Source organism: Mixophyes fleayi, chromosome 2 (genome assembly GCF_038048845.1).
Source record: "Mixophyes fleayi isolate aMixFle1 chromosome 2, aMixFle1.hap1, whole genome shotgun sequence".
NCBI lineage: Eukaryota > Metazoa > Chordata > Amphibia > Anura > Limnodynastidae > Mixophyes > Mixophyes fleayi.
Window position 1 is genome coordinate 90,371,033 of NC_134403.1, and position 72,089 is coordinate 90,443,121.

Here is a 72,089-nt window from a genome sequence, read left to right on the forward strand (position 1 = left end):
CCACTCTGATTACCTCTTCCCACTCCAGAATCCAAGACTTCTCTTCACTGGAATGATCTCCCCCGCTCCATCCGTCTCTCTCCCACTCTAAGCTCCTTCAAACGGGCACTAAAAACCCACCTGTTCCTTAAAGCCTACCAACCTTCCACCTAACCCGCTATCCCCTCCCTCCTCCCGTCCCCTCTTCTCTCCTTTACATCAACTGGCTCCCTTTTGTACCTGAGTTTTTTTGTCCACCCTCCCTTAGGATGTAAGCTCATTTGAGCAGGGCCCTCTTCCCTCCTGTGTCCTTACCTACTCTTCTGCTCCGTCTTTTCTGCATTAGCCTGCTTGGAGCTTCTGAAGTGTTGGTATTTTTTTGTTTACTGCTCAGTAATGTTTTACCCTGTACTGTCTATTGTTTGTGCATTGTACGGTGCTGCGGAACTCTTGTGGCCCCTAACAAATAAAGGATAATAATAATATGATATGAGAGACTTTCTTACATGCAATACACAAGAAGTGATCTACTTATTAGAGGGCCCCTGCTACCTGCATTATGTAGGGCTCATCATCATATCCCTAAGATCCGAACTGGTGAACATGTAGGTAACGTAGTAATGGGGTTTGAACATAGTTACCAAACCATTTAAAAAAGGAACATAATTGTGACCCAGCTCGTTACGTTTTATGGCAATCCAGAAAGCCAATAGAAATTGGAAGGGAAAAATTCATTAAAGTAATGGATAAGACTTTCATGAAGTTTATGAATTAAATGCTCTGGCACCCAAAGGCCTGAATATTGACTTTGATATACAACCCCTACTCCTATAATTCCTTCTTAGACAAAGTGAGTTCACTCATATGAACATTTCTAAAGCTGGATACACACTACAGAAAATTAATGCAGATGTGATTTCTGTAACGATTTTATCAACCACTGACAGTCCTGATGATCATGCAGATCTATGTGTACACAGCTACATGATTTACATGAAAAGGTCATGACTCTGCACACTCTATAGAGATCTGCCTACACTGCTGGTCGCAAGTGCATACACACTTCCACATTTGCACGATATCGTTCCATTGTTGATTTTTAGTCAGTTTATAAAATAAAATGATATGATAAAACATGATCCTGGGAGCGTACACACCAATGCAATATTTTAACAAACGGTTGTTTACCTTGTGATCTGCATGATAATTGGATGAAAAACCTGTAGTGTGTACCTAGATTTAGGCCTCCAGTCCGTTGTACATTAATGTCAGATATCTAGTCCTACCATCTTGACTATGTCCAAACTCATCCGATCTTAGAAGCAATAGAGGATGTACCTGGAACGTACAATGTTAGAAAACAACCCGAGAATACCAGGTGATGTAGGTGTCCAGATGTTTAGTATCAACCAAGGAAAGAGTATATCAAGGAGGTCCATAAAATGTCCCATTTTGCCAGTACGACTAGTGGCCGCAGGAATGAACTGGAAGCTACACACACTATATATATATAAAAAGGTGGCACCGAGCGCCTAGGATGTGATATTCTGGGTACAATTCTTATTTATTAATCTATTATACCTATGTTCAATTAATGCAAACTTGATAGTATAATACTTAGTTTCCTTGATACCCCATTAGTATGTTTGATATTAGAATTCAAATATATGCACAAGAGAACGGTAATAAAAAAAGAAGCTTTGCTTCATGAGGTTAGACTATGTTAAATTTATAGACATCCTTTATGAATCTGTTATACACAGCTGGTATGATAGAACCAGACATTATGGTGTATGCAGCTGATCACTATGTACATATTACTCTTTTGTTATTACTTGGCTATTACAAACACATATTGAACGTAATACACTATCATCATCATCATCATCATCATTTATTTATATAGCGCCAACATATTCCGTAGCGCTTTACAATTGGGGACAAACATAATAAACTAATAAACAAACTGGGTAAAACAGACAGAGGTGGGAAGGCCCTGCTCGCAAGCTTACAATCTATGGGACAATGGGAGATTGACATATGAGGTTAAGTCTACATTTTGCATTTTGGCCCAGCCAGACTGCAAAGGTAAAAGTGACTCATAAGCTAAATGAACCCGTCACACAACAATGTTGGTCAGGGGGCAGCCGTCCCGTGTGAAACTGTGTAACAGGCTAAAGGTAGCGAGGTTATGAGGGTGGCCGAGGAATATTATAAGCTTGTCTGAAGAGGTAGGTTTTCAGAGAACACTTGAAAGTTTGTAGACCAGAGGAGAGTCTTACTGTGCGAGGGAGAGAATTCAATAGAGTGGGTGCAGCCCAAAAAAAGTCCTGTAACCGGGAATGGGAGGATGTAATGAGGGTGGATGAGAGACGCAGATCTTGTGTAGAACGGAGTTGCCGAGTTGGGAGATATTTCGAGACAAGAGAGGAGATGTATGTTGGTGCAGCTTTGTTGATGGCCTTGTAGGTTAGTAAAAGTATTTTATATTGGATTCGGTACAAAACAGGCAGCCAGTGTAGAGACATACAGAGTGATTCAACACAGGGAGAACGATTTGCAAGGAAAATCAGTCTTGCCGCAGCGTGCAAAATAGATTGTAGAGGTTTGAGTCTGTTTTTGGGATGACCAGTAAGGAGGGAATTGCAATAGTGAATGCGGGAGATGATGAGTGCATGCATCCTTATTTCAGTCTCCTGGACAAAACCATGTTACAATGCAAGGGGTGCAAATTAGTATTTGTCACTCACCGGACCGTGAGTGCCTCTTCACTGGTGCGTGGCTCTCCAGTATTCCTGCCAGCACCTATCCTGAATCGTGGCCGCCCGCCATCCTGATGGTCTGCGCATGCGCACTTCCTAAGAACTCTTCTGACCTTTGCTTTTAGTTAATTGGTTGATCAGGCAATGCTCCCTATTTAAAGCACCTGTGTTCATTACCTCGTTGCCTGATCTTGGAGTCTCATTCCCTGTGAGTCTCTGAAGGTGTTCCTGTGTACTTCTCCGTGTCTTCAGCTTCCTGCTGATTCCTGCTCAACTCATTGCCGGTTTCCAGACCGCTTCAAGTCTCCGGTGTTCTACTATGTCTTCAGTTCCCTGCTGATTCCTGCCGGTTTCCAGACCGCTACAAGTCTCCCGTGTTCTACTATGTCTTCAGTTCCCTGCTGATTCCTGCTCTCATCATCTGCAGCTTCCAGTTCGCTATTACCTCCAGTGTTCTACTCGTGTTCGCTATCTCCAGTGATTCCTGCATTGCTCATCGTTGTTATACCCGTGTCAAGTTCTCTGCCTGTGTGCTGACCCGGACCCTGATTACCGCTACCACTCACCTGTGGTTTCTTTACTCGTGCTGGCGTGCAGCCGCTCAGCTGTTCCTGTATCCTCTCGTGGACAGCCTGCTCAACTGAACCGCGGTATGCTTACTTTCTATTGACTGTATTCGTTTACTGCATATCCGCTTGGACTGTTCTCCACTTACCCACGGAATCCTCTATCTCCCTGAGACTGTGTTATTACTCCGCATATCTGCTGGGAAGTTTACCTCTTTGTTCAGTCGTGAGATACATATGCTAATTGACCTTCTGCTATTAGCCTGGATTCCAGTAGTGAATTCGTCTCTGTCAAGCAGCACCTGCCACACCAACATAGACTTGTGCATATTGTTTGGGATCAAGTTCCTTGTGCTCTCAGTGTCTACATTCTATGTTTCCACTCATCAACACTTGTACACCTCCTCACCTATTAAGCAGTGGTACAACTTGCTATACGCAGACCACTGACTTCCCCGCTACCTACCTGCACCTGGACAAGTCTTCTCACCATAAGCAGTGGTACAACTTGCTATACGCAGACCACTGACTTCCCCGCTACCTACCTGCACCTGGAAAAGTCCTCTCACCATAAGCAGTGGTACAACTTGCTATACGCAGACCACTGACTTCCCCGCTACCTACCTGCACCTGGACAAGTCTCTTCACCATAAGCAGTGGTACAACTTGCTATACGCAGACCACTGACTTCCCCGCTACCTACCTGCACCTGGACAAGTCTCTTCACCATAAGCAGTGGTACAACTTGATGTACGCAGACCACTGACTTCCCTGTTACCTTCCTGCACTTCTTCACGTCCATCAAGATCCTCGTGTTCATATCTACCTAATCATTAACCAGATTGCTGCTAGTCATTGACTTTTCTATTTGCATCCTCTCACCATCTGCTGAGTCATATGTTCCGCTAGTCACTCTGCTACCAGAGGACCACTGTGTAACCCACACTACTCTGGTAAGATCTTCATCTGGTGATATCCTGGGCAAAGACTCCTAGTGCCCGTGACAGTATTCTGTTTTGCACATAAGTTAAATACTGACTGTTTTTTCATGTAGCACACAAATACTTGATAGCTTATTTGTACACTGAAATTTAAAGTTGATATTTGTGTGCTACATGAAAAAAACAGTCAGTATTTAACTTATGTGCAAAACAGAATGCTAATTTGCACCCCTTACATTGTAACATGGTTTTGTCCAGGAGACTGAAATAAGAAGTTTCTCAAGTTAAGATCCTTAATGAATCAGGCCCCAGGATCCCAAATATAAACATCAAGCGTCGCAAAATATATAAATTTAATGCAGAGTTCAAAAATAGTCAAGCTATCTGACACAAAGCAAATAGTACCTATATGAGGTGTAGGTTAATTAAACACAAATTAAATATGTAATAAAAATATGCACTGTATCAAGTGTACCACATGTATAAAACCAAAAGAAACAGAAGGAGTTAAAATCAGTAAACAATACGACTAAATGAATGAAATCCATCAATTTTTTACCCTTCACCTTCTCCTGCATACATAATACAAATAATAACTAGAACCCTGGAAATACTGTCCTGTGAGTGTACCAAGGGCCCTTTTTTGTTCTAGGCTCCACTTGGTCTGGAACCAGCCCTGGACTCCAGTGTAGCTAAAGGTGATCCTGGGAAAGTCCGCTCCCCTGTATTGTGACATTTTAGGTGGCAGCTCATACTGGCACTCATGCTGACTCCAGCCTGAAGAATCAAAGAATTGCTCCATCTGCTAAAGTGGAGCAACTAAGGGCCCCTCAGAAAGTGCCACTTTGGCTACTTTGAGCAAACTACTCCATGTCTTAGGACTCCATACCTCACAAGAAGAGCTGACAGCAGTAGTCCAAATGCACATAGATGGGCCAGAATGTGATCACCAGGGCCAACACGCAGAGGTAAGTGTAGTAACAGCCTGTGCTGCTGGTAAAGCAGAGGAGCTTCCTGCTCAGTCTGGAACTCCTCACTGTCTCCCATCACCCCCTCTGCTATGCTCTGATTGGCTGACACAGTCACTCAGCCAATCAGAGCAGACACGCCCCCTGCCTACACTGCCATGGAGGAAGCAAAGCAGGAAAGGTAAGATTATGTGTCTGTATGTATGAGAGAGAATGTGTGTCAGTGTGTATGATAAATGTATCAGTGTGTGTGTGTATGTATGAGAGAGAATGTGTGTCAGTGTGAATGATAAATGTATTAGTGTATGTATGAGAGAGAATGTGTGTCAGTGTGAATGATAAATGTATTAGTGTATGTATGAGAGAGAATGTGTGTCAGTGTGTATATGAGAGGGAATGTGTGTCATTGTGTATGATAAATGTATTAGTGTGTGTGTGTGTGTGTGAGAGAGAATGTATGTCCGTGTTTATGATAAATGTATTTGTCACGGGCACTAGGAGTCTTTACCCAGGATATCACCAGATGATGGACTTACCAGAGCAGTATAATTGGTAATATGGTACTCTGGTAGCAGGGTGACCACGGAACAGGAGAAACAGCAGATGGTGAGAGAATGCTCGAGGAAAGTCTATGACTAGCAGCACTGGTAATGAGTAGATGACTGTACACGAGGAACTAGATGGACAAGGAAACGTGAGAATAGTCAGTGGTCTGCGTATAGCAAGTTGTACCACTGCTATAGTGAGGAGGAATGTCCAGGAGTGGCGAGGAGGTGGTGAGAGTCAGCGGTCTGCGTATAGCAAGTTGTACCGCTGTCTAGGTGAAGGAATGGAATCCAGGTGAAGGTAGGTAACAGGGAAGTCAGTGGTCTGCGTTAGCAAGTTGTACCACTGCTTATGTGAGAGGATACTTGAAACTGGTGTCACAGGGAACAGGAGTCAATGGTCTGCATATAGCAAGTTGTACCACTGCAATATATATGTGAGGAGGGGCACGAGGAGATGAATGCAATGCAGAGTATACACGGGCACACTGAACTTGATCCCACAATGATATCCACAATACAATGATAACTGAGCAGCACTGCTACATATACAAAGTCACAATAACTATCCAGACAATAGGGAACAAAGTCAATGGTAGCAATAGTCTCAGTGGATAGGAGACTCCGGAGGAGAACACAACTCAGTCCAGCTAGATATGCAATACACAAGCAAAGTCAATGAGAAGTATGCATACCGCGGTTCAGGAGAGCAGGCTGTCAGAGAGACGTGCAGAGATACCTGAACGGCTGAAGGCCGGCAGGCGGAGAGACCACTGGAAGGTGGAAGCGGTAATCAGGTTGGTGCAGCGCACGGCAGATAAACCAGCAAGAACGAGGCAATACTCTGGAAGCAGTAGTAAATGGAACTGGAACATGAAGAACACGGAAGAGTTGAGGCGGTCTGATATCCAGTAGCAGAGATGAAAGCAGCGGAGCGCTGACCCGATGAACACAGGAGAGTTGAAGTGAGCAGGAACTCTGTAGAAGCAACGGAGGCAGCGGATAGGAATCAGCTCGCTGCAAACACGATGAACACGGGAGAGTTGAAGTGAGCAGGAACTCTGTAGAAGCAACGGAGGCAGCGGATAGAAATCAGCTGGTTGCAAACACGATGAACACAGGAGAGTTGAAGTGGTCTGGAAACCACAAACGAATAACAGGAATCAGCAGGAGCTGAATACACGAGGAAACACAGGAACACCTTCAGAGGCTCATGGGGAATGAGACTCCAAGATCAGGCAACGAGGTATTGACCACAGGTGCTTTAAATAGGGAGTGTTGCCTGATCAGCCAATTAACTAAAAGCAACAGGTACTGAAGGCTTGAAAGGGCTGCACATGCGCAGACCCTCAGGATGGCGGACGGCCACGGTTCCTGAATACACAAGAAGTAGCACTCACAGTCCGGTGAGTGACAGTACCCCCCCTTTTAAAGGTGGGCACAGAACACCTGGAACCGGGTTTGTCCGGAAACTTGGAATAAAACTTCTTAAGAAGAGCTGGAGCGTTGAGATCTTCTGCTTTGATCCATGAACGCTCCTCAGGACCAAAGCCCTTCCAATGAACGAGGAAACGAAGAACTCCTCGCGAAATTTTTGCATCCAAAATGTGAGTAATCTCAAAGTCCTCCTCTTGATGAATTTGAACTGGCCGAGGTGCTGAAGGAGGGACCGAGAAATGGTTGATGATAAAAGGTTTGAGCAAAGACACTTGGAAGGCATTGGAAATACGAAGGTTCTTAGGAAGTAGAAGTTTGAAACAAACTGGATTTATCACTTGAATGATCCTATACGGACCAATGAAACGAGGAGCGAACTTCATAGATGGGACCTTCAAACGAATATTTTTGGTTGATAACCAAACACGATCTCCGATTTTCAGTGGTGGAATAGCCCGTCTCTTTTTATCTGCAAAAGACTTATATCTGGCAGATGTCTTCTTTAAACAGGTTTTGACCTGAGACCAAATATTTTTGAAGGTTTGACAAACAGTCTCTACAGCAGGAACTTGGGTGGGAGGGAGGGCAGGAAATTTCCGGAAAAGACGGATGGTGACCGTAAACCACAAAGAATGGTGTTTTAGCAGATGACTCATGATACATGTTGTTATGGGCGAATTCAGCTCATGGAAGCAATTCTACCCAGTTGTCTTGGTTGGCTGAAGAGAACATCCTTATAAAAGTCTCAAGATCTTGATTGACTCTTTCGGTTTGTCCGTTTGATTGAGGATGGTAGGAGGATGAGAGTGATAATCGGATGCCCAAGGTCTTACAGAGGGCCCGCCAGAATCTGGAAACGAATTGTACTCCTCTATCTGAAACAATCTCGGACGGACATCCATGAATACGGAAGATTTCTTTGATGAAATACTCAGCCAGAGTAGAAGAAGAAGGCAAACTAGACAAAGGAACAAAATGCGCCATCTTCGAAAATCTGTCCACCACTACCCAAATAGTATTGTAGTTTTTACTAGGAGGAAGATCAGTAACAAAGTCCATACTAATATGGGTCCAGGGCTTGGACGGAATGGGTAGTGGTTGAACCAAACCCGCTGGAGTTCTGCGGGGAGTCTTGAACTGGGAACACAATTCACATGCAGCTACAAAATCTTTGACATCTCTTCTCATAGAAGGCCACCAGTAACTTCGAGAAAGAATTTCAAAGGTCTTGTGTTCACCAGAGTGTCCAGAAAAACGAGAAGAGTGAAACCACGAAAGGATTTTCTTCCTAAGAGCAGGAGGCACGAGGGTTCTCCCAAATGGTAGCACCTTAGTGGAAGAAACAGCCAGGGAAACACATTTAGGGTCTAATATAGAGTGGTTGGGACCATCTTCAACGTCTGAGGACGTCACAAAAGCTCGAGATAGAGCGTCTGCTTTTTTATTCTTTGCCGCTGGTTTGAAGGTTATGATTAGTTCAAAACGAGAAAAGAAAAGGGACCATCTAGCTTGACGAGGATTCAAACATTGAGCAGACTGTAGATATGACAAATTCTTATGATCAGTAAAAATTGTCACAGGATGACGAGCTCCCTCCAACAAGTATCTCCACTCCTCTAATGCTACTTTAATAGCCAGCAACTCCTTGTCCCCGATGGTGTAATTCTTCTCCGCAGGCAGAAGACCCCGAGAGTAAAAGGCACAAGGATGGAATTTTTGTTTTTCCGATCTTTGGGAGAGAATGGCTCCTAAACCAACATTAGAGGCATCTACCTCTAGGAAGAAGGGAAGCGTCACATCAGGCTGTCGAAGAATAGGAGCAGAGGAGAAGGACTCTTTAAGAAACTGGAAGGCTTGAAGAGCCTCAGAGGACCATTGCTTAGTATTGGCCCCTTTACGAGTTAGGGCCACAATAGGGGATGCAATCGAGGAGAAATCTTGAATGAAGCGTCTATAGTAATTGGCAAAACCTAAAAAACGCTGAATTGCACGAAGAGTAGTTGGCTGAGGCCAATGTAACACAGCATTCACCTTTTCTGGATCCATCTGAAGACCAACTCCGGATACAATATATCCCAGAAATGGAATCTGGGGCAACTCGAATGAACATTTTTCTAACTTGCAGAATAATGAATTTTTCCGGAGTCTGGAAAGGACTTCTGCCACATGTTGATGATGAGAAGGCAGGTCCTGCGAAAAGATCAATATTTCGTCCAGATAGACGACGACACAAACATATAACAAGTCCCGGAAGATCTCATTAATGAAACCCTGGAAAACAGCGGGGGCATTACATAACCCGAAGGGCATTACTAAGTATTCATAATGCCCATCTCTGGTGTTGAAAGCTGTCTTCCATTCGTCACCGGACCTGATTCTAATTAAATTGTAGGCACCACGAAGATCCAACTTGGTAAAGATCCGAGCTCCCTTAATACGATCAAATAACTCAGTAATAAGTGGAATGGGATACCGATTTTTGATAGTTATGGCATTAAGTCCACGGAAATCTATGCAGGGGCGTAATGATCCATCCTTCTTTTTTACAAAGAAAAACCCGGCTCCAGCGGGAGAGGTAGAAGGTCGAATAAATCCTCGCTGGAGATTCTCTTTGATGTATTCAGATGTAGCTTGAGTTTCAGGTAACGAAAGTGGATACACACGACCCCTGGGAGGAGTCTTGCCAGGTTGAAGATCAATCGGACAGTCCCATGAATGATGAGGAGGAAGACGTTCAGACTGAGTTATATCAAATACATTGGCAAACGAAGCATACTGAGGAGGAAGTCCCGGTGAGGAAGGTGAAATGGAGGATTGCTGTATTTTAAGAGGAACGACTTGAGAGAGACAACGATGATGGCATTCAGTTCCCCAAGACGTAACTTGAGGAGTGTGCCAGTCAATCTGGGGAGAGTGACGTTGAAGCCATGGAAGGCCTAATACAATAGGACTGGTAGTAACAGGAAGAATTAAAAATGAAATTTCTTCTTGGTGTAATACACCAATTTGAAGGGTTACTGGAGACGTACTCTGGGTGATGCGACCATTAATGATGCGTGATCCATCGATAGCCGTCACAGTAATAGGTGTCTTCAAAGTAATCACTGGTAGGGACCATTGATTCACAAAGGATTTAGAAATAAAGTTTCCCGCAGCTCCAGAGTCAATAAGTGCTTGGGACTTAAAGGTTTTGGTAGCAAAGGAAACTGCAACATCAAAAGCACAAACTTTTAATTTCGTAGAACATGGAGAGGACTCCAGGGACCCTAACTTCACCTCTCCAGAACTGGTTAGGGCCTGGCATTTCCCGATTTTTTAGGGCATGAATTGAGCATATGCGTGGAATCAGCACAATAGATACAAAGTCTATTTTTTACTCTTCGGTCCCTCTCCTCTGAAGTTAATTTGGAGCGACCTATCTCCATGGGTATCACCGGAGATGAAGCTGGGCGAGGTGGAGAACTTGAGCGAAGAGGTGCTTTAAGAGACACAGCATGAAGGGGGCTACAGAAGGCTCCAACTCTTCTCAGGAATAAATCCAGTCCCTGCTGTGGAAGAAACTTACAAAGCTTGAAGAGAGATGGCTTCCTCCAATACCTGGAGGAATGGCATTGCTCCAAACCACATAAGAGGCAGTGGATCATTGAAGGCCTGATTGATCCCGCGGGAGAACTAATACAAGCCGTACGGAGAAGTGACCCCTAAGCTACCGCTCAAGATATCCCAGTGATTATTGGAACGAACTCCCACTTGTTCGAGATACATTGGCCAACTTGTGCCAAGAGGTGGTAGCGGCAAGTTATAGTAAAAATCTTAAGATCCATTCTATATGCCTGGCTGCTTATAAGAAGAAAGAGGGAAAGCTTTCTCCAAAAGATAACACATTACAAATAGGAAGTTTTGATCAATGCTTTGTTGGAAGTGATGGCAATCAAGAAGACCGACACTGTCTTGTGCAAATGCTACAAAGAGAGGCTGCCTTCTCTTCAGGGGACTGGGATTTGGGCCTAGCAACAAGGGTGAAACATCACATCAGACTGACGGATATCAGGCCTTTCCAAGAATGGTCAAGGCGCCTAGTACCTGCTGATTTGGACGATGTTCAGGAACATTTAAGGGAGTAGCTAGAGAATGATGTGTGTCAGGCGCCGTCCCGCGATCCTTCCGGGACGGCCGCCTGCTCTCCGTCCAGACGCATCACTTCCGGCCTCGGCCGCTGACGTCAATTACAGCTCGCCCCATTGCTAGGCAATGGGACGCTATGAATGGATTCCCCTGGTGCCAGGAATGACAGCGTTGCAGCGCTGAATCTGATTGGGTCACCTCGCTATTTAAACATCCTCTGGCACTCCTACCAGTGCCAGAGCATCAGGTCTTCCTGCCTCCAGCGTTTGTGTGTTCCAGTCTCTGCATTTGTTCCTGATTATCATTGTGCTGCCTGTGACCTTTTGACCCGGACCGTTTGACCACTTCTATTTGGATTCTGCCTTTGTACTGCGCTACCTGAAAGTTACCGACCCGGCTTGCCTCACCATTCTTCTGGATATCCCTTTGTACCTCTGCTACCAGAACGTTACCGACCCGGCCTGTCTGACACCTCCTTGTATCTCGCTGTTGACTCTAGGAAGGACCGCGACCTGCGTGTCCCTGCAGCGGAGTCCATACTTCCTTGCGGGGGTTCCTGGTGAATACCAGGGGCACGTTAGATTCCGCACGTTCCTCTGAGTTGCGCCAACAATAGCAGGTACGCTATATAGTCGTGACTTTATACTCTGGCCATGACAATGGAGGGGCCTGGTGAACCGTCGGCTCGAGATCTACTCCTGCACCTGCCTCAGCGAGTGGAATAACAGGAAGCAGCCCAGGCGCATCTCCTACAATGTGTTCAAGGGATTGCAACCCGTTTCGATACATTACAGTGTGCTTTACCTGCTACATCAGCCATAACCTCTTCTGCGTCTGCAGCATCCAGTGTGGTTACGGTCTCTAAAGTGGCCTCCTGTCTACGCATCCCGACACCCGAAAAATTTGACGGAGATCCCAAAAAGTGCAGGGGCTTTTTGAACCAATGTGCCATTCAATTTGAGTGTAACCCAGGGGCCTTTCCATCAGAACGCACCAAAGTGGCCTTTCTAATCTCCCTCCTCGGTGGTCAAGCTCTTGCCTGGGCCTCACCTTTATGGGAACGAGGGGATCCCCTTCTCAGCAGCTCAAACTCTTTCATTGAGGCTTTTAGAAGAGCCTTTGACGATCCCGGGAGAGTTGCTTCTGCAGCTACTAGTTTGTTGAACCTCCGTCAAGGTGATCTGTCCGTGGGACAATATGCGGTTCAATTTCGGACTCTGGCTTCCGAGTTAAAATGGAACAACAAAGCACTGGTGGCAACCTTTTGGCAGGGTCTGGTTGATCGGATTAAAGATAAGTTAATTTCCAGAAAACTCCCGGCTGATCCTGATTCCCTCATCTCAATGTGCATAAAGGTGGATTTGCGCTACCAAGAGTGCACACAAGAAAGCCCTCCTGGCAAACGGTTCGTATCACGACTAGCGCCTCAGTTTCAAAACCCCATCTTGCCAGTGGACGAACCCATGCAAGTAGGACGTTCTAAATTGTCCCCAGAGGAGAGAGAGAGAGACGCTTCAAACAACGTCTGTGTCTTTATTGTGGAGATCCGGGACATCTGCTGAGAGTTTGCCCCCAAAAAACGGGAAACTCTTCCTCCTAAACGGTGGCGGGGAGGCCGCTTTAGGAGAGTCCACTGTTGCTCCCTACTCCAATTCCCCAGAATTTCTGATGGCTGTCATCCTGAGCACCCCTAAAGGTACCTTCTCCACCACGGCCTTTGTGGACTCCGGCTCCTCCGGGAACTTCATTTCGGCGGATCTTGTTTCGCAGCTCCAAATATCCTTAAAATCATTGCCTCAACCGTTATCCCTGACGGCAGTCGACGGTAATCGTGTCACTCACGGCTCCATCTCCTCCGTGACTTCTCCTGTTCGGTTGATGGTAGGAGCACTTCATAGCGAGATGATCCAACTTTTAGTTTTGCCTAAGTCCATTAATCCCCTCATCTTGGGGCTACCGTGGTTAAGGATGCATTCTCCCCAAATGGATTGGGGCCACGCTCAAGTTATTTTGTGGGGTTCAGGATGTCGTCTTAAATGTTTGTCCAAAGTCTTGCCTCCAAGGTTTCAAGTTATGGCCCATTCCAAGTTAACCAATCTTCCTGCGGCTTATATGGAATTCCAAGATGTATTCAGCAAGGTTGAAGCAGAAATCCTGCCTCCTCATCGTCCCTGGGATTGCACTATCGTTTTCTCTCCTGACCAACCGATCCCCAAAGGGCAGACCTATCCTTTATCTCGTCCAGAAAAGTCTGCCATGTCTCAATACATCACAGAGAACCTGAAACGGGGATTTATTCGTAGGTCCACTTCCCCAGCTGGTGCAGGTTTCTTTTTCGTCAAGAAGAAGAATGGGTCTCTTCGGCCTTGAATTGATTATTGTCCTCTCAATCGCATTACTGTCAAAAATCGATATCCACTGCCTCTCATCTCTGACGTCTTTGACAGGCTCAGTGGATCTCAATTTTTTTCTAAATTAGACCTCCGTGGGGCCTATAATTTGATTTGCATCAAGAAAGGGGACGAATGGAAGATGGCATTTAACACAAGAGATGGGCATTTTGAGTACCTGGTGATGCCCTTCGGCCTCTGTAACGCCCCAGCTATCTTCCAAACATTTGTTAATGATATCTTTCATGACCTGTTATACACTTCAGTGGTAGTGTATTTAGACGATATTTTAATATTTTCTAAAGATTTGAAATCTCATCGGGAACAAGTAAAGGAGGTCCTACGTAGATTCAGGAAACACCACCTCTACTGCAAGTTGGAGAAATACGTGTTTGAAGTCACTCAGGTACCTTTTCTCGGCTTCATTGTGACAAGTCAAGGTCTATGTATGGATCCCACCAAGGTGACAGCTATCCTGGATTGGCCTCAGCCACCAGGCCTTAAAGCGATTCAAAGGTTCATTGGCTTCGCAAACTATTATCGCCAATTTATTCGGGGATTCTCCTCCATTTTTGCTCCCATCACAGCTTTAACCAGGAAGACTGCCAATCCTAGGGTTTGGTCCTCGGAGGCCATGTCTGCCTTCTCAACATTAAAGAAGGCATTCTCTTCAGCTCCAGTTCTTTCCAGCCTGACCAGGAACGACCCTTCTTCTTAGAAGTAGATGCATCCTCTGTAGGCATTGGAGCATTGTTATTTCAAGAATCTCCTTCTGACTCTCACAATCCGTGTGGGTTTTTCTCCAGACGATTCCTTCCGAGTAAATGTAATTATGGAATTGGGGATAAGGAATTAATGGCCATCAAGGCTGCCCTGGAGGAATGGCGACATTTGTTGGAGGGGGCTATATTTCCTGTTACTGTTTTTACCGACCATCGGAACCTAGTGTTTATTCAGGAGGCTCGTTGCCTTAATCCTCGGCAAGCCCGCTGGACATCCTTCTTTGCTCGATTTAACATGAAGCTCACATTTTGTCCTGGTGCCAAGAACAGACGTGCAGATGCATTATCTTGTTCATTTGATGATTCTAATCACCTAAAAAAACTGTTGGTTCCTCAGCATATTATTGATCCTTCTATTATTGTAGCTCTCACTAGGACCAAGCCTTCCTCTCCTCCTCCAGGCCGGTCATTTGTGGAACCCCATCTCCGGCACAAGACTCTACAGTGGGCTCATTCATCTCGCATTGCCGGCCATGCTGGAATAAAGACCACAGCATTGCTTTGTCGTCGCTTCTGGTGGCCTACTGTACATGCCAATGTTTGCAAATTCGTTGCCTCCTGCACTACTTGTGCCCAACACAAGACCTCTAGAAGAGCTCGGGCAGGGCTCCTTCGTCCACTCCCTATTCCCAATGCTCCTTGGGAAAGTGTGGCTATGGATTTTATCACAGATCTACCCCACAGTGCAGGGTTTACCACTATCTGGGTGGTTATTGATCGCTTTTCGAAGATGACACTCTTTATTCCTCTAACTGGACTGGCCACGGCCGGTCGTCTTGCGGATATCTTTATCAAGGAGATATTCAGGTTACATGGCTGCCCTAAGGAGATCATTTCGGACCGTGGAGTCCAATTCACATCCCGGTTCTGGAGAACCTTTTGCGGTAAATTGAATATAGAATTAAAATTCTCTTCGGGGTATCATCCCCAAACCAACGGACAGATGAAGCGAATCAATCAGGATCTTGAGACGTTTCTTCGCTGTTTTACTTCTGACAATCAGAATAAATGGTCTCAATTCCTTCCTTGGGCGGAGTTCTCCCATAACCAACACATTCATAAGTCCACGGAATTCTCCCCATTCTTTATTGTGTATGGAAGCCATCCTGACTTTCCGGATCCTTTTCCAGTGTCCTCCTTGTCGGTTCCGACCGTAGATACCCTCTATCGGGAGTTTGCTCTCATTTGGGCCAAAACTAAGACGGCTTTACTCAAGGCTACTCAGCATCACAAGATCTTTGCAGACCGTCATCGTAGGGCCATTCCCCTCCTAAAGGTGGGTGACCAAGTATGGCTATCCACCCGGGACCTGAAACTAAAAGTTCCTTCTATGAAGATGGCTCCTCGATTCATTGGCCCTTACACCATCCTGCAAGTCATCAATACTGTATGCTTTAAATTGAAACTTCCGCCTTCTCTGAGATGTCATAATACTTTTCATGTCTCATTACTACGACCGTTGGTACTCAATAAATTCTTTTGACCTCCCTGTCGTCCCCCACCAATACAAACCTCTTCTGGAACGGAATTCGAGGTCAATCGGATACTGGCCTCCCGCATTCTTCATGGCAAACAGCAATATCTTGTCCATTGGAAGGGATACGGCCCAGAGGAGAGATCTTGGGTGGACAAGCAAGACCTTCATGCTCCTAGAGTTCTCAAAGGATTCCTCCAAACAGAAGGAGGAGGAAGAAGAGGAGGGTATACTGTCAGGCGCCATCCCGCGATCCTTCCGGGACAGCCGCCTGCTCTCCGCCCAGAGCGTTTGGTTGCTTAGCAACCAGACACATCACTTCCGGCCTCGGCCGCTGACGTCAATTACAGCGCGCCCCGTTGCTATCCTTGTGCTGCCTGTGACCTTTTGACCCGGACCGTTTGACCACCTCTATTTGGATTCTGCCTTTGTACTGCGCTACCTGAAAGTTACCGACCCGTCTTGCCTCACCATTCTTCTGGATATCCCTTTGTACCTCTGCTACCAGAACGTTACCGACCCGGCCTGTCTGACACCTCCTTGTATCTCGCTGTTGACTTTAGGAAGGACCACGACCTGCGTGTCCCTGCAGGAAGTCCATACTTCCTTGAGGGGGTTCCTGGTGAATACCAGGGGCAAGTTAGATTCCGCACCTTCCTCTGAGTTGCTCCAACAATAGCAGGTACGCTATATAGTCGTGACAATGTGATTCAGAAATCGGAGAGCCCCTATGCTTCTCCTATTGTTGTGGCTTGAAAGAAGATGGGGAAAATACGAATGTTCATCGAGTACCAGACCTTAACTAAGCACACTATTCCTGATCAGTACATTGTCCTTAAGATAGATGAAGCCCTTGACTTTCTTCAGGTAAGCAAGTGGTTTTCTGTGCTAGACCTACGCAGTGGGTACTATCAGATATTGATGAGTCATGCTGTCCTGTTTTTTAACCCCTCTGTGTCATACTGCCCCCCCCCCGTTTTTTAACCCCTCTGTGCCATGCCCCCCTTTTTTAACCCCTCTGTGCCATGGCCACCCTCATTTTTTAACCCCTCTGTGCCATGCCCCCCGTCGTTTTTTAACCCCTCTGTGCCATGCGCCCCCCCGTATTTTAACCTCTCTGTGCCATGCCTCCCCCCCGTGTTTTAACCCCTCTGTGTCATGCTGCCTTCCCCCGTTTTTTAACCCCTCTGTGCCATGTCCCCCCTTATTTTTAACCCCTCTGTGCCATGCTCCCCCCTCGGTTTATAACCCCTCTGTGCAATTCTCCCCCCCCACCATTTTTTAACCCCTCTGTGCCATGCCTCCCCCTCGTTTTTTAACCCCTCTGTGCCATGCCCCCCGTCATTTTTTAACCAGTTTGTGCCATGCCCCCCAGTTTTCTAACCCCTTTGTGCCATGCCCCCTTCCCCCGTTTTCCTCCCTTTACTTACCTTTTCCTTTTCTTCTCTCTTCTTTATTGGTCCTCTCTGCTGAATTCAGACTGAATGCCAGGTGTGACGTCATCATGTCACGATGACGTCACACCCAGCATTCAGTCTGAATGGAGCAGAGAGGAGGGACGCCGGCGCCGCAATCACATGAGTATGTTTATTTTTTTAAGTACCCTGCTCCCCCCACCAACGACCGAGCCCCACCCCCCCAAAAAAATAAAAAATAAAATAAAAATCGTCGGTGCGAGGGCCCGGCCCGGGCCCCCTGGCATGCCCGGGTAATTAGTACCCGTTCCCCCCCCTCTCGAAACTACTGTGAAAGGGGGCCAGAGCCTAACAAGACTGAGAAACCCCTGGGCAGGGGAGGAGTGAGAGGGAGGAATGATCCTGAGAGAGACTGAGACAAGTCCAAGGTGATCTTAAACCATACTTGCCTACTCTCCCGGACCCAGTAAGATGCCGAAATTCACTGCATTGAATGGGAGGGGGGGGGGGGGTCTTAATGGCGTCATTAAGCTATAGTGACATAATGACGTAGTCTTACCCCCTCCTACCCTCGTACTACTATCTCCCAGAATATAGATGTAAAAAGTAGGCAAGTATGTCCTAAACATGAGGGCACTAGATTGATTGTCTGAGCAGAGAGAACAGACAGTCTTGAGAGATATCAGAACAGTGGAGTGGTGAACAGAACCTGCTGGGAAGTCACAGTTTGAAGCTGTAGGAGGAGGTTTGCAATATACCGCTGAAGAAGGACATTTTACAAGTTAGCCATTTTGGAGGAAATCAAGTTCACACCTGTGATACACACTGGTGCAGATAAGTAACTGGTTCATTTACTTATCTGTTATTATTCAAGTGGGTTTGGACTATATCTGGCCACAAGGGCTGAAGAGTCAGGGATAGATGACTGGGCAGGTAAATGTGCAACAAGTGTTGTTTAATCAGCATTTGAACTTATATCACAAGGTGATCCCTCTGGTGTTAAAATAAAGTCCATACAAATCCCAGGATACAAATAAGAAAGAAAACAAGCTGAGGATTTTACAGTTGGAGCTACAGGAGGGTTTGCATACTTGTGACTGCTGTACCTTACTGCAAGTGATTTAAAGACCTCTAAAAGCTGCAAACTGGACACATGCTGCTTCCATGCCATGCTGGCAATCATACAAAGGGGCCCATTTTTCCCCCACTCCAACCCTTTGTCCCCACATTTTAATGTTTTCTTTTATACAGTCATGGCCAGAAGTTTTGAAAATGACACAAATATTATTTTTCACAAAGTCTGCTGCCTCAGTTTTTATGATGACGCTTTGCATATACTCCAGAATGTCATGAAGAGTGATCAGATGAATTGAAATTAATTTCAAAGTCCCTCTTTGCCATAACAATGAACTTTATCCCAAAAACAACATTTCCACTGCATTTCAGCCCTGCCACAAAAGGACCAGCTGACATCAGGTCAGTGATTCTCTCATTAACACAGGTGAGAGAGTTGATGAGACAAGGCTGGAGATCACTCTGTCATGAGGATTGAGTTAGAATAACAGACTGGAAGCTTTAAAATGAGGGTGGTGCTTGAAATCATTGTTCTTCCACTGGTAACCATGGTTAGCTGCAAGGAAACACATGCAGTCATCATTGCTTTGCACAAAAAGGGCTTCACAGGCAAGAAAATTGCTCCTAGTAAGATTCCACCTAAATCAACCAATTATCTGATCATCAAGAACTTCAAGGAGAGAGGTTCAATAGTTGTGAAGAAGGCTACGGGTGCCCAAGAAAGTCCAGAAAGCACCAGGACCGTCTCCTAAAATTGATTCAGCTGTGGGATCGGGGCACCACCAGTGCAGAGCTTGCTCCGAAGTGGTAGCAGGCAGGTGTGATTGCATCTGCACGCACAGTGAGGTGAAGACTTTTGGAGGATGGCCTGGTGTCAAGAAAGCCAGCAAAGAAGCCACTTCTCTCCAGGAAAAACATCAGGGACAGACTGAAATTCTGCAAAAGGTACAGCGATTGGACTGCTGAGGACTGGGGTAAAGTCATTTTCTCTGATGAATCCCCTTTTCAGATAGTTTGGGGCATCTGAAAAAACGCTACCATCAGTCCTGTGTCATGCCAATAGTAAAGCATCCTGAGACCATTCATGTGTGGAGTTGCTTCTCTGCCAAGGGAGTGGGCTCACTCACAATTTTGCCTAAGAACACAGCCATGAATAAAGAATGGTACATCCTCCAAAAGCACCTTCTCCCAACCATCCAAGTACAGTTTGGTGACGAACAATGGCTTTTCCAGCATGATGGAGCACCTTGTCATAAGGCAAAATTGATGATAACTAAGTGGCTTGGTGATCAAAACATTGAAATTTTTGGTCCATGGCCAAGAAACTCCCCAGACCTTAATCCTATTGAGAACTTGTGGTCAATACTCAAAAGACGGGTGGACAAACAGAAACCCACAAATTCTGACATACTCCAAGCATTGATTAGGCAAGAACGGCCATCAGTCAGTATGTGGCCCAGAAGTTGATTGACAGCATGCCAGGGCGAATTGCAGAGGACTTCAAAAAGATGGTCAACACTGAAAATATTGCAATACTGTAATTGCCAATAAAAGCCTTTGACACTTATGAAATGCTTGTAATTTTACTTCAGTATACCATAGCAGCATCTGACAAAAAGGCCTAAAAACGCTGCTGCAGCAAACTTTGTGAAAACCAATACTTGTGTCATTCTCAAAACTTTTGACCATGACTGCACTATGTAAATGATAAACCTTAATAAAAAACAGCGGCGGCGGTGCTGTATACACTACAGCACCGCCGCGGACGCTTCTTTGACAGCGCCGCGGCTGCTGTGTAGGACAGTGCAGCTATAGCGGCCACTTAGTTAGCGCAGGGGGGGGGGGTTCTGGAGACTCAGAAACCCCCTGCGTGTGCCACTGCATGTCTCCTCCGTTCAGAGCTGTTTTGGTGGCACGATGAGGACCTACACAATATTAGGCTGGTGGTATCTATATATATATATGTATATATCTATATATGTATGTATGTATATATATATATCTATAGCATGGTGGCTAAGTGGTTAGCACTTCTGCCTCACAGCGCTAGGGTCATGAGTTCAATTCCCGACCATGGCATCAGCTCAATGTAATCTGCTAGTTAGTTGACCGATGAAACATGTATGCTAGTCATGGTACTCTGTCCTTGTAACCTTATTGTGTGCTGAACATCTTCCAAGCATATTCTTGGTTCTCTCTCCACTGCTCATTTTGTATACCATTGGCAAAAGCTCCTGTAAATATAACTGGGGCAGCACGGTGTCAAAGTGGTTAGCACTTCTGCCTCAATTGAGTTCAATTCACGACCATGGCCTTATCTGTGTGGAGTTTGTATGTTCTCCCCGTGTTTGAGTGGGTTTCCTCCGGGTGCTCCAGTTTTCTCCCACACCCCAAACACATAGGGCATATTCAATTAGCTTTTAGATTCGCGGTAACGCACCGGAACAGCCGCGAAACGTAATACACGGTACCGCAATAACGTGGATTTTCGTTCGCAGCCCATAGGGTTGCGAACGAAAATCCGCGTTAATGCGGTACCGTAATACCCGCAAGAACGCGCACTTTTCGCGGCAACGCGCGTTACCGCGAATCAAAAAGCTAATTGAATATGCCCCATAGTGGTAGGTATAAATAAATGGTGATGTATATATATATATATATAGATATATGTATATCTATATATGTACATAGATACATATATAGCTATACATATATAAATACATACTATATATGTACATATATAAATATATATATATTGGTGGAAGTACTCCACCAATCACAAGTAATCAACTTGTAACACGGAATCTTTGTGAATGTATGAAACAATTGCATGGCCGTATGCATGGGATGGCTGACATATTTCAGCTAAGGGCACAAGACTGGACTCGGCAGCTATCAGGAATATTTTAAAGGAAAAAACGCAGATAACCCATTCTGGGAGCGGCCCGGGTGCGGTGACCCCGTTGCCCAGGGCTATAAACCTAGCAGACCACAGACTGTAGTGTAAATACAAATTGATTGCAACGTATTGAGGAGAAATTGTCACTTTTCTTTCCCAGCCCCTCAGACATAATAGCCAACCGTTACTCCCTGCGTCATCAGTCCTCCACCAATCACATTGAAGTTCCCCGTCTCCGGTCAGTGCCATAGGTGGAGAAGTGGGCGGGCTTAGGCAGCCCGAGGAGATCCCGTGTAACTAGATACAGGCTGGGAGGCGCAGTGAGATTGCGGTGGAGACGATCCGGCGAGTGCGGGCAGCTACCGGGCAACACTGGATTCCCCATCGCTCTTCTCCTCCAGGTGTGGATCCAGCTCGGGGGGCGCCATGCTGCCGGAGAATGGAAGCGGATCAAGATGTGTCGCTTAAAGAGCAGCTTTTCCACGAGTGGGTCCGGGAATGCATTGTGAGTGTGGGGTGTAAAGAGTTACACTTGGCTGGGTGCCTCTAATACGGGTCTAGGTTTGGTGAGAGGCTCTGCAACTGGTATGTATGTGTCACCAGTGTTTGGGGGCCCCTGGTGGATTAACCACTTCTTAACCGCATTGCAGAATAACGCAACTCGTGGTTCCCATCAGCTGCTGTCCGATGACAACCTGCTGGGATTTGTAGTTCCACTGCGTCTGGCAATCCACAGGTTGCCTAACCCTGCTATGGGTGATGACATTCCCCTCTTTCGATCATGGCCTATAGGTTTAACCAAATATATAAAGTTGGAGGTGATGCTCAGTACTGCTGTTAGTGTTTGCTGAGGGTTAAAGGGATCGGTCAGTGTTTTAAGGAGGGCCCAGGATCTGTAGAATTGATTCCCTGCAGATCCCAGAATTTGAGGTGGGGGAAGTGCTGCACTGTCAGCAGTAAAATGCAGCCTCAGGGCCAGTACAGCTTCACTCATCTCATATGCAATCCTGTTCTACATAAACATGGCTTTCAGACAGATGAGATCCATTCGGAATTTAGACATGTTTATTAGATTAGATTACTGCGTTGGGTAAATATTTCCCTTCACAGACAACTTTATTGTAAATATTAGCTACAACTTTTAAATAAAAATGTTTCTGGTTATGTTTTACTACAGTGATTATAGTAAGATATGTTTTACCATACTCAATACTTACATAAAAGTGTGAGGGCAAACACTATATATGGTCAAACTACTTAATGCTAGTTGTAACACAAATGGCTTAGGGGCATATTTAACAAATCACGGTATTGCACTATCGTGCACTTGCCGTGTAATTAGGTCAACGAAGTGTCCAACTCACATTTATTAAAGGTGCATCGCACTGATGACTGTTGAAAATGAGTCCTTTTCACTGCAGATCGTTTTTGCGAGCAGTCACCATACAACAGTATGGTGACTGCTCGGGGCCGCCATTTAACAAGTCCCGAAAAAATATATTTTTCGGGAACTTGTTATAGCTGGCGTACATCGTAGGAACTGTTGCTGAAGCTTTTCTTCTTCGTTATGTCCAGCTCTGCTCCGGAGATCAGAGCTGGACAGCGCATGTGTGGAGGGATCACATGATCCCTCCCTGTCACTCAGCGCGCTCTCTCTGCAACGATAGTTGCAGAGACAGAGCGGGGACTTTGTGTGCATGTGCACTGCACATGCGCAATTGAATGAAGAGGAGATCCCGAGACAGCGCATCCGAAGAGGGGGGTAAGTGTGATTTTTTTTCTATCACAGAAACAGCAGTTTATCGGAACTGCTGTTTCTGTGACCCCTTTTTAATAAATTTGAGAAATAGTTCAATCCTTATCCTTGCGATAAGGATTGATAACTATTTCTCACTTTTGCCGATTAATGATAAATGTGTCCCTTAATCATTTTATGCACTGGAATGTTTAATATAATGTCCAAGGATTCATTTTGCAACTTGATGCACTGAAATCTAAACCTTTGCTCATTGGGTACTAGTGAAAGCATTGTGCTACACTACAATTGTACATTATTCTGACGTGTGCATTTTCCACACACATCTGTTGTCAGTCATCCTGTTGAATTTAGCGTCTTTCTTGTTTTATTTCCGTTCAGTTGTTATGGTGTGTTTATCAGCATCCTGCATTGAGCCATGCCACAGCGAAGAGGCAAGAGTACGTGTGAGAAGTTAGTTTGACAGCTAGAAACTCCTATTTACGTAATCGGGCTTAGACAAATATGTCTGACGTTCACCAGTCAGAGGTTAAAAAAGGTTGCAGTAAGAGCATGCACATAGCATAACTACAGTAACTTATCTATGTAGAGAAGAATTTATGGTAGTTTTGCAGCTTGTTGGTGTGTAATTATATATATATATATGTATATATATATATATATATATATATATATATATATATATATTTCTGATGATTTTTGTAGAGAAGTACGTTACTTTATAATGTAATATGCTTCACATGAATCTGGTGTGAGCATATTTGAGTTATATTTAAGGCTAACTACACACTATAGATAATTTCTCCCCCTGCCATATCGTTAACAATTTTACCAACGACTGATTAGCATGCCGATTCATGCATACACACTAAGCACTTCTTACACAATTTGCCTTCAGATCTGTGCTCTTCATATGTCATAACCATCGGCCGAAAAGATTGACACTGGAAACTCTATGGAGATCTGCCTACACTGCTTGTCGTGGGTGCATATACACTTCAGAATTTGCCTGACGTCGTTCCATCGTTTATAGAGATTTTTAGTCCTGTTAAAAAAAATTGAACGATTTAAGCATGATCGTGGGACCATACGCACTAACGCAATATCTGAGCTAATGTTTGTTTATCTTGTGATTGGCATGATAATCGGATGAAAAACCTGTAGAGTGCCCCACTCCTAATTAGAAATTGAAGGTGCCATTCAGTACTTTGACAAGTAAAGTTACGTGCTTCAACTGTTAATACTGTCTTTGTGACATCTGAAGTTAGTGTGTGTGTGTGTAAAAGAATTTAAATGGTAAGCTTCATTGGGGTTAGACTGGGTACACACTACAGAATTTTCCCACCAATGGGTTATCTACAAAGTTTGAGAAAACGAAGAAAAAATTCATGATCGGAATGCTGACTTATGCGTACACACTATGCATACTTGTTTTACAAGATTTACCCTCAGATCTGTGCTCTTCAACTGTCATAACCGTCGGCTAAAATGTTCATGGCTCTGTAAACTCTATAGAGAGCCTAATTGTGATTGCATACACACTGCAGGATTGAAGTGAAATTTAGTTCTGCTGATCAATCAAATGAAACGACTATCGTTCATCGTTTAAGTATACACACTAATGTGATATTGGCTTGAACGGTCGTTTATCACTCGAATGACCCAATGGTCAGCTGAAAAACCTATCGTGTGTACCCAGCCTTGGTGACTGATGTGAATGAATAAACCTTCTCTGTAAAGCACTGTGTTTGTAGTTATAAAGGTTAATAATATCTACACCGTTATCTTATTGTTGCGTGTCTTATGCAGTCTTTATTGCTATATTTCATGCATCTAGAGGTGTTACAAAGCATCGAGTAGCTGAGGACATGGTATGCACGTCACTCAGTCGCACCTTTGAACACCCTAATTTGCTTGTTTTATTAACTCTTCTATCAATTGGCTTGCATATTGCATAGATACAAATCATTACTTTTTGTTACTTAAGACAAGTAAAAACAAGAGACAATCTTACATCTCTTTGAAACAAGCAGATGAAAATATTTTATTATATTGTATTATAGAGTCCATATTGGTGTGCTGCTTTCCATATAATCCAATCAATCCAGAAAAGGATTTGGGTTGATCTAGAATCTGGGTTGGTGTGATCACTTTATGGTAACAGTATAAGCACGGTGTTCCTTTTCTGTGACATGATTTATTCATGCGTGTGTACTTGTGGGTGTGCATTTGCTCTTCTTGCACCAGCTTTAGGCTTGGTATGATTGTTAGACCACATATTGGTCATAAAATCACATTGTACATATGCAGTGAAATCTGCTCTGGGTCTAACTTCAACGCGGAAGATCTGGGCACATATCTTGCAGTGGTTGTGTTGTCGTTTATAGAATGAAGCAAAAGTTCACTTGTGAGCCATTTTCACATTTTGCAAAATGCACAAGCACACTGGAAATTATCATGGTTGTAGCTTAATTTAGTCCTGGCTGATGGAATGAACAGTATCTCATCTAATACAGACCTAGACAAAATGTTCAGTGGGTTTTTTTTTCTACCTCTGGATAGGGCATTAAATGGCTGCTTTAGTTCAGGTTCACATACAACTTTTGCATTTTGCAGTTTAGATGTAAAATATGAATGCCATAAATTAGTTTATATGCTTGCTACCGGATAGATGAAAAAATATTCCAAGATTCTGAAAGAAATGGGGGTAAATTTGTGAAGCTGCGAGTTTGAAAAAGTGGAGATGTTGTTTATAGCAACCAATCAGATTATTGTTGTAATTTATTTAGTATATGCTACAAAATGACAGCTAGTATCTGATTGGTTACTATAGGCGACATCTCCACTTTTTCAAACCTGCAGTTTGATAAATTTACCCCATGGTGTTTGTGATTGGGACATATTCAACTATTGCCATTATAGCCAAAAATCTTGTGGCGTGCGCACTATTACCGTTATTACGGTAATAGTGCGCGTAAATAGCGTTATTACGGTAACTTTCTTGCTGGATTTCAGCTCAGGGAGCTGCGAGCTGAAATCCAGCTTACTATTACCGTAATAATGGTAATAGTTTTAACGCCGCAGGGAAACTAAAGGATTGAATATGCCCCTATGAGTTAAGTATTTCTGTCAGTATTTACATACTCTATATATAGTTGGAGTTGCATAACATTCTGCTTGAGGCTTCCTAAATCCTGTGCACTTTGGCCTTTCCATTTAGATAGTTTTATTTTTATTGTGAGTTTTTTTTTTTTTTTTTTTACTGAACCTTTATCCTCTGGCATCAGCTCAATGTAATCTGTTAGTGAGTTGACTGATGAAACATGTATGCTAGTCATAGTACTCTGTCCTCGTAACCTTATTGTGTGCTGAACATCTTACAAGCATATTCTTGGTTCTCTCTCCACTGCTCATTTTGTATACCATTAGCAAAAGCTCCTATAAATATAACTGGGGCAGCACAGTGGCAAAGTGGTTAGCACTTCTGCCTCACAGCGCTGGGGTCATGAGTTCAATTCCCGACCGTGGCCTTATCTGTGTGGAGTTTGTATGTTCTCCCTGTGTTTGCGTGGGTTTCCTCCGGGTGCTCTGATTTCCTCCCACACTCCAAAAACATACTAGTAGGTTAATTGGCAACTATCAAAATTGACCCTACTCTCTGTCTGTCTGCGTGTGTATGTTAGGGAATTTAGACTGTAAGCTCCAATGGGGCAGGGACTGATGTGAGTGAGTACAGCGCTGCGGAATCAGTGGTGCTATAAAAATAAATGGTGATGATGATTTTAATTATACCATAGTTGAGTAAGTCATTAGCAACCTGATATGGGGGGCTGAGCAATATGTATTAAAAGGACTGTGTAGTTGTCCCTCTCCCACTGACATTAGAGCACCAGTGCAATTTTTTGCACGAATGTCCCGAGTTGTGTGGTCAGATGCCCTGTGCTGTCCTAATTATTGTTATATTACTATCAATGAGTAGCGTGCTAAATTCTTTATTTGGTTTATTTGAAAGGTTGAAGACCCTTTCTTTCTTTTTTTTGTGTGCCTCCTGCAAACTTGTAATATGAACCAATGCTATACAAGCAACTGGCATTGATAGTTGAGGGAGGGCCAGTGTCCTGGAGTTTTGTTTACCAGACCGCTCTGAACACTTGCATGACATGTGGTCTAGTCTAATGCTGGCATGCGATGTCAAGCAGGACACGTATTTGTATATTCTCTTGTTTAATACATACACACACTATATAGCAATGTATATGTTACTCTTTGTAGTGCAATAGTTATAGACTTCAGTACTGTTTCAGACAGGAAGTTGTCATTCTTGGTGAAAAACACTGCTGAATTGCAAAATTCTCTACATACCTTTGGCATTATGCTCTGTTTTTCCAAACCACTAGACCCTCATATAAGTAAGCTCATCGTCAAAGTAGCTCAGTCCTAAATTCCCATTTTATAGAAGCGTAAATTGAAGTGTTTATGTATTGTAAATGTGACCAATTCTTCTGATCAGATTTATTTATTTATTTTTTACACTTTAAAACAATTTGTTGGTGTTTCAAAAGGGGTATAATTGCTGTACTTTTGCATGTCATAAAGAGTAATGGCAACTTTACTGAACCAGAATTGTGCAGCCTCACCAGGGATTAGGTTGACAACAAGAAGAATGAAAGCGATGAAACACGCTGGATGCAGTGACTTAGTTGGGAGCCGTGCATTTTCCGATTGGTCTATTTGTTGCTGCATTGCTGTGTTCTGTGCTCAGACAGCTAGAGGTCATAGCATTCCTAGTACTTTTCTGTATGTGCTTTAATCCCCCTGAAATGTGCACATCCCCAGGCAGTTTTTGATGAGCCCTGGATTTTTATTATTTTACCTCTAAGCCAGTTGTGTATTAAATGCTTGCTTGCTTCAAAGCCTGAGCATTGCCAGCTCATACCCCCAGGTTATAAATGGCCTCCAAAGATGCTGCACTTCTACATGAGAAGCACTAGTTTTATATTTATAACTCGACAAAATCTCTAACACTCTGTGGAAGCTAATTTTACTGTATACAGTATGTATATATATATATATATATCACACACGCACATCTCCTTGGAATATTCTCTGTTAGCTCAAATGGACATTAAGGTATAGTGTGAACCTTTTTAGGTTTCGTTGGTATTTAGGGGCTGATTAATGATTGCTTTTATTTTTTAACATGCAGACACTCATTTGCATGTCCGTTTATCCATATGAAACATTGACTGCAAGTTGTGTAGAGATCACATTCACTACTTATGGGCTATTTAAAAAAAACGTACTGGTGCTTTAGGGTAGTGTATGAAACAATTTGTTTTGGCATGATTGTCGGATAACCAGTTCTGTCGAGACCAGGGAATTTCTTCGTTGTTACTTCTTTAGTGGCACCTATGTTTCAGTGTTGAGTTTTTAGGTATAATGTAGCCAGTTATTTATTTTTTTTGTACTGTATTGAAAGGTTTCTATTTTTATGGTATTGACTCTTTTGACTGTTACTCTGTTATGGAGTGGGTCCTGCTTTATACTGTAATAGAACCGTCATTAGCTTCTTACTGACATTCCAATTGTTAAGTGGGTTTTAATTGAACTTTTTTGTACTTTAATACATTTATGAATTTCACACTAAGTGGTGTTTTGATTGTGTTTATACCCTACATAGAAGCATAGTTGTTAAGGTTGATAAGACACCAGTCCAAGTTCAACCTATTTGGATCTCCTGCAATCCCTCTCTTGTATTTGAAATTGATCCAGATAAAGCAACCACCAATCAGTTTCAACCGGCAAAAATTCCTCCTGACCCAATATAACAGTCCTATTTCTCCCTGGTTCCACTACGATTTTTCATTTTCATTAACAGTCGCAACCCTGGATACCCTTTTCCGCTAAAAAAATTGTGTAACCCTTTCTTAAACATATCAGTTGAATCTACATTTTTTTTTTTACCTGAACTATGTGTCCTTGTTGGTTTTTATTTCCTTCCAGACATTTGAGTGTATCTGTTTTTTATGGTGTGTGTTTTTTTTTTTTAAGTCCATTTATAGCCAGAGAAAACATATACTTTTAACTTCTGCTTCTATGAAGAACAGGTTTTGGTTGTTTGATCTCTCATATCTGATACTTATTATAAGTCATGGGTGTGTTTTGAAATAGGATTGATTAGTAACCATGGCCTTCATGCTACAGGGCTGCTTAAGGAATAGCAGTCATTGTCTAGGATACTAGAAGTTACAGCATAATCCTGAGCTTCTGAGTATAATTGAACATTGTTTCTAACAATGTAGTTTTCCATTTTGTTTTAGTGTTTCCAATAATATAACCAGTGACCCTGCTGTGGGTCCTATATCCAGAAAGATGAGGATTTTTATTTATTTATTTCTTAACATTTATTTATATAGTGCCAGCCTATTCCGTAGTGCTGTACAATTGGGAACAACACTTTCTGTAACACCCAGTCTCATTTTATTACAGTAAGTGAGGGTTCCCTCATTGTATTTAATACCCTATCTTATGATTTATTGCTAATTATACAGGATGTCTCTGTTGGCTGCACACAGAGCAGATGAATCTGTCTTTGTGTCATGCATCCTAAAAATAACCAAGCACTGCTGTTTATGTATATTTACATTTCTGCCGGATGATTTACTGGTAAATGCACAGTGCATGGAAGAAGTGTTAAAGAGCACATTTGTTTCCACGCGCTTCTGCTCTCTGTTTACTGGTTGTGAGGTTTCTTTTCCCCACCATACAAATCTGCATTTAGCTTTTTTAGCAGACAGTGACATCCTCAGGCTAATATTTAAGAGTAAGAGCTTCACGACAGAACAAGAACTATAAGGAAAGCCATGTTTTATCATTGTATTTGTCCATAGGTTTGTTTTCCTGACGTGCTTTAGTATGTTTACCTACATCTTATTTTGCCCTAGGGTTGTTTGCTAACAGGAAGACAATCTTACAGTTTATTCTTGTTCTTTTGGCAGATCTGTAGCTTGCTCTTCTCCTCTCTCTACCTGCTTTCATACATGGTCATCACAAAGTTCAAGAAGCATGCTGATTTCACCACAGGTGAGTGCTATGGTCAACATGACATCTAATCTGTTACTGCGGAATGCAACATACAAACCATTACCTGTAGAAACAAGGATTTAATTCCTGTAAAAATAGAGTATTATTATTTATTATTATTAGCCTTTATTTATAGGGCGCCACAAAATTTCCGCAGCGCCGTACAGAGACAGACAAAACACCATACAGAGTAGATAGAGTACCGAACATTAAACAAATACTACCAGGACTTCAAACACAGCTTGCATAGTGAAGTAGGAGCAGAAGAATAGGTAGAGAAACAAGAGGGAGGAGGGCCCTGCTCATAAGAGCTTACATCCTAGAGGGAAGGTAAACAGACAGGAGGCACAATGGGATGGAGTGTGAGTGGAGAGGTGGTTAGAGATGTAGAGGGCAGTGGAGTGGGAGAGGGCCTTGTAGGTGAGAGTGAGGAGTTTGAAAAGGATTCTGTAGGGGAAGGGCGATGCAGAGAGGGGAGGCAGAAGAGGAGAGTTGGGAGAGAAAGAGGGGTCTCACAGCCGTGTTGAGTATAGACCTGAGGGGGGCGAGGTGGGAAGACCAGTGAGAAGAGTACATGAAATGTTACACATAATGGAGCTGATGCAGAATGAGATGTACAGCAGTTTGCTTAGCATATTTGCATGAAATAGTTCTGCACGTGCCCGGTAAGTGGGCAAGTTTACATGTGCCTGTGCAGATTTCCGCAGCTCTGGCACTTGCGCCTGCGGAGACAGGACAGAGGAGGGACGGAGCGCTCTAATTGAAGCTGAGAACAGTAGAGGCAGCTCATGCAGTCCTGTAGAAACACACATATGTCTGTTAGGAGGTGTATCTTCTGCTGTGTGGCAGGTGTAAACACATGCTTGTGATAATGACTTGGTGTAAACCAGGTTCATATGCTGCAGATGTATATGGCTCTGGATATAGGTGGAAATACACGGACCCCCCCACCTTTCTTTTTGAGTAACTTATGCCCATTTTGCTAACAACTCGGCTCAATGTGAGTTTTAATTAAAAATAGAACCATGTGTAAGCTTGATATTGAATTCTGGGACACGTGTAGCAGTTGGGTAATCTTGCTTTAGCCCATCTGTAAGAAGGTTTAGTATTCATCATCAGCACTTATTTATATAGCGCCAACAAATTCCGTAGCGCTTTACAATTTGGAACAAACATTAATAAAACAATACTGGGTAATACATATAGACAGAGAGGTAAGAGGGCCCTGCTTGCAATTACTTCCTCTTATGCCTGGTGCCAGACTGGTCTTCATTACCTTCCTGTTATGTGCCTTGCCTGACAGCGGGAGAATTGGAATTGTATACACTACACTCCGTTTGCGCACACTGGATCATTTACTAAAATGCAACATCTATGCAGTGTTCCATACCCCTACACATGCTCCACAGCTAGACTTCCGTGGCATTATTTGGTATTTACACTGTGCAGTTTTGTAAATCATCGTTACTGTCTACTTAATATGCTGAGCAATATGTGCGGCTCAATGGATGTTTTGCCATGTATTAAATAATACATTGTTATAGCTTGAAGTGTTGATTCTTTAATACTAAGCATCATATTTCCATAGGTGTGCTTGTGCAATATAGGGCTTTGAAAAAATGTATTGAACCCCCAACTCGTTTCACGGGTTTTGCTTTATTTTCTTTATTGGAAGTAGATTAAAGTAGGGCTTTTCTGCACTGATCCAAAATTCTTCTACAAGTTACTAAAAATGAAAAGCAGATATGATTACTTTTTAAAAGTATTTGTGGGATGTGTGTCCTGGACTCGGTGAGCTCCCTCCCAGCTTATTCAGAATTGGCTCATCATGCTTATTGTTAACCCCCATAAGGGGGTACCTTCATGCCAGGAGATTACAATCCGATGCACATTGTGACCTCGGCTACCTCCCATAGCAGAATGGTCACTCTGACAAATGTGAAGACATTAAGAATAGATAGGCAGAAGTAACAACCTTTGACACAGGACCAAGCTTGATCCCTGCCACAGAAGGCTTTAGTTGTATCTCCTGCCTAATGGCTCCTGAATTGGTTATCTACAGATTGCATAGGTCCTTGCGTCCACATTTACCTGACTTGGACACTTGGAAGCTGTGCTCTAATCATAAACTTGTGGATAGCTAGAGATTAAATTGTCTGGGGAAGGTATCTTCTTCTCTTTCCCAGTCCATATATCTTACTCCTGACTAGATTTCTTGCTACTAGACAACAGCCTCTTGCATAAGCATGTATATGTAGCATTAAAATTAATCCTAAATCAATCTGACCATTTTGCCTCCTTATTATTCTTAATAACTTCTTGTTTCTTGTTAGAGACCCTTTATTTTCACTAAGAATTAAATAATTATCTCCCTTTATCCAACACAGACATGTCATGGATAATACCCAATGTCTTATCCATATTGTTTCCCATCTGGACCACAACAAATTGCCATCAATGCTCTTAAGCGTGGATACTGAAAGGCCTTTCATAGGGTTACCTGGAACTTTCTGTTCTCCACACTAAAAGTCCATGAACATTGGGGATACTTTTATCACATCAAAGCGTTTTACTCTTGTCCCTCAACTAGTGTTAAGCGACATAGAAACATAGAACTTGAGCGAGGAGAATATATATATGTTAGACCTAGTTTGATCCGCTAATGTAAATATCTCAGGGGTAGATTGGTCCTACAAGAAAAACTTTTTGGGGTTCTCGGACAATGTTGCCGTTCTGTAAATAAGACTTATGATTTTTCTCCCAAACGTTTTCTGTGGTTCAGTATTAACAAATGATTTGGGCCAATTAGCATATTGGACTTGTCTTCCTGATACAAAGATGTGTGCAGACCTGGAGCTCTTTCTCTGTCACCCCTGGATATAGTGCTTCACAAAAGGGTCTACCCCCTTAATCTGAGAACTGGCCACACACCTATAGGCTTAACCACTTTCTCTTCTCCCTTAATATCTGTATCTAACAATTGTCACTTATCCTCAGAGAGCAGTCCTGAGGTATGTACAGTAGATGATGGGTGAGGTTTAACCAAAGTTTCCCACTTTTTGTAATCCTGCTGCACCTCTGCTTAAATCATTCACAGAACTTGACGTTCCCTGTGGTGAATTTTTAAGTTTTTACCAATACACTGACTTTATTAAGAGCCTCGAACCCAGAGTGGGAATAACCAAATTGTAAAAAGTGTTGACGTCAACCGACCCCTTTCGTGGTCTTCCAGATCTTGACTTAAAATTAAGAAAATGTCTGCGTCCTGACATTATTCCCATCAAATCTGTGGCAGGACCTCAATCTTGCCGTCCATCACAATTTTCAACTAACCTGACCCAGCTTGAGCAATTTTGCAATGCGGAATGGGTAAATATTACTCCAGCTTGGTGTTCAAAGTTAATAGGAGCTTATCCAAAAAATACAACTACTTGTTATGGCTGTCGGAGGTGGTTCAACTAAGTATTTACTTCATTATTTACTATTATTCACATTCCCATAAGTAATCTCTGATTAAATGTGTACAATGAGATGTGTACACAGCTTAGTTGTTTCTTATGTGCTTTTTTTTTACTAGATGTTGTAGTCCAATTTCTGTATCCACATCTGCGTTTTCCTCCCCCCATTCTGGTGTAATACTATGTTCTACTTGGATCACTGTGTTTCTTTTCAGGCAGCTCTATTTATAGATAAGCCGTAGCCTAGATCTATCTGATTTCTTTTCAGGGCTCGGTAACCAGTAGGTGGATCCAGGTATCTGCTTCATATGGATTATTGATGCCTATTTAGAGATGATTGGCCCATATACACACAGATCTTTAGTGTAACAATAGCCCTAGGCAAGTGCAAAACAATATTGTGTAGTATCAAATATTAAGGTATACGTTTGCTGGGTGTAGAAATAAAAGAATAAAGTGGCTTGGTATTGTCACTGTAGTTTTAATATTTAAAACATATTTTTACCTAAACTGCAATTTTTTCCGTACAAGTCTCGTACAAGGGACCCCTGCTGTTCAGGAGGATTCATCCCCAGTAGTGTGTCAACGCTAACACCCAGAGAAGGGGAGTTTCACAAGTTACACAAGAGAGCTATAACTGTGTCCAATCAGTGCCTGTGTTACAACGGTTTGAGTTTAATATCTGGTCACAAAGCCTATAGAACATTGGTGCTGTGGAATTATTCTGCTGTTTGTTTCAAAAATGTATGAGATTTATTGCCTATGAAATATACCCTTTGTAGTGCCTCATTTCATATCACTGGTTAATTCAAAGACATCCGGGTCCCTAGACTTACACTAGACCAGTGGTTCCCAAACTGTGCGCCTAGGCTCCCTGGGGTGCCTTGGAGATCTCAAAGGGATGCCTCGGGCAGGGCCAGTGGTAAGCAAGGAGAGGGACTACTTGGTAATTAATTTGGCTTAGGGGTGCCTTGAAAATATTTTGGAGATCCTAAGGGTGCCTTGAACTGAAAAACTTTGGAATCCACTGCACTAGACACATCATAACGCAGGATTCGGCTGTGGTGTCTGTGATTGTCCGCACTTGCTTACAACTGATCCATGTTATTTTTCCTCTTACAGTTGATGTTGAAGATGCCGCTGTCAACAGAATTGCGTAAGTATTTTTTTTAAGATATAATATTTTTATTTGTCATGGGAGTGCGGAATTTGAAGTGTTGAATATGTTCTTTAACAGCTCCTTCCTGCATTAACAGCTAGCATGGAATGCTTTAACTCTGACCAAATATTTACTATACCGCTCTGTGTGGTTTAATAAACATCTTGCACCAATCATTTCTGTCTATTTTGGCAAACTGCCAGTGACAAATGCAGTGTGATCCAATTTTGCCAGTCCTTGAGCAAATCTGTGTGTGTATATATCTATATCTACGGGCAGTTGGGAACCCTATTTGCATTTGATACATGTGAAAGTGGTGTACATATTAACATACCTCACAAAGAGGGTCACGTAAAACATGTAATTGCTTTCATATATAATGAAGCTTACAAAACACTCCAGACTTTCATGTTTAAACATCACAGGTCCATGAATCAAAATGCAGTTTGGCAACAAACAGTCACCTTTGAGATGTTTTGCACTATACATCAGAGAATAAACAGATGGACATGATGGAAGGAAGAGGTGAGGTTAGGGGCTCTAACTAAGGACGATGCCTCTAATAAATGACAGCAACAATGTCTGTAGCAACCACTCTAAATGAGCTGTAGGTGGTGGGGGGAGGGGGGTGTTAATTTTGTCTTTTTATAAATAATCAGTGTAGTTTTCTGTTTCAAACTAATCGAGAAATGTAATCCATGTTTTTTCTCTGAATGTACATGGTGGACTATGTATTTCCATCCGTTCTTGTGATTTATAACACTGGAAAATGTTTGTGTTGTCCTTTTATTTGTCTGCATGAAGTTCTCTGAATAGAAATAAAATTCGCTCTGTCCATCATAAAGAAGAGAGAAACAGGGCTCTTATAGACACAAAATATTGCCATATAGACATTATTTTATTTTATGACTTCTGGTTTTCACGGTTATATTTTGGAGGAAATCTGTGTTTTTGATTGTTCCCTATGCAAATAAAATAGGTTTTTTTTATGTGTTAATGGAGATATATGAATATACCATTACAAAAACCCTGAAAAACTCCCATGTTACTTGGTGTCTATCTTTTTTTTTTTTTGTTTGTTTTTTTACTTATGGGACAGGGCGAGAGACCCAGTCACAATGCTGATCGGGGGAGAGGAAGTTTTCTTAGTCTCCTCTCTTCACCAATAAGTATTGTACTCATTTTTTTTTAATTTATTGCCCCCTTCTCCAATGCAAAGGAAAGAGAGTACCTATGCATTAATAAGAAATAGAGCGCTAGAACTTGGACCCCTTCTTTGCAAGAGCAGTGTATCCGCTTTAGTGTTTTATCATCACTGCTGATTGCAGTAGTATTGGAGTCTAGGGGGAAGCTCAGTCTAAGTCCTTGGAATTTCCCTACTCCCCCTGCCTGTGGGCTCTGATATCTCCACGTTGGTGATGCAGGAGAAGCATGTCTAGGTTCTTTGTAATAGAACCTTCAGGTTGTTGCATCCACCAGCAGCACAATTGGACTAGCAGCAGTAATATGTGTGTTAAACATGATTCTTCCATGATCTTTCACTGCGTTTTTATAGTGTGTTCCTGTACTGCAGGGTTTTTTTGTGTTCGTATTTTTCTAAACACAATCATGAGTTTTTGTGTGTTTGACAGTTTGTTGTATACATTACTGAAGGTGTAAATGGGTCGTTTTCAATTCCACAAATTGGTGTCAATAAGCCAATAAAAAGTGATGGGTCATAGTCTGTACACAGAATCTAGCTGTGATAAGTGTACATGTAGAATACTTGAGTACAGAGTCCTATATGTCCTACTCTGTTTACTTTGTGGATCTATAACCGGCTGACATAGCGCTGTTTTAGCCATTATTGGATGCAGGTTGGACTGTGTACCGGTGTATAAATGTTTCCTGACTAGGCATTGTTTAGATAACGGACATTTTGTCATAGGAAAAGCTCAATCACTATTTGACTGTCCTTTGCTCTGCCACGCTGTCCTAGGACCTGTGGACAGATATGTTGTCTTAGACTTTCAACTTGCTGTTGTGGCATTTTTCAGCTTCCCTTTTATTCCCTAGCCAGCTGCTTCCACTTTAACCATGTGTGTAGCTACTGAGCTCTCTGTACACTGACACAGGAAATGCAGCAATAGTTTTATGCTTAAACTAGTATTTGAGCTTAAAATGTTTAAAAATTCGAAACCTTCCCATGTGGAATGAAACGGGCAGAAAAGGCTTACAATGCACTAGTCTGCCTCTTTTGTTGCTGTCAAGAAGGACTTTTATTTTCCAGTTTTGGAGCATAACCCTTCCAATGCAAAAAGCATCCTATATTAAATCTCCATATACGTGGCAGCTATTCATAATCTTGAAAGTAACAATACAGTGTTATTATATGCAGGTTTTACATAAAGTTCATTGTGTGCTGGTACTGTTATTTATATGCTGAGTGCAAGGAAAATTTCAAGAAAATGATTTGTAAACTGTATTTAAAAATAAATACCTGCTGTAGCATCTGATGATTCTAACATTGCAGTTTAATTGCTCAATCAAAGTAGTAAGGTGAGTGGATTTTTGCATAATTATGGAAGCATCTAATGAGCAACAAAAAATATCTGCCCTGCATTAAATGGCTTGCATCCAAGGAAAGGTAACCTTTAAGGAGCCTAATGCAACTCCATTATTCTAGAACAAATCCCCCAAAACTTTTGCGACAGATCTACATTACTGATATTTTTGTTTTGTTTTCCTTTTTACATGCATTGTACTTACCAAAACACGTCTGAAAAATGTATTTACAGTGCAATCTAATCGGAAAGCAGAAAGTCACCCACACTATCTGTATGTTGCTGCTTTGTCTCATGTTATCTCTTTTATGCTCTCATCTTGTCGCTGTGTTTTTGTTTCCCCTGATCATGAAACCTTTTTTGTTTTTGAAGTTGTCTTTGAAATGTGATCTCTTCCGGTCACTACTCTCTGTGCTGTAAAGATCAAAATAAGGTGGGGAGGGGGCACGAATAGAGAACTTAAGTGTGTGTGTTCCACGGTGTGTGACTATTCTGTGTGCAAATCTTATCCCCCCCTTATCCATCTCCCTATTCCTATGAATTCTCTTCTTCTGGATACAGCAGATGTCTGAACTGCCAGAACTCCCAGTGGTAAAGGCTGTGAGTGTTCTGATAAAACTGGGACACGTTCTCTGTAAGGAATCTTTGTGGAATCCAGCTCCTAACATCATCATACTGGTGATCCAGAAGAATACTGTAAATAATAGACGCATGAAAGGTACAGGGAGTGAACGGTCGTTTTTGTGTGTTTGTCGCATTGACCTCGTTTTGAACGTGCTGCTAAAGAAAATTACTCACCGCTTTATCCGGAGAACTGCTTTTACTGGCTTGACTTGTACTTCTCCCCTACGCAGTCCTGGAATAGCATCTTTCCTGGTGCCCTTGGGCTCCAGTGATCACACCTTGTACATAAACGTGAAGCTTGTTACTTTGGTGCCACAAGCATACAATAGACGTGCATCATCACTCTCTCTACCTGTCATCAGGTACATACCACGGAGCTGTACTCAGCAATAATTGGCCTGCTCTTCCCATCCAAGACATAGAATGAGGATATTGTCATATATACCAGCCTGTAAAAGAAGTGGCCACTAAGGGATTAAAATATTAGCAGATTCAAAGAGCAGGAATTGTCTTCAGCCTGAAGAGCTGTGAGACCATTCTGTTAAACCGTATAAAAAAGCCATTCAGAAACGTCCTATGAGGAATACACATAGAAATCATATGCTGCGTAGGCAGAGCAGACCTGCATCACGTTTATAAACTGGAAGTGGCAGGTACTGCATAAGGACTAAAGTAGTGGGCAGCACGGTGGCTCAGTGGTTAGCACTTCTGTCTTACAACACTGGGGTCATGAGTTCAATTTCCAACCATGTCCTTATCTGTGTGGAGTTTGTATGTTCTCCCCGTGTTTGTGTGGGTTTCCTCCGGGTGCTCCGGTTTCCTCCCACACTCCAAAAACATACTGGTAGGTTAATTGGCTGCTATCAAAATTGACCTTAGTCTCCTGTCTGTCTGTGTGTATGTTAGGGAATTTAGACTGTAAGCTCCAAAGGGGCAGGGACTGATGGGAATGAGTTCTCTGTAAAGCGCTGCGGAATCAGTGGCGCTATATAAATAAATGATGATGATGATAAAGTATATATAAATATAGGAGTATTCTGATCACACAAAGCGTGCAGTGCATTTATAGGGCGCGCAACATATTAGCGGAAGTATAAAAATGATCAGTACCAGCAACACTGTTTAGTGTGTTCCCTGTATCACTACTTTTGACCTGCTGCCTTGACTTCAAATATCTGTTCCTATTACAGCACATGGTTCACGATCTCTTTACATATTGTACAGTAGGTTCTAGTCTATAGTTCTATTTCATATGAGCGTTACGAAGGGGTAACATACTTTGTTTATAAGTCATTGATTATGATCCCGAGTAATTCTATCCATTTGCATGTGTTTGACTGTAGTATTGTCTCTGCTTAGTGAGTCTTTGATAATAATTGCATAGATAACTAGGGTGACCTAGAAATGGCTACACCCGTGACCGTAAGATGCTACTAGAAGGATTAGCGTTAAGTCATGAACTCTGCTAATCCTTAATGCTTGAACAATACTAACACTGCATTTATTTTCTGCGCAGTGACTTTTTGCAGCACATTTCACACAACAACCTTAAGTTCTCTAGTACAGGTAACTCCCAGGAGCCAGTCACATTAAAAGTTTCTGCTGGCACTTAGGTGACTAACTCCTGAATTCCACATTTTTATCTACTCTAGCAGTTATAAATGGGTTGAGGCCAGGTTGCTGTTTATCTGCTATGGTATAGTGATTTATGTGAGCTAATTACTGTCGTACTAACTTGCAGTAAACTTCCAGGGTTGTTAGATGGCTGCACAGACTGGGAAACCTTGTGTGATACCTCATGTAGTTATAGATGACGTAGCCTGGTCTCTCCTGGGAAGTGGCTATGGGGCTTATTTATTAACCTATACTACGGGGGGAATAAAGCATAGGAATAGTAACAAGGCTATTAATAAAGGACTACAGCAGATATCGCCAATATCTGCAGCGGCCTCGGCCTCTTCAATCACAGATCCAGTCCCCATAGGAACCTATGGGGAGAGCGTCTTCAGACCCCCGCAGGCTTCATGCTTTCCTCATCACAAATTCATCCTGGCCATAGAAACCTATAAGTAAAGTGATTTGCGATCACTTTACTATAGATTATTCGCTAGGACAGGCTCCTATCGGAGCTGCTGTCCTGGCTAATTAATTTTAATAAACTGCCACGTTAAGTCACTTCTTATGATTGCAATGAAAATGAATCTGAACAATTTCAGTATGGTCATAAATAGACCCATAAAGCTTGCAACAAAAATAACTATATAATGTCACCTGTGATTATACTCGTGTGACAGAGGTTGTGCCGTGTTCTAAAACTTTAAATGTGGTGTTAATATTTTAGAATGTGGTGGTGGGAACAAACCCATAAGAGCAGCTTATGATACATTAAATACAAGTGACATTATTTCCAATGTCAAAACCCTCCCCAAGCATATACAGTACTGCGCTCTTTATAAATGTTTGTGTATTAGTTTTATATCCTTGCCCGTAAATTATAGTGGTGTATTTTAGCAGGGAATGCAGTAATCCTTCAGTATGTTAGTAATATATTGTGCGTTCTCTCCCCAGGCTCTGGATGTGTACATTCACCCTCGCTGAGTCCCTGGGGGCCGTACTCCTGCTGCCATTCTCAATCATCAGTAATGAGGTGCTGCTCTCTGTGCCACACAATTACTACATCCAATGGCTCAACGGATCCCTCATCCATGGTGGGTATCAGAGAGCTGATTGGGAATGTCCTAAATCAGCCCTTGTAGGGCACAAATGCTACAAAGAATGCAACAGATTTATATATTGCATAGTAAACTGGCTGAATGAATGTATGACTTGTGATGTCACATTCCTGGCATAGATATTTGAAATCTGTGTTGTCTGTGTTTTCATATTTCTACATTACGTACATTTATTTATTTTAATGTGTAGCTTTTATGTCTCTTCATATTATGCTATAGAGACCTGTCTGGTTACAGTGCTGTTTAGTGCAGAGAGCAAAAGAGTTTTGTTATATCCCAGGACAAGCTAAATCAATTTGGATATAAAACATGGATAAAAATCGTACAAGGAAGTTAGAAGAATTTAGCAATATGGTGACAGTATGGTACGGGCACCGTCAGCAATATGGTGACAGTATGGTACGGGCACCGTCAGCAATATGGTGACAGTATGGTACGGGCACCGTCAGCAATATGGTGACAGTATGGTACGGGCACCGTCAGCAATATGGTGACAGTATGGTACGGGCACCGTCAGCAATATGGTGACAGTATGGTACGGGCACCGTCAGCAATATGGTGACAGTATGGTACGGGCACCGTCAGCAATATGGTGACAGTATGGTACGGGCACCGTCAGCAATATGGTGACAGTATGGTACGGGCACCGTCAGCAATATGGTGACAGTATGGTACGGGCACTGTCAGCAATATGGTGACAGTATGGTACGGGCACCGTCAGCAATATGGTGACAGTATGGTACGGGCACCATCAGAAACGTTAAGTCCGCCCTCACCCCACTTTTTCAGAAATTACTGTTTTCATTTAAATAACCCTTTGTCATCTATATGTTAAAACTGAGACTTTACAAATGCAGGAGTTGTATTGAACTTTATTGAAACCCTTGAGGGAATGCATTCATATTTTTCTGTGTATTAGTATACACTGACCAGCCACAACACATATAACCTGTGAGAATGCCTGCAATTAATATGCTGCTATTCACCAATAGTAACAATCTATTGCTTGTCACAAAATTCAAATAGAACTTGATTTGCACTGCTTAATTGTGAACTATGTGAAGATTTTGCAGCGATCATTGTTTGATGTACACAGGTTTCATTTTTCTGATTCTTGTAGAGAGATGTACTATATCCGTCAGTGTTCAGTTTTACCCATTTTACCGTTTAAACCAAGAGTAATAAAGCACTGGGCTAAGTATAGGCAAACTGCAGCACCGTCATATATGTTCCAGTGGTCTGTATTGTCCTGCAGAGATGTGACACTTGAGTATGTGTTTCTCCCCATTCATACTGACTATGAAAATGTGTTTAACACCCCCCCCATTGTGTCTTCTTTCCAGGCCTGTGGAACCTGGTGTTCCTCTTCTCCAATCTGTCACTAGTGTTCCTGATGCCGTTTGCCTATCTCTTCACAGAAGCAGAGGGCTTTGCAGGATCGAAAAAGGTACAAAAAAAACAGTTAGATTTCCGAAGTATTTGTGCGTTAACCTTATTCTTGGTATTTGTCAGAGCCCACAAATAATTGCACCCGCTGTGAGTGTGAGCAGGCAAACAATGAGGGTCTGAGTCATTAAGTAGAGTAAGGCAAAAAAATGAGTAAATGTTCTCCAGGACAAACCATGTTACACTACAAGGGGTGCAAATTAGTTTATAATTTTGCACATAAGTTAAATACTGGCTGTTTTTTTCATCTAGCACACAAATACTTGATAGCTTTGTTGTTACACTAAAATTTAAATTTGATCTAGAACATGCCCTATCCCAACTATAAATCTGTCCCCACATTTTAAATTTACCTCCCCCTCCAATGCAACATGGTTATGCCCAGGTGCAAAGTTACTCCTTTTAGTATGCTTTGCTGTCCTTAATGACCCAGGCCCTAACTCTTTAGCAGCAGTGAGGTGTGTGTGGTACAGGATACTATTCACTCTACCTCTACCCAACATCTTTTACATCTAATACCAGAATTAAGTCAAACCTACCAGGGTGTTTTTATTACACTTTTATTACCATTCCATGCATTTGTTCTGTGTTGTTTTTTCTTTACCACCTCTGAAAATATTTTCTTGTCCTGTTTGCAGGGAGTTATGTCCAGGGTATACGAGACCTCTGTAGTTCTACTACTTCTCACTCTCCTGGTCTTTGGCATCGTGTGGGTGGCATCTGCCATTGTTGATGATGACTCTGCTGGGAGAGAATCTCTTTATGGTAGGTCATTTAGATATCTGCAGGGTCAACTATAGATAATTGGATGTGTTTACAGTTCAAAGAATATGGAGCCTATTTAATGAGCATGTTGTATTATGCAAACATAAGGTCACACAAATGTTTTTAGAATAGCTAGAAACCACCTAATGCTGCAGGGTATGGGAAATGTTTGGGAGGTTCAGGGACTGGATTTTCATGGGACTTTCACCTTCCTTTATGTCCTGTTTACCATGTTTAGTATATGAATACTGGTATAAAAATACTTTTTTTGCCAACATCGCCACCTGCTGTCAACAAGTGGTAATACAGCAGTGTGTATGTGTGTGGAGTTTTTTGTTTTGTAGTTCTGTCTTCACTCTACGTCCCATGTACTTTGCTCAGGTGGTTCGTTGATGATAACACTATAATAACAGTTTGAATTTTAGAGAATCTAACTCCAGTTATATAGTCATTGCTGCTGTGAAGACTATTTGCAGTAAGGGAAGCTTGCTAATTTTGTAATGTAATTATGGGAAAAATATGAATAATGTTATGGTGGGGTGAAAGTGAGTGGGGGAACAACAGTGTGAGTTTAGATTTGGAGGGGAAGGGTAGAGGAGAGAAGTTATGTGGCCACATTTGGATTCATCGAGTTAACTTGTCAGGCAGAATAAACAGTGAGCAGCATGACCTTAGTGAGTGGGGGGGCATTGAAGGATGCTGCTGTAACAAACTGATTTCTCTTTCAGACCTGTGGGAATACTATCTACCATACCTGTACTCTGGGATCTCTCTGTTTGGAGTTCTCCTCCTGTTATGTAAGTTTCATGTGAATGTGCAGTTACAGCATTCGGCCAGGCTGGGGTGCCAAGGGCACATAAATGGATTTCTGTGTGACAACAGCAATACACTTAAAACAGTGACTTGGCTGAATTGGTACCTGCGTATTTAGCAGGTCATTATTATTCTAGAGCTATACCTACAATAATAAAAAAAACAAGTTTTATTATATCAATATGTTTATTAATAATGAGGCCCATTTAGAGGTGGATGCATATGTGTTTAGAATGTACATAGGGGAAAGCATATTTATGTGCATGCGATGAGCCAGACATATCTCATGTAGTATTTGTGCAGGCGTCTGTTAGGGGTAACTAGTGTGTATACTGCACACAGATGCAGCTGGACCGTGTTGGTAGTAAATGCTAAAGTTGTATTAATATTTTTGTCCACAGAATAGTGTCTGTACAGTGTTCTTAATACGAAAGTCACATTTTTAATGCATAATATAATTAAATGCAATGCAAACATCTGGGAATTTTTCTTTCCTAGAATAGTGCAAATGGAAATGTCAAATAACTAATGATGGCCTTGACATCATGTAGTATAGCAGCTAAGGATCAAAGTGCTATCTGCCAGATAGTGCTGCTGATGGTGGTCATTGCGTGTTGTTAAACCAGTTCCCTTTAGAGACACTCTTCCTAAAAGACATACCTGCTGATGCATCCACCTCCAATTGCGTGGCAATGATTTGAACACACTCTTACTGTACTCTGCCTGCACTTCCCACCCCGGTTCTGCTTCTCTAGATGTAAGGAAATTGAAGTCGGCAATACGCAAACACCTATATTCAAACGCATGCATTCACATATTTAGTAATTGTGCAGTATAGACATCTGGATCTTACAAAAGAACAGACTAAGTCCATCTATAAATGAGTCTCCATGTGTGCACTGCATCCACTTGGGTAAATGCAATGTTTTGCCATTCATAAATGTTTATAAAGGCCAAAAGATTCTTCTCCCTTTGTGGGCTTCGCACTCTTCCTTGATTGGTCTATTGTTTATTGTACTGTACCTGATTTCTTTTTGTTTTACCCTTTGCAGTGTGTACTCCTTTGGGCCTGTCCCGAATGTTCTCAGTCACTGGAAAGCTGCTGGTCAAACCTCGGGTAGGCATTACATAAAATAACACGGATTTAAAAGTGGTTTTGTTCATTTTGTTTGTTTTTTATTATTGACCAATTTGCAATTCTTTTTTTTTTTTTTAAACTCTTTAAATAAAGAGGAAACAACAGGAAAAAAACAATTAACATATTTGACATAAAAGTATTAATATTCAAAGTGTCTCCTCTGTAATTTTATACATTTATATCGGTGGGGAATGGGGGCGAGGGGAGGGGGAAAGAGGAAGGAGGGATGGGAGGTAGAAAGGCACAAGATCTGTTAACAACATCACTAATAAGTAAATAAGTAAACAAGCCAACCTGGAACATTGCTGGAAAGCGCTATGCCACACTGTTACATTAGCTACCAAAAATAAAAATAGCAAACAAACGTTACTCACCAGCAGCACGCCGTAACCAGCCTAGGGGGTCCGGAGGCGGCCCAAGAGCTATATTCCGTCTGCGGGTGGGAGAGCCGTACTGGACAGACAGCTGCGGCTTTCTATTAGAAACAACGGGGCCCACACCCTATCGAAATTATATGATTTATCATGAAGGTAACACGTTATTCTCTCCATGCTTGCAACATGCCCTATGTAGGACCGTAACTCCTGCATAGAGGGAGCCCTAGGGTCTTTCCAATGTTTTGCTATTAGAGATTTAGCAGCTGCCAGCAAATGGGAGATAAGCTTGTTAGAAGGCGCGCTCTCATCAGGTATAGGGCGATAGAGAAGGAATGAGCAGGGGTCCTTATCTATCTGTTGTTCTGAGACAGAGTTTGAGTGTAAGAACCATGTTCCAAAAAGGAACTATGCGGGGTCAGGTCCACCATATGTGTAACATCGTACCTCTCTGGCCACATTCCCGCCAGCAGCTCGGAGTGGCCGTAGGAAACATTCGAGACAGCTTCTTAGGAGTATAGTACCACCTATAGTACACTTTGTAGGTTGTTTCCTTAATTAGTGTAGAGATTGAGCTCTTGGCAATCCCCTCCCTGATCCTTTGCAATTCTTTTTTAATGTTTCCATTTTCTTTCTAATACAACTACTGAATAAGCCTGTCTTAGCATGTTTTTGCTTTGCTTGTGGCTGAGCGTGTGTATTCTTCCCCTCTGCAGCTGCTGGAGAACTTGGAGGAACATCTGAGTTGTACCGCGTTTGAGGAAGCGGCTATATCCCGTAAAATCTCCAGTAAGTAACCCCTGAGATGTTCTTGTGTTCTCCGGGATGTGCTCTCAGGTTACCTTCCTCACCGTTGTCTGGGGTTTTGTTTTACAGCTAAAGCATCCTGTTGGCTGAACCTAAACATGGAGGCTCTACAGAAAAGACTCCTAGCTATAAAGAGCCAGAGAATTACCTTAGGTGAGAAACCATGCGCTAAGTTGCCATAAGACTAACTTGTATGGTACATCTAACCGAACTATTTCTGAATTTTACAAAGGTAGTGAATGTAATTTGGGGTCTGTTTGACATTAGGGATGTAAGTCATTTAAAGTGCAAACTGGTGATTTTGCTAAACACCGCTAGCTATTTGCCATTTACCTCTAATAAAATTGCTGTTTTAGAACTGGCTGGCCAAGTCGCAGAAAATTAGCAATTTGACAAAATCTGAGTTTGATATGTTTTACCCCAAGATCTTGTTTGAATCTTCTTCAAAATACGAGAACAGAAGTTATTTTGTGTAGAGATTCTTAATTAAGTCCATATTATTTCCCTAGGCTAGAGGACTTGAAATGTATTTTCCATAAACTACAATAAATCCATCCATCCCTGTTGTTGTGTTGAAACTTGTACACTTTCAAAAGGACGAAATCTAAACATTTGTCTTCAAATTCCGGTCCCTTTTATCTGAGTGTTTTCCTAAGCAGCTCTGTCTTTGTTTCCTACAGAGATGAGAAGGAAGGCATCTCCATGGCAACGCAATCTGGTTTACCCCCTGGCCATGCTGCTGCTCCTCGCTCTAACGGTAGGTAGTCTGCTGCTCATTTTCAATTTGACATTCTAAGAGTGCTTATATACATCTAAATACATGATCTCCACACACGTTTATGTCCAGGGATGAGAATCTGGTCATCAATGGACAAGGAGTACCTTAGTTCATTCATACTTCCTCCAGGAAAGGTTATAAAACTTGGATCCTGGAGGTAAGGTCATGTGACAGGGGTACGAGGGGGCATCATTGTGTCCACACACCCTGCTGTCAAATGCCCAAAATCACGGCATTGCATGTGGGGGGCTTCAGCATTAGGCCCCGCCTCCACAGTAGTCCGGGAGCTTGCCTTCTCTTCCAGGACTTCCCAAAATTAGGGATCCTTCCAGAAATTCCGTAATTGTTAGTGAGCTTATTAATAACCTGTTAGATTGCAGAAAATAATTTCTTTACCAGTAGTTACAGAGACCGGTTTCAGCTAGTAGACACTCTACACTGATGATGGACTTGTACGTTGATACTTTTGATCAGTGATGCGGTCCCAGCTTCTTCCTGCCTTATTGTCAGATGTCTTTGTTATAGCTTGTAATACTTGTTTAATATACCTACTTATGTTATTATAGATAGGTGTCTTTCTTAGATTAACTGTATGGTTTCAACTTTATTACCGAGATTAATGATGTGCAGCCATTAGAGGGAGACACCTTGTAGCCCCCAAGTCTATTCAGTTGCCCATTACTGGTGTACATGGACAACCTGATCATGTCTGTTGTCAGGGCACAAAAGAACTGCCTGCACCCACCTAATGACTGGTCTGTTACTGTAATCTGCAGAGCCGACCATATTAGTGCAAATGTTCAGGGGGGGGGGGGGGGGGGGTAATATCCTCCCGTCTTCATGTAGGGCATTGCTGCACTCCCTGTAATTCATTCCCTATCTTCCACTGCTTACTTGATGTACAAATGTCATACTGTTCATGGTCAAGGATTGGCAAAAACAATAACAGAGCAGCAACATGATGTGTAATGCCACCTCTGTATATCGGGTAAGAAGTGGTATGGGAGATGGCATTAATTGGCCATAATGTACCATAGCGCAGATATGGGTTTATAGAGTTAGAGAATGATTTGCACAAAATGGAAAGTATATCCTTTACAATGTGACTGAAAAAAAGCCAATACAAATTGTTTGCAAAACCAACATGTAGACAATGTTTTTTTTGTTGTTTTTGTTTTGTTTTTTTAAACATTATTTATTAATTTGGCAGTGACTGATGTACTGAAGTGTATTCCGCACACTAGGCCATAAGGCAGATAGATGTGTGTTTGTGTAATTGTCTTAGGATTCTAAGTCTTGGAATCCTATGCAAGTTACAGGATGATATTTTCACTGACGATTTAAGTGTAAATTGCATCCAACTCTCCATCAGGCCCTTCTGTGTGAAGTTCTCATTTCCTACCTATCTGTTACAGGGAATTTCTGTCCTGATCGTTTGCTTCCATGTCTTAGAACTTCTCATTGATGACTCTGCCATGCCCAAGGGGATGCAGGTACATAACTTAATGTCATTCAGCAATGTTTCATTTACTGCATACAATAATATTACCTGTTTGTATTCGGGTAAACAAAGTGTGTTTTTCTGTTACACAGGACTCTCGACTCGGGAAAGTCTCTTTCTCTGTCTTTGGTCCATTTGGTGCAGCTGTACAAGTCATCCTTATTTTGTATCCTTTACTTGCTGAAAGGAAAATCTGTTTAAATGAATAGGAATCCTGTGTATCTTCAAACGTGTTAAAGGTCTAATGACTATTAGGCAGGCCCTGCACTATAGTCGTGGGGGGGGGGTGGGGTGTCCCAGTAGGACTCAAAACACTTTACATTTTTGCGGAAGGTGAGACGACCATCATTGAATGATTCAATAGACTAGCAGCTTCTGCCCATTATATTCCCTAACACACACACGGGTCCACTTTTGTTAGACGTTAATTAACATACCAGTTTGTCTTGGACTATGGGAGAAAACCGGAATACCCAGAGAATACCCACAACCAACACAAACGTGGGGAGAACATACAAACTCCACATATCAGCATGGTAGTAATCTAATCCATGACCCCAATGCTGTGAGGCAGCAATAGTAATCCGTATCCCACAGAAATGACCACTGTCTCCTGATTGGACTGACACTGTGGTATAAACCAAGGTGGAACAAGCTGCTAGTGTTTGTTGGGTTAAAAAAAGCATTTAGGTTGTAAATCCCCTTTTGGCAACTTGCTGCCCAGAAGTAAACTAAAATGTACTATACGGCCGGTGATAATAGTATTGATATATAGAATTAATAGAGAAAGACAAGTGTTATAGTAGAAAATAGTAAATTAAATAGTTTGATGTCTTTATTTTTAAGAAAATGTCCTAAATGGATGCTTAATTAAGTGTTACACAGTATGTCATTTTCTGTGAACATCTGGAAGCCAGACTCCTGCTCATTTTATTGAACACAATAGAGGAAATTACAGGGGGAGCGAAAATAAAATATCTCAACATTGCAGAGGGAAACTTAAAGGGCTTGCAGTGTGTGTGTCTCTGTCTGTGTGTCTCTGTCTGTGTGTCTCTGTCTGTGTGTCTCTGTCTGTGTGTGTCTGCCTGTATATTTTGAGGAGCTATCTTTACGTAATTACTGTATTGATTGTTTTGAGTCCTTGACCTCAAACCAGCTACCTGATGGCCGCTTCTGTGGTTGGGTTCTACAGCTCCCCTCTGTTTGCAAAACTCCTGCCCCAGAAACATGACACAACCATGACCAAAGTAAGAATCTTTCAGACAGTGTTTTATGTAACTCTCTGTAACATTGTTACCTATGTAGTGTGAGAGCTAGCTCATCCCCATATACTTTTGACAAATTTTACAATGTTGATGTTGCTTCTAAGGAGGCTGCATTTGGTAGTATGGTCCTCCAGGCGGCTTAGCACTCCTAAGCACTACTCCCCTGCTGTTTGGGTAGCTTTGGCACATCCCACAGTCTGCATCCCTGACTACTGATCAGATTTTTTTTTTACTTCATGTTAAATTCCTATACCTGAGGCTTTCTGGAGACGCAGACCAATGCATCCTGGAATGTAGTCATTCTGTTTTACTCTGCTCCTTTACTCCTTGCTGGGCAGGTTGTAAGTGGAGGAGTTATTGGAAGTATGAGTCTAACCACTCCGCCCCCCCCGTCCCGTCCAGTCATCCCCCCCCCTGCCCCTGTCCCAGTTCACTGTCCTTATTTTTTTTTTAATGTTTTGTTGCTACATCTCCTGCATTTGAACCAATACATTTGTTCACACTTCTCTTATATGCTCCATTTTTGGTTTTGCAAATTGTGTGCACAAGAGCAGCTTTATGCCGGCATGTGTTAACCTCTGCTTTGTCTAATAGATCATCGGAAACTGTGTGTCTCTGCTTGTGCTCAGCTCTGCACTCCCAGTCTTCTCCAGAACATTGGGTGAGTTTTATTACACAAATGTAGTGAGCTTCCTGGAGGACTAATTATGTAAGAAATGAGAGTTGAAGGAAAGGTTTATTTTTAATTCAGAATTCTAGTTGTAGATTTGTATTCATGGAATGGCCAAGCTGTGTAATGTTGCTCCTAAGACAAGGACTAAGTTACTGTTGACTAAAAGCCTTAGACTGAAATTGTGTGGCTGCATGTAGGCGTGAAATTACGATTACATTGAGAGTCAAGATACGATATGTACAACTCAAAATGCTGTGTAAACTGTCACAAGCCGCAGCTTCTCCAGCAACCGCCGGGGCTCTCTCTCTACCCGCATCCCGGCTGTGGTCATGATGACCAGGACGTCCCTTCTGCCCATGCACCCCAGGTGTCACCAGGGCAACAGCCGGGACGCTTCTGGTATCCCCACCGCGGCCGAGCTAGTTTGACAGCTGGGCGAGCATGCGCACACTGTATTAATCAGTTATCATCCTCCTGAGCCTGATTGCCACCCCTGTGGCTTCTCTCTCCGCATTGGCCCTCATATGTTTTTATAAGGCAGAGAGGGCTTGGCCTCCCTGCCAGTTATAGTGCTGAGTTCCTGGTTGCTGACCTGCTCTTCTCTCTACAATCCATTGTGTTTATCTTCTGGATTTGATTTTTCTGTATGACCTTTGGTTTTTTTTCCTGGACTCTGTTTTCTGCTGGGAGCCCTGTCGCTTGCTTGTGACTCGGGTTCCTTGTTTTCTGCTGGGAGCCCTGTCGCTTGCTTGTGACTCGGGTTCCTTGTTTTCTGCTGGGAGCCCTGTCGCTTGCTTGTGACTCGGGTTCCTTGTTTTCTGCTGGGAGCCCTGTCGCTTGCTTGTGACTCGGGTTCCTTGTTTTCTGCTGGGAGCCCTGTCGCTTGCTTGTGACTCGGGTTCCTTGTTTTCTGCTTGCCCTGACCCTTGCTTGTAGCTCACCTCGCTGCCTGCAACCTCAGCTTGTGCCAGACTATGTTGTTCTTCTGTCCTCACCATCTATACCTCGCTGCGGTACATTCATAAGCTTGTACTACGCTGAGTTTAAGTCCTGGGGGCATCTGAGTACCTGTGAGCGCAACAAGCTCTACGGGGAAAGGCGGCTGCTATAGGTGAAAACCTCTACATCATGTGCTACAAGCTCATGATAGTAGCCGTTGGCCTAACATAAACGTGCGGCAGCATCATGATATGCTCTGAGATTACCTTGCTGGAGTAAAGATTTGGTGGTCATCTACTTATAGAACTAAGCACAATAAATGGGGGTTAGCAGGGAAAATGAGATTTTCAACTTTCTATGTGTAACGTCTTCTATATATAATGTCACATTCTTTTCCTTAATGTCTATGATTACTATGTCTCATCGTTTGTAATGTCTTACGTACAGGTATCACACGATTTGATCTTCTGGGTGACTTTGGGCGCTTCAACTGGTTGGGAAACTTTTATCTGATCTTCCTATATAACATGCTGTTCGCTGGCCTCACCACACTTTGCCTAGTAAAAACGTTTACATGGGCCATGCAAGCTGAGCTCATACGTGCATTTGGTAAGAATACTGCTAAAATAAGAATCTGTAATAAGGCCTGTGCACTCACTGTATGTCTATAATCATTTTACAAGTAATTCTAAAATGGCATTGAAATATGCCTAATGGTATAACATTGGTCTGTGGAAGAAAGTCACATAAGACTTGTTTTATATTCATAGATAGACCGGGGGGAAAATATATCGAGCTTTGGGTTTGCAAAAGTTGAGATGTTGCCTACCAATCAGATTCTAGCTGTCATTTTGTAGAATGTACTAAATAAATGATAACTAGAATCTGATTGGTTGCCATAGGCAACATCTCCACTTTTTCCAAACCCTCAGTTTTATAAATGTACCCCTAGATCTTTAATCTGTGGATTCTCCCCATTACTTCTGCACACCTTTTTATTGGTTGTTTTTGTTTTTTAGGGCTGGACAGATTGCCTCTGTCTGTGACCCGAATTCGTAGTCAAGGGAAGCCCTGATTTACCTCCAAGGAGTTGTCTTTCATCATGATGAGCACCTGGTATCCAGGTCCTTGAATCCATGGATGGTCAGACAATCTGTTCAGAAGGTTGCTCTAGTATGTAGCATGTGAGTGAAGAAGTCACGTGACTGGACTTCTTGGGACCGAAACATTGGTTCGGACGCTGCACGTTATGAGGTGAAATTGTCAGCATTTTCATGCTGGCTCAGGATCTGTATGAGGATCTTGGATGGCAACTACAGCTGAAGTTTCAATCAAAACTGAGCCAACTTTAGAAGGGGTGAAATGGACCCCTAACCATTGCTTGAATATTTTTTCTGCTGCTAAAGAGAAGGAGGGGATAGCGAGAGACTGGTGTTTTTTGGTTTTTTTTTTTGTTTTTTTTTTTTTTGTTTTTTTTTTCTCTTCTATTTTGTTTTTGGATTTTTGTTTTGTTTTTTTTTTTTTACAAACGACGTACCATATTTTAGTAAAGGGTATGTTTGTTGATGGGATACATGGAACACCCTTATTTAACAAAAGACTCGGAAGGTTTATCGTATGAAGCAAATGAACACTAAAACGTTTTCACACTAAGGAGACCATTTCTGAATGGATAAAGTGGTAAAAGGCAGTAGTTTTTGTAAGTCCCCTCCACTCTACCTGTGCTTGTTTACATGAACTACACTCCAGCCTTCGGGGCCTTCTGTTGCCATCTCATTGTGTGCTGGTATTTGTGCATTGACAAGAATATACCAGCATCATATTCAAGCCAGAACAGTGATAGACTCTCCTGTCCCTCGTATGGTTCTGTTTTCTGTGTCTTCTACCCATTTTATTACGGTTTTGTGTCCAGTCCTATGTCTTGCGTTTCCATTGGTGTGTGTGTGTGTGTGTTTTATGATGGAGAGATTGTTTCTCACCACTATAGCAGGATCAGTAGTGAATTTATTTGTAAATAATTTCCATGCTGCTCCACAAAGTTTTTCTGAGGATATTAGATATGCAGTATTTTGTAGCATCCATGTCTTGGTTGTCAGAGTTCTCCAGCATTTCCACTGGTATGTAGAGAGCATAAAACATATGGTATTGAATTGCACAGTAGATGCGAACTTACTCCATACTAGATTATATACAGTGTTGACTATAGGCAGAAATAATAAGGCAGCCTATGGAACTTCTCACCCCGCCCCCTCCATTTAGGCCCTAATATATTGTTCAGTCAGCTGAACTAGTTTAATGGAAAGATGCACGTTCTATAGCTGTACACAAGTTGTTTGATTGCATTATATTTGTGGTGGATGGCTCCCTGAGGTATATACACCCACCAGCACTCACTTGTGTAGTATTTATTTTAATCATTATTCAAAGAAGTCTTTTATTACTTTAAAGGGAAAGTGTTCCACGTTCTATTACACAGTAGGGATAGGACAGTGCTTTATAGGCTCTAGTTAACCAGCTATTTTCAGGTTTTTTTTATACTAGCTAAGTCTGTTTTTGCAGGTCAGCTGTGGCTATGTTTTACTATAGAATGTATGTTAAGGGAAAACTAAAGCTTAAATAAAAGTTGCCATATATGAAAATGTTATGGAGGATTACTGGACACACTTAACTTGTAAATGTTACACTTTGACTTTTCATATTGGTCTATTTAGTATTTTAGGTTTAGCCATCCTCTGCCCCACACACACACTTAGCTGAGTTATCCATTACTCCCTCATCAGTTGTTCTAGAGGGCCAAAGGAAAAATTGTTATAATGTGGTTAAATGTGGAGCATCGGCCGCCCTGTGTTCACGCTGTTCTACGTGGCGTTTTCACACTTCCAGTCCTGAACATCGTTCAACAATCAGAATGTGGTATCATTTTTGTTTTTAATGGATTTTTAGTTATAAAAGTGAGAATAACCAAAACTGTGTACAGAGGTAAATTACCAGGATTCTCGACTACTCCTCCAAAGCTGATATTAAACACATCCATATCTCCCTTTATTATCATCGAGAATTGGTACAAATTATGTTTACTTTTTATTTTTTTGTGCAATAGTCACTCATTTTACACAGATGTATATTATAGGCATAGGTGGGAACCTCACCTGGAGATTCCAGGTGTGTATTTTAAGTAGGTCATTTACTTATTGGGGTGGGCTTATTGTGAATGCTGTATGTGTTTAATAAGCCGCAGTCCCACTAACTAGGTTCTGTAAAATACTATGATGAGCATCCTCCTCTATGATTGGCTTGTAGAATATCCACCAAAACCTACGTTTTAGAACTTCCCACTTGCGATCATGGTTTTGAACGTGTACAAAAGGTTCAGCCTTACTAAAAATATCTGTTACTCCTATACAGCTAAGGGACATGTTTGGATAATACATGGAAATAACCAGGCTTCCCCTTGTATATTTCCATCAAGTTTCACCTAGATTGTCCTGCATATAGAATGTAATGTCCAGCCCCCTCCCTGAGATCGCTGCTCCGCATTGGGTGCATTAAGATCCCAGGAACATGTCTTTGCTAAAGAATGATCTGTCAATGTGATTGTTGTTCCCTGTACAATGTATCCCACTCTGCCTTACAGAAGGTTTGTCCTGCTGCATATTAGTCTGTGTCTCTGCAATGTGTGGTTTGATAAATATGTGGACCTTTATTATTATTATTAATGTTCACTGTGAAGAGTTGTAGTATTTAGAATGTTTGACATCAGGAAAGGGAAAGTGAATTCAGTATTACAAAGTTAAACGCTCTTTCCCAGCAATATCTTCCATATGATACTATTGCATTTGAACTTGTACATGATGGGTGTGACAAAATGTGTAGCTTTAACATGTAGATGTGAATGTATCCCTGCACTGAAGTCTCTGATACAACTGCCATTATTTTGCATGGAAAAGTATTTACCATTGATTGTAAACTCTTTACTGTGGAGACAAAATAGTTTGCTGTCATTGTTATGTTTGCCTTATGGTATGTCCTGGACATCATGTACGGGAGAATATCTGTCTGGATGTACCCGAAGTCTTCCTAGGGAGCAATCAATAGGTGAATAAAGCTTTGTGGAAACTAGAACAGAGCTTAAAAGGGTCCATTCTCAAACTCCTGCAATGGCGGCTTTTCACCTTCAGCTGACATTTACTGACTTGTAGGTGCCCTCCTGCAACTTGCACTTCCCTATCTAGATTCTTAATGTGCTTTTCAGCCCTTTATTTATATCATCAGGCAGGGCTGTTTATTTTGTTGCCCTGGGACATGACTGCTTTCTGGATATAATTGTATCCAATGCAGAGCATAGCAGAACCATCATTATCAGAGTATCCCTGTTCTACAAGGCTTCCTGATTATGTAAATACATGAATGAAAAGAACAGAAGCCAGAATGATGAGAACAAAACAAAAACATTGTACTTGGTAAAAGCTGCAGGACGGCACGTACAAGGCAGTACATTAGTTATTTAAAGGGGGAAAACAAGGATAATCCTTTAGCCAAGCTGAGAAAATATACTGTTCTCATCCCTTTGTGGGACTAAGACCCAGCATGCCAGACTGGCTGACAGAGCAAGCTGGAATTTGTAGTCCCACAACAGCTGGAGCACACGAGGTCATCTTCTAGTTTGGACATAATCTGTCATCAATAGAAAAAAAGAAAAACAATGTGACACAGAAAAACTTTGCTTTGAAGCTTTGTATGACATTACAACAGTGTGTAACAAGTGTGCTGTAATTGGAAGCAAAGAAAATGTCATATAAGGAGAACTGTGTACAGATGTTATGGGTGTTTGTTCTGATGGAGTTGCTGTATGTTTTTATTTAGGAGAATTGAAAATATTGTTTTTATAATTAAAATCTCCTGGTTTTTACACGAATGTGTTGATTTTTTATTTGTGTATGAAGCAAGTGCACAGTTATACAAAACAATGCAAGTTCTAAGGGTTATTTACAAACGGCAAACGATGCAGATCCACACTGCTTCTTTATGTTCACAAGTGCAACTACACCTACTGCAATGGCTAGGTGCACGATCACTTCCCCGGACTTGAAAATGTACCCAGAAAAACAACCTACACCTGAAATTTTCACCGTCCAACCTACTAACACTTTAGAACCACCCCCATCATTTAAACTTTCTGTTTTTCTCCTACTACTCAGTCTTTCTTCTGGCGATTAATTTAAGACATAAAAGATAAACTTACTCGTCTTTATTATCACTTGTGTGTTTTTAATAATTTTTTTTATTTTTATTTTTTTATTACATTGGGTAGCATGTACAGCATGAAATCTAATCTCTGAATATTGGAGTAAAAGTATTCACACTCATGTTCCTAAATCGCGTTCAGCGACCCGCAACCCACTAAACGCCTCCAATTGGATGGTGAAAATTTTGACTTGCTGCACTTAACTATCATTTTTGTATATTTCCTTTATGTTGGCGTTGGTCATTGTTGGATGCGTTGAATATTTGTTTTGCTACTGAAGAGGGAAACTTTGGGGGTTATTCTATGAAAATGACTTGGATCAAAAATGGGATAATCATATTCTACAAATGTTTATATAGGTGTATTGTACTACATACATTAATTGTTTGCTAGGAACCACGTTTTAAATGATGGTTTTCTATGGAATAGGTTTTAAATACTTTTTACAATTATTAAGATTTTGTATCAAAATATGTTGTATTTTTATTGAATTTTATGTTCATGAAAGAGACTCTGGGTAACGCCAAAAATTTTACTTCTACACTTTTTTTTTTTTTTTGTAGACTCCAAACAGAGTCTATACCTTTTTTTTACTCCATGTAATTTGTATATAATAATCCACAATCAAATGATATGTGGATAAAAGTACTGGGTGTAAACCCAACACGATAAATATGCCATAAGGAGACTGGATTATTTTCATCTTGTGATTTGCTTCCCTTACAGATATTTATATGCGGATTGAGCAGTGACCATATAGATACATTACTGATTTGAATAGTATACATTTTATTCAATTTTTATTATTGTTTGTATAGCACCAATCATATTACATAGTGCTGTACTGAGGATATGTAGTTATTCACATCAGTTCTTAAATTCACTAACAAACATGTCCATTTTCTCACGCGTCAATCCCACTATGTTTGTGGACTGCAAGAGAAAACTCACACAAAGCACGTGGAGGACATACAAACACATAGGACTCTGGTTGGAATCAAATTCATGACCCAGTACTGTGAGGCAGCAATGCTAACCACTGCAACAGTGCTGCCCTAAAATCCTTCTAAATCGATAAGTGATGGCTGAAAAAAATATACAGTCTATTTTGTTGCAAGAATTACATACCAATACAGGCGTGCATTTAGGACTGATTGGCCAAACCTACAGAGGAACCCTCTTCTACCGTCACAGCTGAATGTTACTGTCCCCTCACCTCCACTGGCTGCATATCATATGTGGAGTGAGCACCACCCAACGTGCAGGAAACAAGAGGCAGACAAGGTAAGTTGGGAGGGCTCTTACTGAATGGTGAAGGTTGGGCTATTCATTTAATGGTGAGGATGTGTGCTAAACATTTAAAAGTGGGTTGGAGGTATTTATTTGATGGTGGGAACTATTTAACATAATAGTGGGATCATAGTGGTACTATCTATTTAATGCTGGGGTGCTTTGGGGGTTATTAGTTGAACGTGGGGCTGAGTTTGAGGAGAAGGTCGTCTATTAAATGTAAATAGTTAATTTATTTCCCCCCAAACTGCAGACATTATCTTGAATCCTATTTAATGTCGGCCTTGCAGGTGGGGAGACCTTATAATTAAACGTGGTTGCTATTGATGGTATGCGGTCGACAGCTGGACATTCATTTGGTTGACATTCAGAAAGTCAACTACATTAGGCTGACAATTCAAATGTCTACTGTATTATCAGGTAGTTCAAATGTAGACCGTATTAGGTTGACCAATTTGAATTTAGAAAGTATTGGATTGACAATTGGAATGTAGAGAGTATTGTTAGATCCACAGTTCAAATATAGACCGTATTATAGAGATGGGGTTAGGGATATTATTGTCGACCTAATAATACTGTCTACGTTAGAAGTGCCGACTTTCTAACCCTGTTTATATTATGGTGTTGACCATATAAATGTTGAAAATTTAAATTTCAAACATATGTATCACACCCCTATTGATTTGATGTCGACACTGGTTGGGGGGACCTAGAGTATTCACTCATCGCTAGGCTGTCAATATTTCATTTACCAATCCTTCCTTCCAAACAGAGCCCCAACATTCCAGGATCCAGACAAGCAGTAACTGAGATTGACACCAGCTGCCAAAGTTAGTGAAATCTATTTGAATAGGTAGGAGAGAGAACAATTTAAGCACTGTCTAAAGTCATAGCCATGCCCTTTGCATGATGGTCATGCCCACTCTGGTGGCCTGCTGTGGAAAACTTTCTCGAAATCCTGCATTTGTTTGCTATACCACCAAGCTAGATAAAAGAATATACACCGATTAGCCACATCCCTATTGTGTACGTCCCCCTCGTGCCACCAAAACAGCTCTGACCTGTCGAGGCATGGACTCTACAAGACCTCTGAAGGTGTCCTGTAATATCTGGCACCAAGACGTTGGCAGCAGATCCTTTAAGTTCAGTAAATTGCAGCGTGGGACTTTAATGGCTTGGACTTGTTTTTCCAGCAGATTGAGATCTGAGGCATGTGAAGGCCAAGTCAACATCTTCAACTCTGTCATGTTCCTCAGGAAATTTTGCACTCTGGTAGTTTGCATTATGCTTCTAAAAGATTCCACTGCCATCAGGGGAATGCCATTGCCATGAAGGGGTATACTTGGTCTGCAACAATATTTAGGTATGTGATACGTGTCAAAGTTACAGCCACATGAATGCCACGACCAAAGGTTTCCCAGGAGAACATTGTCCAGAGAATCACACTACCTCCGCCGGCTTGCCTTCTTCCTGTAGTGCATCCTGGTGCCATCTCTTCTGCAGGTAAATGACACGCACACCTGGCGTCCACATGATGTAAAAGAAAATGTGATTCATCAGACCAGGCTGCCTCCTTCCATTGCTCCATGGTTCAGTTCTGGCACTTACCTGCCCATTGCATGAGTATTTTGACGGTGGACAGGGGTCGGCATGGGTGCTGTAACCGGTCTTTGAATATGCATTTCCTATACATGGCAAGCTATGATGCACTGTGTGTTCTGACACAGTTACATCATAGCCAGTATTAACTTTCTTGCCAATTTGTACTACAGTAGCTCTTCTGTGGGATTGTACCGGACAGGCTAGCCTTCCCTCCCCATACGCATCACTGAGCCTTGGGGCGCCCATGACCCTGACGCTTGTTCACCGGTTGTCCTTTCTTGGACTACATTTGGTAGGTACTAACCACTGCATACCGGGAACGCCGCACAAGACCTGACGTTTTGGAGATGCTCTGACCCAGTCCTCTAGCCATCACAATTTGGCCCTTGTCAAAATCGCTCAGACCCTTAACACTTGACCGTTTTTCCTGCTTCCGACATATCAACTTCCATGAACTGACTGCTCACTCGCTGCCTAATATATCACACCCCTTTACAGGTGCCATTGTAATGAGATCATTAATGTTATTCACTTGAAAGTGGTTTTAATGTTGTGATGATCGGCCTATTCTGTCGAGATCAAAGGAAGTAATGCATATGTACATTCATATATATTTATAGAACAGAATGTGTAACTTTCTCTACATAACAGAAAAGTAGAAGAATAAAGAGAATTTACTTATCCCAATCAAATAAATAATTTTATTTTATGGACATTGTTTCATATATAATTATAAATTCTACATAACACTATCTTAATAGCAACTTGTATTTTAGTTGGTCATGGCTAAGGAAAGGGAGTATGTGATTAATGTGACTATCTGGTAGCTGCAGTGTAAGTGATACTGTATTGTGCTTCGCATGCCTTCCTGGCTGCATGCACCTACAATATGTAATGGGAAAGACGTCTTGCCTTGCTCTCAGACCTTCCGCCTTATTCCTCCTCCTAGTAGAAATCTCCTGGCAGGGTTGCCTCATTTGTTCCAAAGCAGTAACACTCCTACTTGCCAGCCGCATCCCCCTCTGACTGGCACCATCGTTTTGTTCACTTTTCCTGTTCCCTCGCAGAGATCCTGGCTGAAAACTTCCAGCTGTAAGAGTAGTGCCAGGTCGACTAGCTATAAGTCACTCCACTGATCACTAGTGAGAACAATGTAGGATTCATGCTCCTTGTTTATATTTTATTTGTATATGTATGTATAAGTATGTGTATAAATGTATGTATAAACATACCTACCTCCCCTTTCCTCATCTCTTTAGGCAAACCTGTCAAATGCCCTAGGCTGCTCTACCCAATTACTGCCACTCTACACAGTCCACTCAAACTACATTTATTCTATTCTTCTATATCCCCTTACTCTTAAACAGGCACAGGGCAGCTTTATGTAGTTGCCTAGGGCGCTGGGCTTTTGGGGATGCCTCCAGTCCCCTACCCAATGATGGCGCAAGCATAAAATGAAATTTTAAAGAATGTTACATAGGACCAGCATGGCTTTGCGTAAGAGGATGCAGGTATGGAGGGCACTGTGGGGAGGGAGAGGTAGAGAGTCTCCCTCGGTATTATCCCTGTATTCTATAAGCCAAGTTCCAGTGCACTTAAACTGAAGGAGGGACAGGGGTCAGCCAGCGCCATATGATTTGCTGGGCACCACGTCCTCACCTTCACCTGTACTTTTCATCTGCTGGACTGTGGTACTGAGCACCTCTCCTCCTTGACCCTGCACATGGAGCTTCACAGCCTGGGACTGAAGTAAAGTACGTCTTGATAAACACCTTCTACTTTTCTGTGGAGTATCATGCTTTTCTGTATGTGCCATTATTTCTGTCCTTTCTCTCTGCCCTTGCCCTATTCTCATTTGTGCCAAACTCTCTACCCTTTCTCCATCTGTGCCAACCTCTCTGCCCTTCCCCTGTATGCGCCAACTTCTCTGCCTTTCCCCTGTCTGCACCACACCCTGCTCTGTGTGCGCCAGCCTCTCCTTCTACTGTCTGTGCTAGTCTCTCACCTTCTACTGCCTGGCCCCATCTGTTTATTCTTCTCCCGTCTGTGCCAGTTTCTCCCCTTCCTATTTCTGTCGCAGTCTCTTTCCCTCTGTCTCCTCATCTGTGCCTCTGGGGTGGTATTAGTGTAATGGATGGAGAGAGGTGGGGCAGTTGCCAGCTAATTGTTATATCTTTTTATAACCCCCTCTAGATATCTTGTGTTTGCCCCCAGGACAGTGTTCTGAATCAGCCATCCGTGCATCTGGACTGCAGCCTTGCCTGCCAACCAGGAGGAGGTAAGGGTTATTTAATTGATTTTACAAAAGTCAAGTGTGTGAGGGTATGAGACGTGGGTATTGGGTGGGGGGGCATAGGTCAAAGCTTTGCCTAGGACGCAGGGAATCCTTGCACTAGCCATGCTCTTACCCCTTACCTTGTCTGCACTAATAGCAACACTTTCTCTAGTGCCACTGAGCATGCTAGCACTATATAAGTAAATGTGGATAATAGCATTATATTATTCAGCAAGGACCCATATAATGCATACTTGCCAACTCTCCCGGAATGTCCGGGAGACTCCCGCATTTCGCGAGAGTCTCCCGGACTCCCGGGAGAGTATGGCAGTCTCCCTGATCTGCCCAGAATTCGGTTCAAACGCCGCGATTTCCGAAGCCCCGCCCCCTACACGCCCATCTTCACCATGCAGCTCCCGGATGAAAATTATTGAATGTCGGCAAGTATGATATAATGTATGGCGAAATATACAATTAAACATTTGATATAAACATGTATTTTCATCCTCATGTACACAGAATATCAGAACACTGTACATAAATGCATAAGGAAGGAAATACTGTGAAAGTCTAGGTAATAGACACATATACACAGTATGTTTATAGCCTTTTGCTAACTATATTTAAGGAGTCAAAATCAGGTTTTAGTGCTCTTTATCCAGGAACACAGTAATGCATAAGCCTTGTGAAAATACATTGCTTATGTTACAGAACTGGGCTTGCTTAGGTCATTACACAGAAAAACCACTTATCTTGCAGGACTTTGGCCTATGATGATAATAAAGATGTAGCGTAAGATAATGATTTTTTTAATTTTGACAAGCACTGCCCAGGTTAACTTATTCCTTGCCAGGTTTACACTATTAACAGATCAGGATACAAGAGAGGTCCCATCTTGTATTTTGCAGTAGAGGCCAAGGGCAATTAACTACACCGCTGAGTACAGTGTTTGTTGAAGGAAACTTGTCATCCACAGGGTAATACATGTTTAGGGGTCAGTTCCTGGTTGTTTTTTATCTGCTTTTCATACTTCTCATAAAACAATATTGACATTTTAGTGTATAGAGGGAGACAAAATACTGATGTTAGCCTGGTATTGTATATTTGTATGATCCATAAAATGTCATTACTAAAGTGGAAAATGGAAACGTTAGTTGGACAACCTGGGATATTTGGCAATAATGAAAAGAAGAAAGTTACCATGTAAATAATTTTAGAACATAAAAGATTTGCAGCACGCCTAGTGACATGATTTCGCCTTGTTGGGCGCTAATTTTATATAGTTGCTTTTTTTGGGGGGGGGGGGGTGGTTTTTACTTTTGGTTCGTTTAACATGCACCTATCGCCAAACTAAACATTCTCATTTCAGTAGTAATCTTTTGATAGTATGAAGTGCCACGTTGAACTCTCATGATCCCATGAATATTGCTTCAACATACGAAATCCTCCACGGTGTTTATCGTAGAAGGAGTTAGTAGACGAATATTGGGCCCAACCTTAGCATTGATCTATCACTAGTCCTACTTCAGATTTCCTGAGGTGAAAACCACTCTGAAAATACTCTCAGAATATATTTCATTTCGTATTACTGAAATGTGATTGGACAAATTAAATTTATCAAGATGTGCTGAAACTGTACACCCCTCTGATGTACTGTATAACGTATAGAGAGAGAGAGAGATGTGTGTATGTTGGAAGCCAGTATTCAGGTCAAAGCATGTACTCTGTATGGATGACGACAGAAAGAATTCGTCCATCAATGTGCCCAGTAAGTGAGGAGTTATTTTACACATCCCTTGTAGTACTGGGGTGGTGAGGTGTATGGATAAAATACAGAACATTCTGACCATTCTATACTTTGATAGTACAAAGCTTTTCTGAGTACCGTGTTAATCGTCCAATTGATTGTCTTTTTACCGTTCGATTTCCTAATTTAAAGAGCTTGGCATTCATGCATAGGCCTCCGTGCCACTGAAGTTATTCAGAAGTGGAAATCCATAAGTGATTGTTTCCTTGCCCTTTATGTCACACAGCCTCTGTGATGGGGGGTACTCATGTGTTTCCTGCCATTGATTACATTGTCTCAGGAGGGTGTGGTGTGCTGCACTGACAGCTTTGTCCGTCCGCCTGGCGGCCCCTGGCACGAGGCAGGAAGCACAGAAAGCCGTGTAACACCTCTACATCTGCTCTGCAGCCCCTAGCTGCCGCTAATGTGTTTCAGCCTGGAGATGGAAAATGTACAGACTTCAACCCACCGTCAACAACACCAACTCTACATCAAGTCCCAGTATGTAAATGTGCAGTATTACACAACACACACACTGCTGCACAGCAGTAGGACAGCTCAAAATGCTGTTTCTGGGAATTGTTGTGTTTCTGTAAAATGGAATGTAAAAAAGTGTAAAATCAGGGGGTGCAAAGGGGAGAGTTTGAGTGTAGTTTTGTTTAAATATACAGCCTATAGATATGTAAGTATCAGGTTGTGTTTCCATTTGTTAGACAGTATGAGCACTATTGGTTAGTTATTGACCAGGACACAGTAAGTGAGCTTAGCAAAGCTTTAGCAAGGAAAAAGTCTTCATGTAGGATAATCAGTGGTAATTAATAATGTACAACCGTCAGGTTTTGTATCTAGTATATTAAGGTTTACAAGGATGTGACATTGTTGAAGTCGGGTTGTTTTAAGAGAATGAAAGGAGTTAAACTGTTAGGATTTTATCATTCTCCACTGTTGCTGGTCTATCCCACCCCACTTAACTAATAAAATCTCCTTCCACCCAAGCACGCCTGACTGTTTGCCTCCTGTAATCATGAAAAGCAGGAAGTAAAGTTATGTATGAGGAAATAGCAGACCTGCAGTTGCCCTTCTCTAAACATAGGAGTGGCCAGAAGGGGGAGAAAAACAGACGGAACCTTCTTCCATGTTTGTGAATGTGTCCAGTGCACCCAGGACCATCACTGACATGGTGACAGCGGACATAGCTTTTCTGCTGTAGCTCATGGTGTTAAGGTAGTTTCTAGTTATTGTTGTACAGTTCAGAGCATCGCCAGGAACAGGTTCTTATCCAGCATTTTTTTTTAAAAAAAAAAAAATAACGTACAACTGATATAATCTTTCTAAGAACAATAATTACATGGCTTTGAGCTACATTTTTTGTGGACTTTACATATGGGCAGACACACCACCCCAGGAACGCGTGTGACATCACTTGATGATGGCACAGAAATGACATGACTAAGGTGTGCACCCTGTATCCTGAATGGGCGCTGATTTACTTAAATTCAATATCTCACTGTCGCTGCCGGGTGAGTGCAAACCTGTCAGGACATTATGCTATTGGTGACAGACCTGCGCACACAAACAGTGATGAGAGCTGTTGTGTGCAAATTATCAGCTTTTATATGGAAGAAGAAATTATTATTTACACTAATCAGTGTCTCCCTCCCTGTAATGGCCAAATGAATTGAGGGATAGTTGCTCTAGCGCCAATAACCATGATCTTATGGGCAGTTACAGGGAAAATTCAATTGAGGCTGTCGCGTATTGCACTCGGCACGTGGCCTGATATCCTGGGCACTTGCACCAGGTAGCTGGGTTTAGGCTCAATGATGCCACTGGTCAGCTGTGCTCACATGAACCTAGTAACCTAGGGCCAAAGAAGCAGATCCCTTCTGAACTTAATGGACTTGTTACTTGACTAGAACATGCACGCACAGGCCTTAGAGCCAAATACTGCTGTACTGCAGGATGTATGGACACCATAAACATCTCTCGCCCATATCGGACAGCAAATGCAAAATAACAAAATACACAATCCTGTCTTTCCCTTGTCTTTAATCCAAAATCCAGTGTATGCCTGTCAGCTTCTAAAAAAATTAACAAGTAGAAAAAATAGTGTCTGAGTTGCAGGGATGATGTGTAGTGTGGTTTACACTGATATAGCGGAGGAATGCACACAGCTTTCCAATTGTTCTCTGTAAATAAAATAGGCATTTGAAACTCAGACTATATCAATGTATATCAGGGAGTGTTGCATAACAGACTTTTTGTGCTATTTCTGTTACAACGAGCAACCCCGGGAATTGGGTGCTCTGGTGGTGACCTCAGACAGCTTTGCAGCATGGAACCTATGGGACAATCGTGTCACTAGCTGTACAAGGGAACAGGATACAAAAAATTCTCTTTACGACTCTCCTTGATTCCATCTCTTATCTCTTGGCCCAGCCTCTGTCTCTTATTCAATGGAATTTGTTTACCAACTTGAGATTCCTTTGAGCTCTTGTCCCCACAGTCTGTCACCTGTCCTGCTCTAAACCACCCCATCACCTTTGTCTTTTTAAGACTAATGTGGTGATCTTTCTCTGTTTGCTGATAACACAACTGCAGGTAGAGAAATATAACTCAGGAATATGCAAATAAATAATAGGCCTGAGCAGCTTTACTCATATATGACCATTACTAGATATGTAACAAAAGGTTACATAATACATATCAACATATGTAACATGTGAAAGGCTTTTAAGAAATTAAATTAATATATCAATTATCTGTTATTAACCACCAATACAGTCTGAAAGTTAGTCCATTTATAATGTATTTATTAAGTTATTTATATAGTGCCTACATAATATGCACTTTACAGAAAATATTTAATTATGAACATCAGTCCCTGCCACAGTAGAGCTTACAATCTATATTCCCTTACTACATCCAGTAGGGATCATTTTGTCCAAAGACATACTGGTATATTAACTGGCATCTGAGTGTGAGAGAAAACCCACACAAACTGGGGGAGAACATAAAAACTCCATACAGATTGTGGCCCGAGCTCATAACCCCAGCACTGTGAGAAACAGAGCTAACCACTGTGCCACCAAGTTACCCATCACAAAATGTTGATAGTATCATAGCACCCAAAAAATATTTAGTGTCATACCTGTGTTTTCTCCCAGTTACCAGTAAGCCACTTCATTTTGAAAACACAATTTCCTTCACAAATTGTAAATTCTTTATGTTTCAAAGAGTCAATATAACATGCAAACAGAATAAACAAGTACCAAAGGAACTTTGTGTGTATTTGTTATAAACAAATAAAGAAGACAATTAAAGTGGGATGAGGAAAACACAAAAGAGAGGGAAAGGGAAGAAAAAGAGGCGTAGTGGATGGATATAGATTCCCATTTGATGTTTTGTTTTTTTTCTAGGCTGCAGAAATCCGTGTTAGTCATGAATCTATAAAAACACCAGGATCGGGGACAAATGCAGTTTTGTTTTTGTTTTTTTGTGACGTCATGAACAGCACCTGCTGCCATAGGTAAGCACATGGCTTATTAGTCAGAGATTGTGGCAAGTACAGGACAGTAAAATGTTACATCCTGTGAGGATCAGGGTTGATTGAGATATTCTTGGCTGAAGGCGGCCGGCTGCTATATGAGCCTGATTCTACACTCCGATACAAAGACAAGATGGTATGTAACAGGACAACATATCCCGGTGCGTTAGATATACTAGGTATACTGACTGTATAAGCGAAAAACAATGTAATCAAAAAGTAAAAAAGTAACCCATGAATAAAGGCAGCACAATGTCCCCTTATAGTGCCCAAACATGGTCAAATGTGCAGGTCATCTCAGACATACCTGCCTGCATATCATCACAGCGTGTGTGCCCCGAAGAAGACTGCAAATCCTGATGGACATCTGAATATCTGATTGGGATCTGTCAGATATCGGTAGGGGTGACCAGTAAATGCAGTCAGTTGAAGACTGCATTCTTACATCCAATTTGTTCTGGGTGGGGTACAAAGTGAGCTCTCAGTCTGTAGGTCTATGGCCACATTATCTGGCTGCGTGGTGGTTGAACGATTTATGGACCGCTTTCCTCTCCTGACTTAATTAAAATACAAATGAGGCTCCAACTTTAGGAGGAAAAAGTAAACCAAAAAATGTCTTTAAAATCCTGCCTGTAAGTTTTGAACTGGTCCCTTAAAGTAAAATGTTGACTGTTGCTGGAATGCACATGTCTGATGGGCCACAATCCTGCAAATGGTCTTCTAAAGTATCTGCACAGGAGCACTTTAAAATGGGAAATAAGATTGTGCACTTGTGTATTCACACTGGAGTGAAAGAGTTGCGTGTGTGAAAAAGGTCTGCTTTTTTTTTTTTCTAACTTGTAAATAACTTTATTGATGAATTTTTGCAGTCAGTTGTTCATTTTATATTTTAGCTCTTTTGTAAGTTATTATTTATTTATAAGGCATCACACAGGGTCCACAGTACCGTACATAATACATACAGAAACAGTGGTCCATAACATGATACATGAAGAACATATTCAAAGACCTGACATACTGAATGAATGAAAATAGAGGTAACATGGTAATGTAGATCAAATTATTTGTGGGACAGTGAGTGAGAGTGATGGTAGTAACCAGCGAGAAGTAGGCCTAAGCTTAAGAAAACAGTGCTAGGGAAGAGGCCAAGAGGTACAGAGGGTGATGGAATATTAGGAGAACACAAGAAAAGAGGGCTCTGCTCGTGAGAGCTTACCTCCTAAAGGAAAGGAGGAGACACCAATAAGGTTGTACCGACTGGGGAAGTGGGGGTGAAAGCCGGGACAAGAGAGTTAGAAGGAAGGGTGATGGGCATGAATAAAGAAATGAGTCTTATGGGCACGCTTGAAGCTTGTGAGAGTAGATGCTAACCTGATGGGAGATCAATCCACAGCTGAGAAGCAGCCTGGGCAAAGTCCTGGAGTCAGGAGTGTGAAGAATTGATAGGTGAAGTAGTGAGGCGGCGGTCATTGGCAGAGCGGAGGGGGCGGCGAAGAGTAGATGAGGTTGCAGATTTGGGGGGGGGATTGATTGAGGGCTTTGAAGGTGACGGTGAGGAGTATAAATTTAATACTGTAGGCCATGGAGAACCAATGTAGGGACTGGTGGAGGGGGACAGCAGAGATAGAGCGTCAGGAGAGAAAAATGTCTGGCAACAGCATTGAGGATAGATTTAAGAGGGGAAAGGTGAGAGAAGGAGATTACAGTCAAGGATAGAGTTTACAAGAGAGTGAATGAGCGTTTTGTGGCTTCCGTGGTGAGAAAGGGCCGTATCCTGGATATATTCCAGAGGTGGAAGTAGCAGGATTTTGAAAGGGACAGAATGTGAGGTTTGAAGGAGAGTGAGGAGTCGAGGATGACCCCAAGGCATTGGACTTGAGGGACAGAAAGAAGGGTAGTAGTATTAACAGAAATAGAGAGGGGGGGGAAGCTCTGGAAGGCGGGGGGGATGGGCGATTAATTACTTCAGTCTTGGAATTATTGAGTTTAAGAAAAGCGCTGGGACATGAGTTGGCCAAGAGACAGCAGGAGACATAAGGGAAGGGGAGAGAGGTTCAGGGGATGAAAGATAGATTTGGGTATCATCAGCATAGAGGTGGTACTGGAGGCCAAAGGAGATGAGGGCACGAAGGGAGGAGGTGTAGAGGAAGAAGAGCAGGGAGCCAAGAATGGAGCATTGGGGAACTCCCGACAGGTAAGGGAAGAGCGGGGATGTGGAGTTATGTATAGAGATTAAAAAGGAGTGGTTGGTGAGGTAAGAGGAAAACCAGAAGAAGACAGTGTTACAGAGGCCTATAGATTTGAGAGTTTGCAAAAGGAGGGAGTGGTCAATGGTATCTGAGGCAGCAGAGAGGTCGAGAAGGATAAGAAGGGAGAAGTGTCCTTTAGATTTAGCAAAGAGAAGTTCATTAGTGACCTTAGGGCAGTTTTGATGGAGTGGAGGGGGTGAAAAATGGTGAGTGGGTCAAGGAGTGAGTGAGAAGAGAGAAAGGAGGTGAGATGGTTGTAGACAACCTGTTAGAGAAATTTTTTGCATTTGTTACTGAATGTCTTTCCCCTTTGTTTTTAGTTGCTTATTCAACCTCCCCGATTGTGTTTGTTACTTCTGTTACCCATATTATATACTGCTTTGTATATGTATTTAAAGGTGACCACACATAGGCCCACTTAGGTGGCCAAATTAGAAGGGATTTGAGTGTTCTGCCCTTTTGGGGGTATTTCAGGTATAGATGATGGAAGAAGGATGTTCTCCCCAGCAGCAAAAAATAGTGACGTATAGTTCTTTCCACATGTATGTGAAAAGAAGTTCTTACATCCAATTTGTTCTGGGTGGGGTACGTTTTTACGAAGACGACCGTAATTACACCCACAGTAATATGCTGATGAGTAGAATCCCGCATGGAGCAAATACAGACTTATCATAAAAGCGACTCAACATTTCAGACATGCCGCATATAAATGCCGATAGCAGAAAATGCCGTCAGTGTGATTCACATCACATTGGCGGTTTTAAGGGGCAATGCCAGGACCCGGTGCCTGTATAATAGAGGCCCTAACCCTTTTTTTGATTATAGAAATCCTGGCATTGCCCCCTTAAAATCGTGAATGTGACGCGCATCACACTGCCTGCATTTTCAGCTATCGGCATTTATATGCGGCGTGCCTGAATTGTTGAGTGTCGCTTTTATGATAAGTCTGTATTTGCTCCATGCGGGATTCTACTCATCATATTACTGTGGGTGTAATTACTGTCGGAATTGTCGTCCTCTTAAAAATGACTACCACCGCTTGTTCTAGTACAGTTTATAAAATTAAATCTAATGTGATTGGTTGCTATGGACAACACCAAGTTTTTCATTTGTGCGTGCGTGCGCGTGTGCGTGTGTGTGCGTGTGTGTGTGCTGTATTCAGATGTTGTGTGTGTGTGCGTGTGTGTGTGTGTGCGTGTGTGTGTGCTGTATTCAGATGTGTGTGTGTGCTGTATTCAGATGTTGGTAATGTCAAGGCAGTGTTTAAGTCACTGGATAATACTGTTCTACTGGTTTCAGGTGGTGATATTTCAGTTCACATTTACACAGCAAACAAAAGGGCAACTTCCACTTATATTAGTAGATCCAAATATTCAACAGTACCAATCTCTATGCAGAATAACTCATACCAAATGTTTTAATGAACACTAAAATACACATACTATGAACGTAAAATCTACTTATACAGATAAGGGAAGTTGCAGCAATATTTTGCAGTGGAACTGGCCGTTTTGCAGAGGTGCTATTTTCCACAAACACAAGTTTTGAGTTCCGCTTTTGCTTTGCTTTTTATCTACTGTATTTGTAAATCCATTTTTTTTTTTTTTTACAGAATTTATAGTCTATGAATAGAGCTGAAATCAAAGCAGTCGATTCATTCTGCAGTGTGGTTTGGTTTAGTAATACTGCCAAACCCCACCACGCTCCGCCGCTTAGATGTTTGAACTTTTGTGGCCAAATGTGGATTGAGGCAAATATTTTGCATAAAATTTTGCTATCTATTTATATTGTACATTTTGTTTTCCTACTTAAATCTGATCAGACAAAATCAGATTGTGATTGGAATTGCTGGTCGTTTTAAGCCAATAAATGCACTGATTTGCAAAAAATAGCAAGTCACTGTCTCGGAATGACCTGTAAAGTTTACCAGTTGATTAACAAGAGGGCCCCAAACTGTTGGACTAGGTAGGATGTTTCATACAAGAAAATATATTCCATTTCCCTCATTAGCCGTTATTATTCATTCAAAAACTGGACCATGGGTTATGAAAGTAACTCAGATATAGGTCAGCCTCCTGCAGATTTTTTGTGGTTTCTGTTGACAACTATCCATGGTGCAATTTTCAGCTATATAAGTTCCACTGGATTCTGGTGCCTACATAATTTGTTAGTTATATAAAGTCAACTATACAACTAATACAAATTAGCAAGTATACATGCATATAATAAACACTGGGATTCATACCCATACATGGATTGATCTGTTTGTTTGGATTTACTGATGACCGACCAGATCTATGCAACTCATACTTGCCAACTTTTAAAATCTCCTGTCCAGGATCTCGAGACGGGGGCTTCAGTGACCCTGTGAATCGTGTCATTGGTGTTCACTAGGAAGTGGCTGAGCTATGGGAGACGAACCTGCTCTCCCAAGGGTCCAGGAGAACTACCCAAAATATGATGCTACCAGCCACATTCAGTAAGGGTGGCACTATGAGGAAGACTGTGGAGGATTTCTCAAGCAATAGTGTTTGGGAGCTGTGTCAGCAAGTTATAAAAATGTAATGAGTAGGAACATTAAAATAAAAATTGCTTTTCAAGCCCTTTGGTACCAAGGTTTTGAGAGAACTTGTCTCCCTTGAGAAAAGCAAACACATGTAAGGATAATGCATGAAGGAAATGTGGGAAATTCTGAAACTGGATTTATAATAAACTGTGGTTTATTCCCCATGCAATATGATGTCTTTAAAGGAAAATAGATGGTCAATCACCTTAAGTGGTTTATTTATTGGGTTGTCCTTGTGGAACACAATATGTGGGCAGAATAATCAGAAAACTGTGGGAACGGGTATATGAACATCAGAGGCAGATTAAGATGAAAACT

The 72,089-nt window shown here is 42.1% G+C and overlaps 1 protein-coding gene across 1 annotated transcript; it reads left to right on the forward strand.

The window, feature by feature from the left end:
* The first annotated feature begins 21,636 nt into the window (after positions 1-21,636).
* LMBR1L (limb development membrane protein 1 like) lies at positions 21,637-52,689 on the forward strand. The gene is made up of 17 exons (XM_075199629.1): positions 21,637-21,862; positions 30,112-30,196; positions 34,777-34,810; positions 40,549-40,688; positions 42,056-42,159; positions 42,797-42,923; positions 43,652-43,720; positions 44,789-44,853; positions 45,965-46,037; positions 46,125-46,208; positions 46,736-46,812; positions 48,249-48,326; positions 48,427-48,500; positions 49,491-49,581; positions 50,194-50,260; positions 51,659-51,820; positions 52,231-52,689. The coding sequence occupies exons 1-17, from the start codon at positions 21,797-21,799 to the stop codon at positions 52,284-52,286; spliced, it is 1,452 nt and encodes a 483-aa protein (XP_075055730.1). The 5' UTR covers positions 21,637-21,796; the 3' UTR covers positions 52,287-52,689.
* The last annotated feature ends 19,400 nt before the right edge of the window (positions 52,690-72,089 follow it).

What these genes read in the sequence shown, in the direction of transcription:
- LMBR1L (XM_075199629.1), top strand. Translation starts at nt 21,797, where the DNA reads ATGGAAGCGGATCAAGATGTGTCGCTTAAAGAGCAGCTTTTCCACGAG. An exon ending in GCCGCTGTCAACAGAATTGC is followed by an intron (nt 34,811 to 40,548) that starts GTAAGTATTTTT and finishes TTCTCTCCCCAG; the next exon opens with GCTCTGGATGTGTACATTCA. An exon ending in TGCTGCTCCTCGCTCTAACG is followed by an intron (nt 46,813 to 48,248) that starts GTAGGTAGTCTG and finishes TATCTGTTACAG; the next exon opens with GGAATTTCTGTCCTGATCGT.